At 39.7% G+C, this 60,806-nt stretch overlaps 2 protein-coding genes across 2 annotated transcripts in view; both read right to left on the bottom strand.

The window, feature by feature from the left end:
- Window positions 1–226: 226 nt before the first annotated feature.
- Window positions 227–31,361, bottom strand: LOC149289365 (ubiquitin carboxyl-terminal hydrolase 53-like). The gene is made up of 15 exons (XM_089490745.1): window positions 31,215–31,361; window positions 25,389–25,481; window positions 24,838–24,972; window positions 23,512–23,625; window positions 23,138–23,220; window positions 19,549–19,654; window positions 18,640–18,786; window positions 17,978–18,127; window positions 16,930–17,098; window positions 15,823–16,002; window positions 14,987–15,677; window positions 12,329–12,381; window positions 9,970–10,063; window positions 8,913–9,842; window positions 227–410 (listed from the first exon to the last, which is right to left on the bottom strand). Exons 1-15 carry the CDS (start codon window positions 31,359–31,361, stop codon window positions 227–229), a joined length of 3,276 nt encoding a protein of 1,091 aa, XP_089346871.1.
- A 20,318-nt stretch (window positions 31,362–51,679) lies between these two features.
- LOC149289364 (myozenin-2-like) overlaps window positions 51,680–60,806 on the bottom strand; it is a 12,793-nt gene continuing 3,666 nt past the window's right edge. Inside the window, exons 2-5 of the mRNA XM_089490784.1 lie at window positions 57,241–57,410; window positions 53,549–53,678; window positions 52,498–52,681; window positions 51,680–51,911 (exon numbers count right to left, since the gene is read on the bottom strand). Coding sequence (XP_089346910.1) covers window positions 51,680–51,911; window positions 52,498–52,681; window positions 53,549–53,678; window positions 57,241–57,410 — 716 coding nt within the window. The remainder of the gene's footprint in view (window positions 51,912–52,497; window positions 52,682–53,548; window positions 53,679–57,240; window positions 57,411–60,806) is intronic.

The following is a 60,806-nucleotide window of genomic DNA, read 5'->3' as shown; positions in this document are numbered from 1 at the left end:
ACATCCTATCACATGATGTATTAGCACGTGATCACTCGTTCTTCCTGCTTCCGCATCGCGTTCACGGGGAGCTGCCTTTCGTTCCGAGGCTCCAGAGTTCAGCATGGACACGCAGCAAGCGCGCCACCGGACATCGCCTGAAAAAGAAGAGGACCCCCCCAGAACCGGGCCAGACGCCTCGGAGCTGGCAGAGCGGAGGAGGGAGGCTCAGGGCTGTTTACAGGCTTTATCCCAGCATTCGTACTGGTTTGACTTGTGGATCTTCCTGCTGTTTGACCTGGTTCTCTTTATCTTCGTGTACCTGCTTCCGTGAGCGAGTAAGTGATCGCTCCAGACCAGCCATCATACTTTTGCATTGCTTCTTTAGGCTAATAATTCCAAAGTCCCCTTTTCCGTCTTTTCCATGATCTCTGAAATGCGTGTATAAGTTAATTTGCGCTACTAAAAGAAGTCTTGTTTAACTCTGATGACGTAACCTTACATACATCCCTGCTATTATACACGCCTAACCACTCCCTTAAAACAGGTGTCACTCCTTGCATTTGAATGCTGGCAGGTATTCAGTAGGGTTTGCCGCAATACATTAGTCATATTCCCACAATGTATAGGTGACATCTAAATATACATTAAAGGGGGACAGTTTGGTGTCCCCAATACCTCCACTACAGAAGACACATTTAAGTATGTGAGTTCTTTAATGTGTAATATATATATATATATATATATATATATATATATATATATATATATATATATATATATAATACTGAAGTAGATGCTGCAGCTGCCCCTCCTCTTCTATAGTCTAACAAGCCACTTTATAGGTGCCTGGGGTGTATATGGTTTTTATACAGTGCACTCTCCCATTTTTGCTGCTCCACATGTATTTTACTGTGTAGTTTGTTAGAGTAAAAGAGAAGTTCAACAGGGGATTGAGCCGAACAGGAGAGTGACTCGAGGGCTTATGAATGTCGAATTTGGGTCAAGTACCCAGGTTACAGCACCATCATAAACAAACTCAAGTTTGTCTAAGGTGATTACAAAACGGGATACTAGGCTTTTGCCAAAAGATGATGATTGTCAGCATCTTGAACTTGAAACAGGTGTTGTAAAGCTGCAAACATATGGATTTCTGTAGTAATTCCTTTACTTTTTGTACCCTGAATCACTTTATCAGTATAGAGCATTCTCTGTCCAAATAAAAACCCACACGTCTTCAGGTGTAGTACAATATTCTAACACTTTTTCCCCATAACAGGTATATTTTTGAACATTCCAAAGAACACCATGAAAATGAAATATTCTACAGGATTCCTGGCAATCTGTTTTCTTGGTAGCGATAGCGATGACACTTACCAGACTGCGGCATCAATTTACTGCAAGACTGATTGGCCAGGAAGTGTGGATGTTAAAGGACTAATTTATCTCTCAAGTGTCTTCTGAAATATTTATTTCTGCAAAAATTAATTTTTTTCTAATTATTGTATGAAAATGCCTAAATCCAAGCTGTATGGAGATCTCACCTCAAAGGTTGACATATACAGCTGCAACATAATGTATTGATGGAATTTCTTTGGCCATTAAAATGCATCCATGATATTTCCATAAAAATATTTATAAGGATCATCACTCATGCCAGTTTTACTTTATTTTCACTAATCTTTCCTAACCAAAGAACATCTGTTGGATATGTAGATTTATTAAATACTTGGTATTTTCAGTGTGTTGGTTGTTTATGATTCAGAACCACTACACTGTAGAAACAAAATGTAAAGAGGACCCCTTTGTAAACTGACTCCTGGTACTCTGGCTGAGCACCTCTGCTGATTTTGCTGCCTCCACTTTTTTGGGGGCATCTGCTATTACTGCCTGGAGTCAAAACCATTCAGTCGTCTGAAACATTCACAGTATTCAAAGTTGTCTTATAGGCAGTGAATATAGCAAATGATTATAGCCATCATGACACACCATGAGCCAAGACTAGATGTAGGGGTCCAAACCAGAAAAACAAAAACACAGTCAAGCGGGGCTATTTATCTGAGATGGGTCATTAGCATACAAAAGCACATTCAGCAGTACATGTAGTTCCCTATCAAGTCCTCCCAAAACACCTTGCAATCCTCTTGAAACAGCCCTCAGCCCGTTCTTGGTGCAGATTCCACTTCGGCCCCCTTGGTGACTGCTCCAAACCAAGGCAAAACAGGCTCAATCTCCTCACCCAGACCTCCAAATCCAGGGTGTTCATCAAAGAAGATCTATCCGAGGTCCCAAAAGATTGATCTGAAAAAAATGTTGATGCAATAAAAGGTATCACCTCCTGCTAAAGACACTCTTGTGCCAATACAGCAATAATAATTTTGTCGGGAAGTAAAATGGCCCAAGCAAACACATTCCCTCTTAAGAGAACAGATCTAATTCAGACACACTTTATGGGTTTATTCACAAAAGCTAGAGATTTGATTGTAACTCACTTTTTCCCTATGGGACTTTTAACCTGACTGCTTAATCCAGTTGCATTTACATATTATGAGGTACATCGTATATAGAAACAACTATAGGATTGTAATTTTGGGAGCAGTCAGGAATGAGGTCGTGCATCATCCTTTTAAGGCTAGGTTTCCATTTGGGTTTTTGTCCTGCGTTATTTTCTTGATGGAAAACGCCAAGAAAACTGCCACTGCCTTTACCTGCGTTTTGGCGTTTTTGCCTTTCTGTGGAAATTGCTTTTTTGACCCTAGGCAGTTTTTCCAGCCTTTACACGTTAGAATTGTCACCCAGCTAAAAGGGATTAGGATAAATTGCAAGTATCTGCCCCCTCCTGATGTCATTTCCTTGGTAGAGTTCTACTTAAACACGCCCCGGCGGACCCTTTTGTCTCTGTGGTTTGTAAGGCATGCTTTATTCCGAATGTCTGCTCTAGGAAGATTGGCCCCAAATGATGGTGCAAATTGTTTGCTGTTGCTTTTGGCACGCAGGGTCCAGTTGGGTATGTTTGTTTGTAATGGCATGTTTGTTCCAAATGGTGTCAACATGCTGCGATTTTGAAAAACTGCCACAGAGCCCAAAAAAGCAGTAAAACGCCAAAGAGGACTGAAAAACGCCAAACAGAAAAACGCCAAGTGGAAATGGCATTGTGCGATTTCCTATTGAAGAACAGCTAACATCTGGCCGCAGCGTTTTTTCACTAATAAAACGCCGTGTGGCTGAATTGGCGTTATTATGGGCGTTTTTAGCAAAAAAAAACAACCCAAGTGGAAACAGCCTAAGGGAGGTGGAAAGCAAGGAAAGGTCTATCGTGTAATTCTTATACTCACATTGGTAGGAATGAGCACAAGGAATTGTCTCACATTATTCTACGCTTTGTGGGGTTCTGTCATAGAATCGTCTGGGTATTTGGCAGCATTGCGGTTTTCCTGTAAGCCTCACAAGTGAGGCTGTCAAGGCAAACCAAAAAAATCGACGAGATCGGCGGTTCAAACAACAGACTAGTAATGCAAATCACCGGTCTGTTAAACACGCCCCCGAGCCCGATGCAAACCGGGTGAGGGGCGTTCCAGGCTGCCTATTCTTTGAGGCAAGCCCGCAATGCCCCAAGAGGGGGCTTCACAACCTCCCGATCCCCGTGATTCACAGTGGTCGGTGGGTTAAATGACAGACCAGTGACTGGAATCACTGGTCTGACAATCACCCAGCCCGATGCAAATCGGGTGAGGGGCATTCCAGGCTGCCTCTTCATTTTTTTTTAAATATATATATATATGGTAACATGTATAAAAAAGTGCTATATCTTCCCAAAAAATTCCTGCATGGAAAGAGTTAAAGTATTGGCATTATTGGTGCCTAGTTTAAAACAATGTATGATTTGATGGGGTTAATTTAATTGCCCGGCTTCAAAGATGTCCCAAATATGGGACGTGGGCAAGGACTGACCAGATGTCTAAACAGCAAAGAAAACAAAAAAACACACACCTCCCAAATAACCCAACAAACCCATGCATGTGGGGTATCACTGCGCTCAGAAGATGTTGCTGAACACATATTGGGGTGTTATTTGAAACAGACATATACCAGGAGTGGTAAATTTTGACTACCATAAAGTTTGACAAAGGCTAGGGGTAGAATTAGTGCATGGAAAGGGTTAAAACACCAGCATTTGAAACACCTGGCCTCAGATACCTGAAATAGCACATGGCGCAGAATGACGAGATTTGGGGAAAAATGGTTTTGAAATAGCTAAACGCTAATGGTACTTATTGCTTCATAACGTGCGGAAAAAACAAAAAACAAAAACATTGGGTATTTCTAAACTCAGGACAAATAGTAGAATCTATTTAGCAGTTTTTTATCATTAGTTTTTGCAGATGAGTAAAAGATTTTTCAAAAAAAAGGGAGTCATTTTTTTTTTAACAAAAACCATATTTTATCTTTTTTGTATAGTAAATTAGATATGATAAAAATAATGGTATCCCCTGTTTGTCCTCAAAAAAGCGTGTGGGAGCACAAAATGAGAGAAGAAAATTACAGCTAAACAGCAACACAGACAAATGTCCGCCTTTGTCCCAAAATGTACTACGAGAAAGAAACAGTATTGTCATTAAGGGGTTAAAGAACAACCAAACATACTCAAAAAATATTTTATTACACAAACACAGATTTCTCATTTGATTGTCTTCACATGTTGACACTCATATGCCATAAGCAGCTCTGTTCAAATAGACAATTGCACAAGATGCTCCTTGAAATTATGATCGTGACTACCCCGTAAAGCAAGCAAAAGATGCCATATATGATGGTTTTTGTGGTGTAATTTTAGTGCAAACTTGCTTAGAAAATATCAGCTCTAAAAACTAGTTCTAGAATTTCCAGTTTAATGCCTATTCGTCAAACTGGTCTCATGTCAAAGGATAACCAGTATGGGCTCCGAGGAGCAGACAGCTGAGAAATCACTCGTGATTTTATAATCCTTAATTCAACCAGATATTAAGAATAATAGACTATACTTCCCCCTTTCATATAATCTACAATCCAATGATCATATTAATACAATATAGCACGCCCTCATCATTTTTGTTTTTAAACCATGTAATATTTCTGTTTTACTTGGATGTTTTTGAAAAACAGGGAAGCAATGGCTGGTGATGTTCATTTGAACTATATTGTGATTGGCTGTCAGAATCCAACATGGTTTCACATTGTGTCACCCCCCCCTTGGGTATTCCCCCTTGCATTCTTACTACCTGCTATCTCTAAAGTAAATATCAAAACACTCAAGTCTTACATTACTATTTTATCTGTCGGTGTCAGTTTCTATATAAACTCTTCTAATAAAGCATTACCAACCATTTCAAACTTTACATCTTAACTGCCAAACAGATCAGAACATTGTTTTGCAGTCTCCTCGAGAAGTACCGTTAACAGAACTATTGCATATTTTGTTGGTTTATTCACAAAAGATAGTTGGCAAGAGATGTGTTTTTAACTCCTTCACTTTAATATCCCTTATTAAGGGCTGATCTAGCCCTAACGTATAGCTCAATGGCTGAGGAGAATGAAGAAATCGCACTGATTTAACTATACAGTATACAGGGCCAGTTTATCAACTGTTGAAACCACAGGTCTCCTGTCAACGCTCTCTTTAGCGAATACACTCCTTTATGTGCCTGAACACAAAGCTGCTGGCAGTTGGATAAAAGGAGTGTCAAATCACAGGTTCCAGAGAAGAACAGGGAATCCAGAATATCTTCTCTGGGTACAAGGGTAAAATACAGATATAGCTTTCCGATAGGGCAGTTCACTGGAGCAGGGTTTAAAAAAAAAAAAAAAAAAAAAAAAAAAAAGTGCGCTTTATGAATTTTTGGATGCATAGAGGGATTCTTTACCATTAAAATTTATACAAAAACATTTTGTAAGGCTCACATGGTTTCTGAAAAATCACTCTAAAAAGCCATTTAACCCTTAATATTGCACATTATTTTCATTTGACATAAACCACTAACCATAAATGTACAATTATACAAAATAAGTAACAGTAACACATAGATCAGGTTCTATGCCATATCAAGAAAAAAAAAAAAAAAAAAACGGCAGTAAAACAATACAGAAAGTTATGAAATGTGTTTAGTGTTTTATATTACAAGCCGGTTTAAAATAGGATTTTTTTTATGATACAAATCTTTACAACTACAATAGAACATATATAAAATATATATTAAATAGGCACAGAAGCAAAGCCATACAAAGGTAGGAGAGCCGACACCACTCTCAAAAAATTCACAAAAAGTGACTTTTGAAATGCTTTGAAAGCATTCCAGTATTTCATGGTTAACTTTAACGGAGTGTATCCCATACGGGAAGCCTAAAGGTAGAACACCTACATATATAATGTTACATTGCAGATAAATATATTGTACTCTGGGGCACATTTGAATCGGTTTGTTTAAACAGACAAAAGTAGTCTAATGGCAGAAAGAATTTCCACCTAAAATTATATTAAAGTAATTAAAATAAATTATCAATGGTCTTTGCAAGCATGCAAACGTATAGATCAAATGAAACCAGCTTTCAAATGCGACTAACTGGCCTATGTGAATTCATTATTCAATGCACTATGCAAACAATCTATTTTATTGGAGCAAACCGAAAGCAAAATTATTTTCTAGACGCTAAGAAAAGAAAGGTACATAGAGTGAGACTATGCCTTCTTGAGAGGAGGCACAAGTGCAAGAAGGAGCCACATGGCCTAGGTGACAATTCCTTTAGGGCAGTGATTCTCAACCGACTCTTTAATACAGTTCCTCATGTTGTGGTGACCCCAACCATAAAATTATGTAAATATATATTAGGCGACCTCTGTGAAAGGGTCTGTGAAAGGGGTCGCGACCCACAGGTTGAGAACCGCTGCTTTAAGGGATCCCACTGCTGCCCCTAAATTATTCAAATGTATGCAGGAGTACAATATATGTAAAATGCATAAATCTTCATTATTAGAAAACCTTTAGGCTGGGAGTTGAAAGCCACTCTACACAGAGCAACAAGGCATCAGCTCCAAATAAAGCATTACACCAAATGAAAATTGATTTGTTTCAATGTGAATATGTTATATAAATATAGTTTCACCACTGTTTTCAAAATCAATACCACACACTGATCAAAACATTGTCAGGTATTAGCAAAATGGAGTGTTTTTTGCCACAAGCTAAAATTAAGTAGGTTTTAAAAATCTATTTGAATGAAATGTAGTCATGTAACCTTTGAATGGGAAAAAAACCCATACTACTTATGCTGTGGGTGTAACAATCTTGTGATTGAATAATAAGGGAAAAAATAAGCCAATATATGATGTATCTTGAAGAATTTCAAAATCACTGCCTGAAGCTGATCCATGAATTTAGAGGAACATGATGATTAGGCTCACTTATGGCTGTGTGAATCGAGGCCATAGACAAGCCATCCATATTACAAACCCCAGTGGGTCAGAATTCTGAATTATTTTTACCCATGCGTTTTAACTGCATATCGGCCGGGAAGTGGGTGAGTGTAAGTGGATTGTGGCATTGAATGGACACCTGGCAAATAGCTTTACCCTGAGATTAAAAAAAGTGGTGCATTTAGGAGCATCCAGGGTAAGTTTCATTTAAGTACCTTATTAGCATTTGCTAACACAGTTTGTGTTAGCAAAGCCTAATAAGGTACTTAAATGAAAGGGTGTCAAGTTAATGGATTTATTATTTAGTACGTCATCAAAAATCTTTTCAGAGTAGTAGAATTTGGTTACAAAATAATGCACTTTAGTTTATAAACACATGGCTTACAGGTAGAACCTGGAACTTCACTTTGAGCCCATAAAAGAGAAAAGGCTTAACTGTCATGACTGGCTTAACAGTTGTTTCCTAACTCCTTCTAAGACTATCTAGATTCTAAAAGATGTAAATATAATATGTTAGGTAGTGTTTCTATAAAAATATAAAATTTGTTTTTAAAATTTTTAAAACAGAGCTTTAAAAATCATTGAATTAATGACAAAAATTCCTGATCATTACAAAGTGTGTGCACTGGCCAAACATTTAGCCTTAAATCTTTCAGTGCCATGGGGTAAACAGCGCAAGTCTTCCATGCGAGTAGGACCCACAATTTAATAGCAGCCTCCAAGTGCAGCATTAGCTTATTTATTCTGCCTTAAACGATTTTGCATATATTTTTTGGTTTGTATGGGGATGGGGGAGTGTGTTTAAAACTATCACCAGTAGGTGCCAGAGCGTTTGCTCTGTAGTAAAAGACAGCCCTGGCTGTAGATAAAATTTTGTAGGACTTATGCTGCTCACTTCTGTGGCACTGAAATAGTTAACCGTCCTGTTTCCATTCTTTACTTTGGGGAAGAAGTGCATCTTATAGCCAGATACAGTCTAATAAATTGCTCTAATTTATAGCCATTAGCTGCTAATGTGGTCTTTTGGCGTGAGCATATTTTTTTTTTTCTTTGTTAACTATTAACTAAATTATGACTCTTTTCTGAACCATACCAAATTTAAGACTTCTTATCACAGCTAGGACTATGTAACTGCACAAAGACTTACAATACAAGAGCTTGATACAAGACACAGTTACAGATGTGCAATATGCATTATAGAACTGCGAGTACCCCCCAAAAAGTCAATCCATTTCATTTACTAACTTTCATTTTGAAATGATTTCTTGTTCTACTGACGTACATTAACTGTACATTTTAAGCAACTGTAAGTTCCTTGTTGATACAGTTCTATTACAACTTTGAGATGACCAAACTCCAACCAAACCCAAACTTGTTTCACAGAACGTGGTTCCGATCTCTAATGTCCTTGATGAACTGAAACACATAAGGAGTATGCTTCATAGCACGCACGTTAATATATATGTCACCAAAATCACCAGTTTACCTATTACAAGGTAAATTTCCTATCGAAGGTTTGGATCTTGATACGAGAGAAGGATGAGTGTGGTCAAGTGTCCGATGGTATGCTGGATTCACCATGGTTTCTGTTAGCTGAAAGGGATCCCTGTGGAATCCAGAACTCTCCGAAACATAGACCCTGGGCCTCTGGTGGTATTTCTGTCTGTACGTGTCTGTCATACAGTTGTCAACAGAAAAATATGTTGTCAGAGAAACTGTATCACTTCCACTTGGAGAACCCGGATCTAATCCTAAGGCATGTGGAACCAGCTTTGATCGATAGTCATAAGCAGAGGAGCCAGCCAAGTTTGGTTTAGTAAAATGGAGTTCATGATTGTAAACTGCATCTTTTCTTGGATAGTAATCTTCATCCGACTCTGGTCTCATGAAATCATTGGGTAAGAAGGTCTCTGAAGTGACTGCATGAGGACGGGACAAGGGTTCTCCAAGTCTAGAATTAATTGTCGGTGCAGCATTTTGTTCAGTCCTTTGCACGCCGTTTCTTAGGTATTTTTTAGGGGGTAATGGAGGAGGTATACTATTTAAATTCTGACGATCCATACAGCAAACGTCGTTTTCACCAAACTGGAAGAAATTTACATGCTGCAGCCTATTTCGCGAGACCTGTGGTGAAAAACTTCCTGTTAAGGAAGCGCTGCCAGCAGGAAGTTGCAATGGAGAATTCATGAATCCACTGGTGGAATGCACTTTTCCTGGGGCTACTGGAGTGTCTCTTTGAGATGGAGAATTTTCATAGTGCAAACAGCGATTTTCTAAACATACAGCATTTATCTGATTTGAACTTTCCTGAGGATCAAGTGATTTGTTCAAGTGAAGTTCTTTCACACCATAATCTTTAGTACCATACAGAAGGTTTGGAGGTCGTTGATCTCTTTTGGAATCCATACCTAGTTTCCTGAAGAAAAAAATAATAAATGAATAAGCATAAGCAATTATTACTCAAGACAATGTAGCCATTATTGCAAACAAATAATCGGGATATTTTTAACAAATGTAAACAGAATGTTATAAAAAAGTAATACCTTTGACATGCAGGGCTGTGAAGAGGTTCACATGCATCAGGAGAAAGTTTATCCGCATATCTGTGCTCCAAACCATTATTTTCTTTGTTGAAACCTTAAAACATAAATATACGTTATTTACATATATATCTATAAACCTACAATCACCACAGCACCAATTAAATGATCCAATCAACAGAAACATTCCAATGGTTGCTATGGTGATAAGAATTTTTGGATATAAACCCATATCCATAGTTTAATCCTTACATTAGAGGCATACAATATATTAAGATGCACCAGTAGGGTTGAAGGCCTACGTTGATGTAGGGTGCCCAATATACTCATACATGAGCCTTCAGCCGATGTAAATCCATTGCAAACTACCAATGGTACACGGACCTGCAATTCTTGGTTGCATTTATAAAAACTATAATTAGAGAATAACATTTCAAATGTCACTATTTTTAAAAAAAATGCTGTAAAACAGAAGACCAAATCAACAAATGTTGAAGTTAGAATTGTTGGCTCAGTGATATTTGCTATATTATGCAAAGCGCGATAGAGGTGGCAAAATCAGATATCATGTTGAGGGGAAAAACACATTATTAACTTATTGCCCGATTTGAACTGCTCTTGGAAAGTTCTCACACACTTCAGTTATCCTTTAACAAGCACATCTCTTATAACACGTTTTAAATGCATAAACAATTTAAGTGATAAAGGGTTAAAATGAAAAGTAGTATGCGAGTAAAAGCTTTAGTTCTCCTGTCATTTAAAACTGTAATTCTTATGCATTATGTCTACAGCACTACACTACTGAATCTGCTGGTGCAATATAAGATGATAAAAAAAAAAAGACAAAACTTCTTGGCATCAGAAACAGGGCATTTGTTGGAAAGACTTTCCAGAGTAGCCCAGCAGGTGGCAGCATAGATCCACCATAGAGCAGTCTCTTATGTATGGCATGGCTTCCAGTGAGTAATGCTCACTGACACCATAAGGGTTTGTCTTCAGGAATCCAGCTTGTATAAAAATAGAAGTGTTATTTTTCTCTTCTGCTGACACAGAAAGCCTTGCATGGCTAAAACCAGAGTGTGATTCTGTAGAGAATGTTGGCCCAGTGTTCACTGCAGACCTAAATATGGCAGATGTTCGTGTTCTGGCCTGCAAAGTCACTGTCCTAATTATCTTCATTAAAGAACAATTGTAGAAATATACATATACATTGTATATACATACGCACACTAGATATTTTTTGCTAGGCTGCAGATCTAAAATCCAGTTTAAACAGGAATTTTCTCTTGCTTTACACACCCAAAAAAGGATGTTTTGGATGTCAAAAGAGCAGGCCATGACTGAATTGTGAGACAAATATGCCCTGCATGAGGGAATCAACATCTGGGTACGTTTGGGCGTCATCAATATGGCATGGTTGGTATCCCCCTAGGCACAAGAGAGCAAGGAGGGTCACATCTGGATCCACCTTTTCACTTGGGGTGAGCCCCAAGTGACCCCCAAAAGTTAAAATATGCAAAACAAATGAGACTGAGCGTTTTATACAAGATGGGCTCTTACGTCGTAGAATTCACCAACAAATCCATAATCTTTTGTCTTCTGTAAAATGACAGCCTCATGCATTTTTATATTCCCTAGCTGCCCTAATCTCTTCTGCTGTAAGGCTATCCCACCCTATTTCTTCACCAAGTAGTGGGTACTCCCCGGATGTCTTACAGTCTTGCCTTGCTCCTTTCGCACCAAAATTCTATCTAGTCTGTTGGATTCCAACAGAGGGTCAGGTATATGCAGACCTTATTCGATGAGAAAAGGGTGCAGCAAAACTGTCACCAGAAAGAGATTTGTCTCCCTTGTACAGGATTAGAGGAGGGGAAGGAGAGGCATGGCGTGATAAGTGAGAACATTTCCAAAGGGACTTAAAGCACACGAGGGCGAGTCCTGCTCTGATTAACTCTGCTTAGCATGAAGCAGCTGTTATTTCCAGATCATGGCTTCATGCGGAGCAGTGTTACGGCTCAAACTAGTCACCAAATTTGTAAACTAGGATATCCTTTTTAAACACTCGGGGCTTAATGTTACCATTAGTTTGTATGTGTATATTATATATATACACACACATATATATACACACACACACACATATATATATATATATACACACACACACACACATGGTTTTGTTTGTTCACAGCCTACCAACGATTTTGCCTCTGACAGATGCCTGAAGCATATGGCAAACGGTATGCGCAGGTTTGCAAATATATTTGAAGGTACTGACGTTAAGACAATGCCAATACGCGAAATGTGTTAGTATAGCTGAAGAAACATTTCACCGATTAATAACCTTTGCTTGGTTTCTTACCATTGAAATGGCTCCCGGAGGTCGGAAGTACATTTCCCAGTTGACGATGATCACTAAAATAAAAGGAGTTATGACATTAGTAAATTAAATTCAATACAACAGAATTTAGTATACAAGTAATCTGCCGCAAGAAAAAAAAGCAGGGTCCATCAAGATTTCAAAATCATTATATCTTGGCTAGATCTAGATACAGTAATGCATTCCAGTAACGTATAGTTAAATATGGTGCACGATCAGAAGCCTCAAAGCTACGGGGACGTTATTAAAAAACACAAGGCAATATTTAATAAGGCCTTTCTTGGCACCGTACAGAGGCACATGGGAGAGTTTTTCTTGAAGTGGATACTCAAAGTGAAGGTTTCTACTAGTCACATGATACAGTGTCACACCAGCGGTCACGTCTTTCACGGAAACAAGCAGTGTTTAACTTAGAAACAGCGCTCGCTTACTTCTCCAGCAGTTGCCAGTCCAGCTCTACAGCTAGGCCGCCCTGCAGACACTCCCAATGCCTCTTTACTATCAAGAATCTGAAAAGTAGGGCTCTAATCCCATCTCATAGCATAAAGGCAAGCATCATACGCACAGCACACCATAGAAAAAGATCACTAAACTGGCAGAGAGCGACGTGTAAATTTGAAAGGCAGCAACTTCATGTCAGATTGTGCAATTTGAATTTTACATTTTCAAACTTTCAGATTATATTAGAACTGACGGCATCCACAGCTCTGAGCAAGCTAAGCTAAGCTATTACACAATCCAATACTGCATTTGACACCCACACATACATTTGTAACCTTACTAAGGATTTGATTGTGGCGGCCCTATACCGGAGTTCTCAAAGACACAGATTGATTTTGGTGGCCCTTTAGAGTTTTCATGCAATTCAACATGTGGCTGAAAGGAGTGTGTGTTTGTGTGGATTCGACTGGTTTATGAGGCTGATGTGTGAGTGGTTGAGTGCGAGCTAGGATTGGTGTATGTGGTTGACAGCGGTTTGTGTATGTTTAAGTGAGTTTCACTGAGCGGTATGCGTGTTTGATTGTACGTCATTGTGTCACCGTGGTATCTGCTTCAGTGTATGGCTGAAACTGGTCAATATGGCTTCAAGTGGCCATTATAAAATTGGTTCCCTTTGTGGGGGGGGGATTACCCACATGGGTTTACAAAGGGGGTATGTGTCCTATAAAGAATACTGAATTGCAGGTGCTGATTTAAAAGCAAAACTTTTTTTATTGTTATATTTTATTATTTTAATTCTGTATCATACTGCTATGTCACATACAATTAAATGCATCTGGCTTAAATCACCCAGGCAGACCCCCTAACTGAAATGACTTTATCTAATGAACAGGACTTAATTAACATTGCCATAAAGAAAGAGGCCAGTGTGGTGATTGGCCAGGGAATGCAACCCAAAATATAACTACCTACAATGGCAGGAAATAGAACAAAATTAAATAAAAAAACCCAATTTTCTTTAGTTGTATTACTGAATACAACACTACATTTAATGTTTATTAAGCATTAAAGATACTAAACAATCATTCTACTGGAAAAAAATACACCAAAATAACTGCCATTACATTTGAAAATTAAATGGACATTTTGATTCCAATTAGAGACTCCTTGAATTGAAACAGCTGGAGACCAAATAAATTGACGTAAACAGGACGACCCATTGATGTTACAGTCTCCAAGTCCGAATCACACCCTCTGTACTATGCCGTTATTTTGACTTTGACATCCTGGAGTCAAACTCATGGCACACACAGTGTTGTTTTAGCATGAAAGTCAATTGTTCTTTAAAGCTACGGCGAGCGCAACACAATGACAAGAGGCAAATATTTATATGTCACAAGGGTTTACGTACGAGCACATTACTTGTAATAGATCTGAGAATGTATGCATTGTTAACCGCTAATAAAAACACCGAAGCTTAGCAAAACAAATGGAGCACTCGAAAAGAACATCTCACAGAAGGAGGGGAATTAATTACGTGCTGCTCCATTTAAAAGGCAATAAACTTACACAAAACGCTCTTACGGGAACTAAAGAAGAGTGTTCAAACAACATATGTATGCCTATGCGGTGTAATTTTAACAAAATCATTTTTTAGGAATCCAAATAAAGCAACAGCTGCTCCAAACTGGCTGCGTCATTCAGGAATCATGGCAACGACAATGGTGACCGTGATAAGTCAAGTGGAGAAGAGCTGAAACTTCACACAGGAGCCTTTGTTCTGCTGCAGATTTATATTAGTAGCCATGGCAACTAATGGTTCTACATCCCGAGAAGTAGTCTGACATAATACACAGCAAATGCCTATTAACCGCTTATATAAATGGAAAAAACATTTTTTGCCACAGCTCCTAAAGTTCGTAAACAAAGTATTTTATGGAAAACGGGTGACGTGTGCTTTAGAGAAACGTTCCCTGCTTTATGCTACAGGCTCAATGCAGGTGTGGGATTGTAGACACAAATTTAGGAATGTTGGGTTCCCAAAGATTTTTTGGCTCACAATCCCAAGGTAGTGAGATGGCTGCATCCAACTATCTTCTACCAGTTCTAGACATCTATTCGGAAGAGCAAAAATAACTAAACACTGGCATTAATCATCTGAAACACGCCACTTTATCAGTACCCATCGTAAAGACTTACCCGTACAAGCTGGTTTCTGGAATGCTTTTTAAATCAGCAAAACTCGTCCCTTCAATGACTGGAGAATCCAGATTGCTTGATCCACTGCTGATGTGATCGCTGCTCTCATATCCAGACTCGGTCCTCTGCATCTGCCAGCTGTCCAGGTGGTAAGCCTTGGAATCCGAGTTTAGTTTGATCCTTTCTGCCTGGTTCTTCCCTACAGACTCCAATGAACTTCTGCTGCCAGATTCCTGTTTTATCTCATCTTCATAGATGGTCATTAGGACTTTGCGTTTAGGGCTGTCCTTAGAGTTAGGATTAAAAGTCTGGTCCTTGGCAGGTTGGTGTTTACCGTTAGTGTTCGTTACATGCCCAGGGCTTTGTGGGCCTTTTTCATTTTCATTAAATATGCTGTCCACATTTAGAGTTTCCCGCATGGGTTTCCAAGGTTTCCGGTTTCGAATGTTGCCCCTTTCTCTGTTGTCTTGGCTGCTGTCTGTTTCGTAGCCAGTGGAACTGGAACTTTTCACTTTGGCTACTTGTTTCGGTTCAGGAATTGGAACTTGTCCTGTAACCGAGGAAGTCTCTCTGGACTGATGAGCAGGTCTTTCTTGCTTGTACGGTCCTTTCCCTTGGCTACTGTAAACATGTGGCTCAGGATACTGTCTGAAACCATTTCGAGGAGGAGAAGAACCAGACTTTAATTGTGCTCCTGTGTAGGGCTTTGAATTGTATACCCCTCCACTAGATGCCTCTGCAATGGAAAAGATAAATGTTAACTGTGTATTTTTTATGTTAAATTTAATTTAACAAAGTTAAACGAAAACCAGTATTAACCAAGGCAGTCAAAGAACATTCTAGAAGTGTTAAATTAGATTTCCAATTACCCTTGGATCGGGGAATTTCTCTCTTCTGTTGTTTATCCACATTTTTCCTTTGAGAGGACGATGTGCTTTTCAGGTTATTGGCTCTTTGCGCACACTCCCTGGATATGTCTTTTAGCTTTTCTTGCGGATCACTGCGACTCAGTTTAACTATTAAAAAGAAAAGCATTAAGCTTAAATGCCACAGGAAACAAACTATACTGAGCAATGTCATAACAGAAGCCAAAATGCATGCCACCGAATAGGAGCAGTGAGAGGTTTTGGCAGAGAAAGCCATCCTCCCATGCTAAGGGATGTAAGGGCAAAAAGAGTAAATTCCAATCAGCGTTATAAAGGGTTGGATTAAGAAAAATAAACGAAGAAAAGTATAAGCACCAAAACAAGGGAGGGGAAAAACATGAAGAAAGAAAAGCACAATTTAGACAAACAATTATGTGCTACAGACAGGTTAAGAAAAAATGCTTACAGAATCTTAATGGGGTGGTCTACCCATCACTTTTTAATGGGCAATAGTTCAACGAAAAAGGGGAGGGGGGAATCCACAACATGTACAAAACATTATTTCATATGCGAGTTTAAAATATTAACATTGAAGAAGCCAAACAGTAAGTTCAATACCAGGTCCTCTGCCAGCACTTGACTGAACGCCCCGATGAAATCCAGAATCCTCCATCTGAAACCTGGGGCCACTATTCTGATAGATATGCTCAGCAGCCCCCTCTCTGCCATGATCTGGACTTTTTGATCCACACGGCATTCTTTCACTGCCTGTAAAATACAAAATGTATTAAAAGGTTAAGTGATGATTTCTAGTTCATGAAAAGATAAACATCAATTCGGGGCCTTTTGAAAAGTGATGAAATACTATTCTCTAGGATACAATGTTCAAAGCTATTTATATTGCTCCTTAACTCTCGCCAATTACAAAAGGAAATTCTTAAAGTGCATACGTTACTTTGACATGTCGACGTTCCTAAAAAACAAAACAAAAGAAAAACCTCTTTCTCTGTAGTTCTAAGAATTACAAAATAATCCAAGGAATTAGAAAACACTTAGAAGGAAGGAAAAAAACCTCACCTCCATTCTCATTGTTGAACACTCTCTTGTAATGAGACCAATGTAGGACCTGCCTTAGAGAATCTTCTGTAGTTACCGCCGTACCATCGGGATTAGCATAAAACAGAAGCAATGGCTGGTAGTGACAGCGAATGCACTTTGTGACCACATCTTTCCATTTGTTTCCAACCTGAAAGATAAACGCAATTGCATGATAAACTAGCCTAAGGCATGAAAAAATGCCGATACAGGAATTGAAACGTGAAGAAACCTTAATAATCATTAATGGTTATATAGGTCATTAAATGTTTGTAATTGCCTCTAAAGCAAACAACCATACAAGATAGTTCTCGCCATACGCAATTAACAAGCCTTTGCTTTTAGACACAGCAGCAAACAATGCCTTATTGTTTATGCTTCTACAATAAACCCTCTTCTGTTTCATGCCCTTTATTAACAGTATGTTATTTGCCATGGATCAGTCAAGTGTCCTCTCATGCCAATACAACATGCACGAAATGCTCCGCTTGTATTCTATTTACACATATCCATACACAAATAAATCTAAGCCGACAACAGGAAGGGATTAACTGAAAGCAATCCTAAAGTGATCTAGGAATTTGTAATCCTTTGCAAAACAAAATGCACCCAGCCATTGAAATTTAGATAATCTTAAGTACAAAACCATTTGAAGTTTAAATGACATGCCCCTTTTATTTCAAATATCTTTTCTCCAATAACTTTCCTAGCCAACTGGCTGGCACAGTGTATAGGTGAAATTAACACATACATCTTAGCATTTTTCAATTACAGGTGCAGGTAAAACAAAACGCCACATCTGCTAATGTAATAGGAAGTAATATTAATGTTTTGTCTAAGCAGCAAAACACTATTTAGCATGACAAGTGCCAGAAAAGACATTGTTTGCAAAGCCAACACATTTACTCATTCTTCATGTATCTGCTTGCAGAACAGCCACATCAGTTTGACGTATACGGTTTTCTCTGGTCTAATTCTTAACTTCGTTATCACAGAATTAAATGTACATTTGAGACATTATACGCGTTACCTCTTTCACTGATGCGTCATCAAAGAGAACCCATCTGGCACTTTTAGTGTGATAGGCAAAGGCACAGTAGTGTTTGCTCGTGTAGCAGATCATACCCACAAGGTAAAGTCTACTTTCTTTTGCTTGCTCATCAGTGACCCTGAAGAACAACTATGTAAAAGTGAGCGCGTTAGTACATTTCATAAAAATTTGACAGCCCATGCAGCAATCTGTAATAACCCGACATATGAACAGAACCACATTGCAATTTGAGGATGGTTAAAAATCAGCTCTAATTGCTTTTCATCATTCACCATGTTCTCAAAATTGGAATAAACATTCAATTAACTCAACGGCCGTCTCATAAACCACAACTGAATAGTAACCATCCTATGTTGAAATAATTAAAGCTAGAATACTTGACTAGACTTGATCCAATAAGGTAACAGAGTAATGGAATTTAAACATGCATGGAATATGCCTTCGGCTCCCTTAAATCTAAGTCAAGACTAAGGACTGGTTAAGGTCCGAGCCTTTACATCAGTAAAAATGGCCAGACTAGATGGGCCGAATGTTTCTTATCTGCCTTCAAAGAAGCAATTTTATTTTGCGTTCTACACGGTACTAGCTTTTCTGCCAGAAATGGACATACAAACATTGCAGAAAAACAAATATTCTCATACCCCCGGCAAGTAAAGTTGAGTAGCCAGGTTCCGTACAACTTCTTCTGTCAGATCGGAGTTATCAGAATCCCAAACCAGACCGATTGTTACAATCTCTGGGCAGTTCATCAGGACTCGACGGATTTTGATCTTTTGGCCACAATTGCTCTGAAAAGAAAATCAAATAAATGCATTAATTTATACGTGCAAACCGAGGAGAACCAATACTGGCCACATGTAAGTCTAAAATCTGAACATATTGATATAAGGTTGGGCAAATCTTGTTCCTGAAAAGCACCTCTCCAGCTTTTAAATGCCACAAATGTGTTCTACCTCAATCTGATAGCAATGTTAAACACACATTAAAAGCAAATAATGACCTTATTACAGGCTATGAAAAGCCCAGGAACACTGATGGAAAATTACCAGGACCAGTGTGTATGGAAAGCTTGCGGCTTTTTAAAACATTCTAAAGCATTGCTCTTCTCCTGTCAATGCTCAATGTCTTTGTACTGACTTGAAAACCCCATCAATCCTACTATTCAACATCGTTCATTCAAAAGTCCTCCCCTAACTGCTATATGAATAAAAAACATGCTTTGCCAAATCTACACTGCAGTAAGATCACGAGAAACACAATCCTTTCTTTTAGGATTGACAGATGCATAACTAAATATAATATATACATACACACACACAGATGCATAACTAAATATTATATATACATACACACACGCACACACACACACAACCATTTCCTTTGCTTACTTCATGGCCAACACAGTAAGGTGCGTAACACCTGAAACCTAAGTGGTGTAACCCAAGCAATATAAGAATAGAACATCTTGCTCCCTGAGTAATGAAAACCTCCATGTGGTTATAAAATAACGCGTGCTGCACCAAAGAAAGCTACGTCTTTGTTCTGCTTACCGGACATTTCCTAAAGTCGTCTGCGGTGTTAGCAGTCTGAAGTAACTCAGCAAACATCTCTGGTTTGAGGCGTTCGTGTCTCTCGAGCATTCTGTCAACTTCATTACTGAGATGATTGAAGGAGAGAGATACACATAAGAATCAAACACAGCATCATTTTCCATTCCATTTACATACACCTTTCAAGATACAACCGACTGTACTTTGCTTTCACAAGGTTATGCATATTATAGTGTTAGACGCAGATAAAACATTATGGTCCAGTCACCAAGAGTCAAGTCAGACCAAAAAAAAAAAAAAAAAAAAAAAAGCACTGATAAGCTTCATCTCTAACTATTAAAAGGGACACTCATTGGGATGGGCAGGGAGCTGGCCAGTACTGGCCTGACTTGGCGATGATTGCACAACACGGGCGCAGGCAGAAAGGGTCTCCTGCGAGCCTAGGATCTGGGGAATGAGGTAAATGCATATGGAGGGATTTAGCACCCCACCATGTATTTGCATGTGGGAACACATGACAACATTAAAACCACTGGCTGGGTAAACCTTTATTTTACAAAAATGTTTTAACCTGTCCAATGAAGTTCCAAGTACCTCTTCAGTAAAAAAAAAAAAAAACAAAAACAGTCCCACATCACCACAATTGCAGTGATCATGGGGTCATAGCTGTAGCTGACCGCTCCACGACTGGACATCCATGAATGTTATTGCTTAAACAGCCAATCACATGCATGTATACGGTTCATTGACAAAGGCAGTTAAGCCTTCTCCTTCTCACTGCGATAATGCGTTGGAGAGACAAACAACCATAAGAAACCCAACACCCAGGTTTAAACCACAAAAAAAACTGATTCATTTTTAATGTATATTGGTTAGTTAGTGTGGTGGTAAGTTAATGGAAAATTAGGTAGGCTTAGGTAGGGGTTAAAAAAATAGAAAATTACTTAGAAATATATTTTGTAAAAACTACCTGCAAAACTGTTTTTTAATTGTAAGAATTCATTTTTTACATTTTTTTCTAAAAAAAAAAAATAAAAATCAATCAGCAAGGTATATAATTTGTGTAGCTATGCTAAATGAGAAAGAGGGAAATAAAGGTCGAAGAAGACTTCGCCAAAACATGAAACTTAGCTGGTCGTGTAGCATAAAAAAAAAAAAGCAGTGGTGAAAAATGGGTTAAAAGTTACTCTTAATAAACAAAGAATAGCTAAATTTTCTTACTAGTGTTTCCATTGCAAAGACATCGGGAATGTAAATTAACTCATTCACTCCTACCACTTTTAGTTTCTGTTCATTTAAATGGATTTCGTTATATGCCTGATGAATAGCAAAGCTTTTAATGCACAAGAAAAGGGAAGACATGCCCTGGGTGCCCGCACAAAAAGATCTCCAAATATTTAAGCTAAAAGCAATAAGCGCATATAAAAAGAAAACAAAAAGGCCAGGAATAAAAAATAATACAGAATAAACCTGTAAATGTGCACAAGTTAAAGAACATACGAAACTCAACAACGTCCTCATACAGCTGTAGCCATCTGTATGCTGGCAGAGTTATACAAACTAGTTAAACCGAACACTCCACTATCTTTTTTTTTTTGTTTGTGAGATAGATAGAGATATATATATATATATATATATATATATATATATATATTTATTTTTTTTTAATCAGCAAACGGAATTTCACTTCTAAAGGTCATGATTTAAAAATGTAGCTACTTATAAATGCTCTTTAACATCACACTGAAAAAATACACGAGGGACACAGCAGCCTAGAGGAAGAACATCTTCTTGTGTCTGGAACCCTGGGCCCAAATAACATGGTACACTTTCCGACTGAGTCACAATTCAAAGAAACGGCAATTGAAATAATCCATTAACATGCTAAATACCTCCCACGCCATTGTAACGACACATTATTTATCTCCAGATTTGGGGGGGGGGGAGAAAACTTCCTAACAAAGGCTTATAATGCCTCTGACTCATTAGAATTAAGAATGTAGGGTGAAATCATTTCCTGCAACTCCTGTCTGAAAACACAAAGCAAAATGAATGTTTCGCCGCATGCATGCAAACCACCAAGGCTAAGATATTTTACCCGATACAGGTGACAGGTACACTTGGGGCCACGCAAATGTATCAAAGGGGCAGTAATTCTTTACTATAAAATAATTCTACATTAGAAAATGATATTCTGCTTCAAGCAGCCAATCAGCAGCAAGAATAATCAGAGCACGGAGGGGAGGGTTAGCTGCAGATGCCGAGCTGCAGCTTCTACCTCTTGCAAGTGCTTTTCGTTCTGGAAGAATGCATTTTAAAAGTACACAAACAGTCCTTTAATATTCTGAGGCTGTCGGGACAGTGAATTGTCCATTTAAATCAATGAGATGCCTTTTCAAAGATCTCCTCCATTAGCAATGCAGCATTAAGTATCTGCCTTCCCTACAGGAGGTAACTCACTGGGCTTCATAACATACAGTTAAGTCAGCGAGCCAAAACCACATCTACACACTGCAGTTCAGTGAACGAACCACACCATACGAGATGAACTTGTGTTAAATCATTAGTCTGCTTTAAGATTGAATTAAAAAAAAAAAAACAGCCATTTTCACCAAATAATAAATTGGGTAGATATAATACACCTGCTGCTGTTTGAGAGTTATACCCTCTATTCCTCTAGACCAGGGGTCTCCAAACTGTGCCCCCCCAGTTGTTGCAAGATTACATTTCCCATACTGCCCTTTCAGCTGGGAGAGGAGCATGGGATATGAAGTAGAGGACTGCACTGGGAGGCGGGTCCCGCCAAAAAACTTGCGGGCGCGGGCGGTCTTGCTGGGGCTGCGGGCGGGAGGTCAGGCACTGTACCTGCAGGTCCCGGTAATCCCGCGCAATCCCGCGCAGTCCCGCAAGGCTGCCTTCTTGCTGCTCCCTTACAGTGTCTCCTAGCTTGCTCCGCCCAGGAACAAAACGGAGTCACGTGATGTGACATCACTTCCTGTGACTCCGCCTTGTTCCTGGGCGGAGCAAGAGAAGAGACGCCGTGAGGGAACAACTCGAGGGCAGCCGCGCGGGACTGCGCGGGAAATCAGGTAAGGAGGCGGGCATGATTGGCCACAAATGTGGCGGGAGCGGGCGGGATTGGCCACAAATGTGGCGGGAGCGGCACACCCACATTGCGGGAGCGGGATTAAAAACTGCGGGAGCGGGATTAAAAAAGTAGTCCCGCGCAGGGCTCTAATATGAAGTCCTGCAACAGCTGGAGGGCCACAGTTTGGAGACACTTGTTATAGCCGACAGCGAGGCTCTCCAGATACCGATTAACTAGAACCATGATGCTGTGTCAACGCACAGTTCACCGAGTATTAAAGGAATCTTCGTTCTGCAACAGCTAGAGGGCTACCTGCGTTATACTGGTGTCTGCAGTTACGCGTTGAGCTTCCTGACATTTGGCCCAGTCACTTAAGTATATCCACCTGCACTTGTGGCTACCTCTGCTCAGCAGCTTGTATAGTTAACTATATCTAGATGTGAATTTGTGTTAGAAACATAAGGCTCAAAACCCCATTATCAGGAAATGTTCGGAACTCACCAAAGAGCCGTGGTAGAAATATAACGAACAAATTCGGTAAAAGGCAACGGATCAGATGAGGCACCACAGCTTCGGCAGACACACTAAGAGAAAGAAATAACCAAGCGTAAATGGGACACTATCAACATGTACAGGTCTAGAATACTAAAAATCCATCTCTCTGTCATCACACACTCGAGTGGAAAACACACAACCTTCCCTTAATAATAGAGGAGAAGAACACAGTAAAAAGGAGTATGGCTTAGGAAACAAAAGGCACCAGTTCACAGCTAACATATCCACCACGACAGAAGTAACTGCCATATTATTCCAACAAAACATCACCACCAACATGATATATGTAGGTGCAAGAAGTTGGATCAGTTCTAGCTTACCTGTTCATACAGGGTCATGGCAAACTTCTGATGGGTGATGCATGATTTTGAAGTGCACATATCTCCTTCGCTGTTCGGGACAATATGAAAATGAATCCGCTGAAGTATATTCTCCTGAATGGGGAAGAATAAGCCATGACGTGTAAGCTATGAAAGCAATTATTGCACACAAAAGACCGCAATGTGAAAAGGACTCTTTCTATGGGGGGGGGGGGGGGGGGTGTATGGCCACTACACCAAGGATGTACACAAAAGACCCATATACCTATGAGTTATCTTTTCAATATCCAACCATGAAGTACGTTAACAATGAAACAGAACACGCAAAACACAAAGTTTAATTATCTACTGTTACGGTACAAATGCCAGTTCCCCCAAGAACTCATGCTTAACTGGCTCCCTTTCTTCGCTTACTTAGATACAGCCTTAGAAACGTTTAAAAATATAGACGACAACTGAAACATTAATCATTAAGGTTTGCTTCTCATTAAAGAATACAACTTAACTTTCTCTAAGCCTTTGACTGACCCACCTTTAGGTCTGCGGACAATCTCACGTTAACCGCAAAAGCATAGTAATCCTTCAAATTGTTCAGCAGAGTAGGATATTCTAAATTTCAACATATTTAACTCTAAAGCTACTTAACCCCTTCCGTACCAGCGTTCTCTTATTGCGGCTTCCATTGAAGACCGCAGTTTTATTTAAACATTTTAAATTCCTTGCTCGTGATTCACTTCAAAGCGATCACGTGCACGGAATTGAGGGGGAGTGGCTGCTACGGATCGCTGGGGACACCCATGGGTCAGCAGCAGCTGCCCCTCGCGATCCCAGCTTCCATAGCGACGCTGGATCGCGCATCATCGCTGACGTACCAGGTACGTCCCGGTCTGTGGGCGACACCCAACCAGGAAGTACCAGGTGCGTCACCCGTACAGAAGGGGTTAAAGGCACTCCTTGGTACCTAGAACTATGCCATGTTCACTGTAACGCTCACTGAAATCTTTTCTTGACCGACTCCTTCGCAGCTTGCCAGTTCTCTGTACGACATGACTCCAAAGAGTCGTATTCGCCAAATGCAGCCTTCACTACACCCGAGATGCACTCAAGCTATCATGTTTTAACACGCTCATTACAATATGAACGGACAGCAGTTTAGGAAACACACTGACCAATGCTCCATACAATGAGAGCGTCAATTTGAGTTACAGGCTCTTACTAGTCCTTAAATACTAGATTATAAACTCATTTTGATAATCAGTTATCTTATTTACAATATGCGTCACTTTTATCGCTTTTTTTTATGTTTTTAGTTTCACATATACTCACAAAACATTCAGCAGCATCATCCATGAGGCCAAGCTGGAAGCGATGTTCATCTTTGAAGCTCTCCGCGAGGGCATGTCTCATAGCATCCGATGGCAGGACCTTCTCACGGCTGGTCTGAAACTGCGCAAATATCGACTAAAGGCAAACAGAAGAGAGAAAGCTTTAAATTAGCTCAAAGTCTTAAGTTAAATAAAACTTACATAAGAGAATATAACTTTTTTTTTTTTATATAAGCCCCTCAAAAATTCACAAAGATGTTGTCTCTGAGGTTTACAATCCACACCACTAGGGCTCAGTCTGCTTTGAAATTCAAGTTGAAGTTTTCCTTCTAAAATCAAACAGCATTTTTCCAGCTAAGGATTTCTATTGACAGGAATTATGAACTTTAGGAGTTTTAGTATGTTAACTATTTGATTACCTCCCAACAGGTACGACACAATCTGCCTATAGGTAAAAAGTGGAAATAAGTGTATTTAGAATATTAAATACTGTGTTTTAATGTATATTATAATGTATCGTGTGTATGTGGATATCACCGATTACGTATTTACCTTTAATGCACAAAATATGCAAGCATCTCCTAAACAGACATGTCCAGTTAGTCCACGTAAACTCCTTCGGAATATATCCAATTGCCAAAGAACCTGCAAAACATTTCCGTGAAAACAGATATTCTATTATATGCCAAAAACAAACATCTCACAACCCACTGAAACATTGTCATTCATCCTAGCATAGAATCCAGCTTTACACATTTATATATGAGGGGCACCCGTGGATATCAAAGCCAAGTAAACATTGTTTGCTTACCTCCCAGATACTGAGTAGTCACGTAAAAAGGTAGAAAAGTCTAGGAATGGAACTTTATGCAAACCGTGAAAGTGTTAAAGGCAGCTGAGAAATGTAAAATATGGAAATGGGCAGCCAGAGGCATCGGCTGCAGTAAATAACAAAACTATGCAGTGTTGGCACTAAAGCGGAAAGTCAAATGAGGAATACGTATGAATTTAACATTTGATCAGGGAAGAGGACAGGGGCACGAGTGTTTGTTTAAAATCTGGTGAGTTATGGACCACCGTTCGTGCACACAAACATCTGAATTCAATATATTACACGCGGCACACCCTGCACATTCTTGTGCTTTATTTTAACTTTTGATATTCTCTGAAGCACGGCACCACAGGGTGAACGGTACCACTGTGTGTGGAGCATAGGAGAAAAGATGCATGAAAACGAATACAAGGGAGGAGAAGACCTAAGGCTGAAGAAGCCATTAAGCTTAAGGGAAGGCGACCTCAAGCAGAGGTCTTACCTATCTTAGTTTCTCTTGGAGTTTACCAAAAACATGGTAGGTAGTGACAACCACCCAGCAGCATGCCACCATTAGGGGCATATAATTATCCATAGAAGTTTCTCAATGCCAGTCTGGCACAACGGACTAAGAACATGGCATGGTGTTTAGGAAACGGCCAGAAGACATACGCAAATGCTTCACAGATACCTCTAAATACCAGTAAGCCTTGAAATCCACAAAACAGGCATTGTGAAACCCAAACATATATTGGAAATACTCAGAGCGTTTCACAGAGTTGAAGCCACACATTGAAGATGAAGTGAAAACCTTGAATTGTGACAAAATATTTAGTCCAGATGTAGCACCTTCTCGAATTACACACCCAGAAGGACAACTTCCGCTGCGTGACATATCACCAATGTAGGGCAGCTGAGAACTAGGTCACTCATCTAGTCCCGACCACACTCCCACTGCAAAAAATAGGAGACAAGCCAAAAAAAGGAACAAATGCAAGCAGCAGTACTGACACGTGTCTTTTTGTTGATTTTTTCCCCCTTTTTAATTAAAAAAGGACCAGTGGAGTCCTACTTTCATGCACAACTGCATACAAATTCTGTGTTGACTCCACTGCATTTTACCACATGCAAAAAAAAAAACCCCCCAAAAAAACATGCATTTCTTAATAACTGGAGAAAATGACCGTTTCTTACGTGCACATGCTCTACAGCACTTGCATACATGATAGCAGCAGCTGCTACTACTAGGTATGGCTACACGAAGGATCACTTAGTGACTCGTTCCACAGCGAGGACAAAGATTTTTTTGTCGAAAGCTCGGAGATGTACAATAAGGTAACTGCAATGTCCTTATTGTCGAATGGATTGCTGGTTTGAACACGACTCCTGATTCACAAGCATAAATGCTAGCTTTCCTGCACATATGTGGTAAGGAGACAAGTGCAGAAATTATGTGCCGTTTTCTTTGTTCATTACTATGTAATTAGAAAATAATTCAAAATAAGAAAATCTCACAAATAAACTGCATATAAAAGGGGTTTATTCACTAAAGGGGAGAGTTGTGGTTTTCCAATCATTGGCTTCACTATATTATATGAAGGCCCATGGCAAATGTCTGCTGCAGGAAAGGCTTGGCTGGCCCTGTATAATGCATAATTTAATCACTGAGGTTTCATCAGTCTTCCCACCCATTAAAAGTTATGCACTAGGCAAGACCAGCCGAGTCCAACCCTTGTAGTGAGGGAGTTGACCGTACAACTCACCAAAAACAGCAGGTAGGATCCACTCAAAACCCCACTGCTGTGAACAATCCAGGGATTATTTGACAGATACAAAAAAAATTTCCTGTCTCATCACAGCAAGAAACGGTATACAGTAATAAAACCATCAGATTACTTTTACATACGTATACAATAAAACATAGAATTGGTACCATACGACGAGGACCATACTTCCATACGAGCCCGTACTCTTGGCACATCTTTCTTGCTTTACATCAACTGTTGTGTACCACTGGCTTGTCCATGACATGCTTTATATCTCCAGCCTGTTGTATGACTTTTGTGTGGGTCCAACTATTTTACATTGTCTAATCCTTAGTAATAGTCCTGGCTCAGCCTGTCAATTTTCATTTCCCTGTGCTCGAGTATAGCACTTCCTTGCTTGCTTTCCCAGTCACCTGGTGCATCGAAAGATAGCAAAGTCTCTGACCACGTTGAGGCTCAGCGTCGGATTTTTCTAGTCGAATACCCTAATATCTGCAAATGGTATCTTGCAAGAAGAATTATATATATTTGTAAAAAGAAAAACACCATTACAAAAAAAAAATGGATTCTGGGTTCATGTCTACAAAAGCAACTAATGGTATGGTCCACAGTTCCTGTAGGATATAACCACTTCTTTTTACATAATCTGCTGTGAAAAATACAAGTTAAACCAGGATGACTCAAAAAGAAAAAAAAAATGTGGCACTTTACTTGGCTTCTCAAACACTATTTGGTTCAAAAGGAAAAACAAAACACTTTCTACTTTAACCTTGTTAAGGAAGTATATTGCAGAGTAGATTGGAATTCAAATGGACTTCCTTCCTTCTTTGAAAAGTCCCTTGGTGGCTTTTGTCAACTGGTCATAGAATTTAGTTTTAAAAAAATCCCTAGAACATTTTAAGCCTGTAGTTATCAAGTGAATTATAAAACCAATTAATGGATCTATTTGTAAGTGATGTGCAGGAATTTACACTATTGTGAAAGGTACATGGATGTCAAAACGTGCTACAGAATAGTAGACACATACTGGCTTGTATGACACTCGAGGATCTTTCATATCATGGGCATAGTAAGGCTCGATAAACCCTGAGTAACTAGAAATAATTTTCCGACGCCTGGGAAGTAAGGAAGCTCATCCCCCCCCTGCTTCGCTGCAGGGAGTGCCGGGGCGGGAGCGACGGGTGCACAGCATCTAGGCGCCCCTGTTATGTGACCTGGCGGTGGTAGAGAGGCAGCAGCAGACAGCAGATGTACTCATCTATAACAGGGGGTGACAAATTTGGTTTGGCTCAAGGAGCCAGCCAAAAAATTGAGGAGCCAGCTTTTTTTTTTTTTCTTCCACAATAATATTTTTATTTTCATTTATTGCCCCCAGAGAGTTAAAGGATTTCTTTACGGAAATACAGCATAAAACATACCTTTCTCCAGTACCGCAGCTAACCAGTTTAAGACAAGGGGTATTTTACCACCATAAAGACTCAAGCTTGTGTGTAGCCATTATTCTTACACACACTAACACACCCATTACATGCTGACATACACACTCATGCCACAATGTAACATACACAACACCACATGCACACACTTAGCAACAACTTACATGCACTGGCCATACAGCTATAAAAAACACACACTAACACCATGCACACGTACACACTGAATCTAGCACTACAAAACAGTAGACATACTGACATCTCTGTACATATACACACATACACACCGACTCTGACACAACAGTATACACTGATATACATCATGAATGCAGCACCTTATGCTTTATTGTGGGGGCCGGGAGACGATCAGCTGGGTCACGATCAGCTGGGTCACGTAAGGTGCATGATCCTGCTGGGTACCTCATGGCACCTGCAGTAAAGTGTAGAGTGCTGGATTCACATTGGACGCCCTGGCCAGTTTTTAACCCCTTTGTCCCGCAAAACCCTGGGCAACCTGGTGTGACGATGTTCTGAATTTATATGCTTTTTTAGAGTGTTTTGGGGTTTGATCTTTACGACTCATTGGGTGCTGTATTTATACAAGCCCTATAAAAAAATGTATTTTCTCTGCTCACAGAAAGCAGTATCCATCTGACGGAGTTGCGCTGCCGTCTCTATTTTTTTTCCTGCATAATTTGAAGAACAGAACATACGGACATCAGCGGTAAAGTCATAAAAGGTGAGAACCATATTGAGTAATAAGCGTAATTAGCTGGGAGATCAAAAGAGCATATCAATAATTTCACTATCCTGCTAATCAGCTCCCACAGAACCCGAGTAAATGTTACCTGCCAGGGGAATAAAGGAATACATGGTCTAAGAATGCACACAAGTGGGCAATAACTCCTAAGCAGCGTTTAATGCACATGCCTAAGGTACCCAAGAATACATGGGAAAAAAACGTACTCCACGCCAGAGCAGCTTAGCTTGTGGCATGCAGCCTTTCCAGCCCGTTATGAGGATATGTAACACGGATCCTCACACCCTCCTCTACTAAATGAACAATCACAGCACAACTGCCTGGCTCAGCTTCATGCACAACTTTCATCCTGGTGATACCTACAAGTCAAGCCATACAAACTAATCTAGATGGGTCAAACTACGCGGGCGAACCCCGTGAAACGTACATGCAAGTCGGGGAGAGAAAGCTCATCGCGCTGTTACATACACGTGTTAAAAACGTGCAGAACACGCGAGGCACACGCGTTTATTCACTAAACAGAGAGTTGGGGGGGGGTTCCGCTGCCTTGGTTCGCTCTTCATTATGAATGGTCAACACAGGTAGGTTTCTACAGCATGAAGAGCTGAGCTGGCCCTGTATGATGTATAATTCAATGGGAGAGGGGACCAGAGAAATCTCACTGATTTAACCCCATTACGACCGGGGGGGGGGGGGTTCATACCCTAAAGACCTATGTTTTTTTGTCATTTTTACCATACATTTGTTAAACTGTCATACCCCATTTCCATGTTTGATGCACCAGCGCAAATTATACCTCATTTTGTTCAGGGAAAAAAGTATAAAAAATCATAACGCATAAAACATAATTATTAGTTCTAATAGATAACAAAAATATACATATGTTTTATGTTCTTTGCCTTTTACTCTGCTCCAACGAGCTAACAATCTCGAAGAATATGCTCTGTTCCTATAGTATTCTGCCCACAACCAGTTTATTATTATTACTAACTTTTATTTTTATAGCGCCAACAATGTACACAGCACTTCTTACAATACATATACTCAGGGGTATGACAAGACGAGAATTGCCAGACTAGGGCAAACTGATATACTAGGTGGAGAGAGCCCTGCTCGCAAGATTACAATCTAAAGATCCACAGTAAACAGCAAAGCAGACAAGTATAAGCACAACGTACACAAACATTCACGCGTCTTACGCGGAAGCGCAGCCTGACGGCAGGTAACAACCTTTCCGCCCATCTTTCCTGATGTAAAGATCTTATTCCCTTCTTGCCTTTGATTCAGGCTAGCTTCATGCCTATCCCATGCTTTCTTAAATTCCATCACTGTAATAGCCTCTATCACTTCTTCTGGGAGGTTGTTCCACTTACCTACCACCCAGAAGAAAAAAAAACTTCCCTTTATTACAGATAAACATCTGACAATCCAGTTTTTACCAGTGCCAACAGGTCTGCTCCTTTGAAACAAACTTCCCTGCTTACAGTACAACTTACATCATGCGCGCACACATTATATCGATAGGTAGATAGATAGATAGATACGCGTATCCCCCAACCAATGCATACTCTATTATGCTAGTCACATCTATGTATAGGTGCCGCTCACCTGCACGGCGCTGTTCAGGAAGCAGCTGTTCTGACCGGGCTCGTTGAAGAGGCCTTTAGTCGGGGCCAAGGAGAGGACGCTGCCCGGCTGGTAAACCTTCCCCAGGTTGCCCCCGGCCTGCCGGCGGAACAGTTTAACCCACGCCATGTACACTGCGCACCCCCAGGCACGGCGTGTGACACAGGGCTACAGGTGACTTGGAACCGACAGCACGGGCGCCGTTATCCCGGTGTGCAATCACGGCAGGTGTACGTGTGTGTATATAAGCCCACGTTCACACAGGTGTCACACGATCTGCCAGCGCTCCAGGCGGATCCATGCTCTCCGGGACACGCGTGTTCAGTAAAAAAAAAAAAGCCTCCTTCCGCTTGGCTTTAGGAATTCCGTTAACACCACTTCCTCTAGCCGGTAACCCACCGTCGGTGATCGCCTGTATACTAGGAGCAGGGAGGAGACTGGGAGCGGAGATAGAGCGGAGAGAGGGGCGGGTGACTCTGAGGCAGGAGGAGGCGGGGCCTCGATGTTGGTGTAAGCTGTGTGTGGGAGGAGCACGTGTGTTTCTCGTCTCCCAGCTGTCAGACACTAGTGCACGAATACTCGGGATGGTGGTGGAAGTTGCCGCGTGTCACCATTGCCTCCCGTTCATTGGCATAGACCTCGCGCGCTCTGCTCTCGATTAGTTTCCCTGTGCCCGTAGCGCTGAGGGGATACACGCGCCACCTTACGTAGCCAAGATGCTCTCCCCACTTCCCTTGGAGCAGGAGCACACCTGCGTATGACGTCGCGCGACAGTTTGTGTAGTAGAGCCAATCAGGTTGCGCAATGGAGGCTATGTGCGCAGGTATGGGGCGGCCCGACCGAGAGCCTCTAGATAAACCGGTTGTGTTGGATTTGGGACCCGGCCATTGCATAGTGCCGGAGTGTACATATCCACTGGCTGACATTGCCGTGTCCTCCCTGTACAGTCATTGTTAGCACGTGGGCAGTGTCGCGCTCACTGTGCTCGCTCACATGTACGGTATGTCCATAGCCTTCAGGTACATTGTTTGTAACGAAAGGCCACCTCCAATTGGGTCTCACCGTTTTTCCACCCTTTGAGTGCTGGGAGTTCAGCACATCCTTTCCTCTGGCTGGACCTGTTTTGGTAGTTCTGCTTTAGTTAAGTTTAGGTAGCAGTCTGATAAACCGCCTCCATTTTTAACTAGCTTTTTACCAGTTATTTTAGTTGAGCTGTTCCTAGATATCTAGGTTAAGGCAATCACACGTGGTACATTGGTAACTTCTTCCTTTCTTCCCCACACCCTCCTAAGTAAAGGTATGCGATTGATGTGATCTGTATGCACCCATCAATGAGTTATGGCCTAGCCCACCAAGAGCCACAGACCCCTGTGCCACTGCTCTATGGGCCAGTTAGATATACGGTTCACCATTTTTGTGTTGCATGTGGTTACCATGGCGGCAAGTGGCCACATTGGGATGCCTGTTCCATTGACCAATCACCTGATTACAGGTTAGGAAGCGGCATTCAATGTTGTCTTAATGGTCCTTCAAGACCAGTGAAATAGTTCGAACTGCAGACATAAATACAAATAAATTCAGTGCCATAACTTTGATTATCACAAAGAGAGGTGCCAAAAAGAAAAATACATGTGGTGGGTTTAATGGAAGCACTGTTTGCTATGACCCCTACAAGCAGCAAAATAATATAATATAATAGGGACCCCTGGAAATTTGATGGAAAATAGTTACTTTTTGATGCTGCAAGTTATTGACACCTTATTGGCCACTCATGATAAGAAAGCAGTTTGTCTTTGCCGTAGTGTATATGTTTTGTAAGGGGTGGACATGTGTATAACCTTGGTGGCTGTGCTGAGTATGTATGTATGCGACTGCTTCTGTGAGAGTGGTTAATAAATTTTAAATTCCCACTTTATTGCGTTACGCACAAGCTATTATGTTAACTGCTCTCTGTAGTCCTTGACGCTGTTAAATAGTCAAATCACAAACGATCGCCCTCTTTCATGCTAATTGATTGTGAAAAATGAAATGCGTGCTGTGAGGCACAAGCAGTCTCGCTGCACGCTTTTCTCCAGACGATAAGATTTAATAATGGGAAATTGATCTTAAAGTCTTGCGTTAAAAGCTCCAGGTTGCCATCGCCTCTGCATAATGTAGACTGTCTAACCGCAGCAATTCAAGAGGGAGACTAGATAATAGAGACACAAATTGATCTTTTAAAATAAAGCCCAACCAGGAATTGATTAGGTAGAGCATTAAGATTTCTAAGAAGGAGACGATTTTTGCCCATCTCTTCTATTGTGCATCTGCATTGTGTACAATGTTAAAAATTACCATTGTAAGGCCTGAGTTGTTTGACGCGTATCCTTGGTGCATATAGAAAAAAAGATCTCCTATCAGATGAAACTAAATTGCTTCAGTGGAGTATGTTTTGCAGTAAATAACTTCGTAATGACACATCTGTGACATAAAAATAGCAGTTAATGTTATTTTTTAGGAGTAAAATGACCTCATCAATAGAAGTAACCAGTGAAATTGATGTTCATGGCAGAACCCTCTTCTGAAAACACAAAACTGTATTGAGTCAATCTGTATGCACGGATATCATTTGTGTATATAATTCTAAGCTAACAAGCATCCCGTTCATTTACGTACAGTAAAACAAATATTAAAACAATTCACATTTGATCTATGCAAATAAATGTTTTGCACAAGCTATACTTTTTAGATATGTTCATTCTTGTAAGTTTAAAATTATTTTTAGCACCAGTTTGGTTTTTTCCATGTTTTAAAAGAATCTTGTTACATACACAGATCAGCCATAACATTATGACCACTGACAGGTGAAGTGAATATCACTGATAATTTTGTTATCATGGCACCTGTCACTGGGTGAGATATATTAGGCTGCAAGTGAGCAGTTTGTCCTCAAAGTTGATGTGTTAGAAGAAGGAAAATGGGCAACCGTAAGGATTTGAGCATTTCAACAACTGCAACTCTGGTGAGGTTTTCCTGGTCTCCTGTGGTCAGTACTTATCAAAAGTGGTCCAAGGAAAAGTAGTAAACTGGCGACAATGAGCACAAGGCTCATGGATGCACGTGGGGGGTGAAGGCTGGCCCATGTGTTCAAATCCAACAGACGGGTTACTGTAGCTCAAATTCCTGAAGAAGTTCATGCTGGTGCTACTAGAAATGCCGGAACACACAGTGCATGTGTCAGGGTTCCACTGCCGAAAGTGCCTACAATGGGCACATTAGCATAAGAACAGCACCACTGAGCAATGAAAGAAGGTAGCCTTGTCTGATGAATCATGTTTTCTTTTATATTGGCATTTACACATGGCACCAGGATGCACTTCGGGTAGAGGCAGTATGATGCTTTGGACGATGTTCTGTCAGGAAATCTCTGGTCCTGCCATTCATGTGGAGGTTACTTTGACACGTACCACCTATTTAAGCATTTTTGCAGACCATGGACATCATATTTACTCATGGCATTAGCCTCCTTCAGCAGGATAATGCGCCCTGCCACAAAACAAAATGTTTCAGGAATGGTATGAAGAACACAACATCGAGTTCAAGGTGTTGACTTGGCCTCCAAATTCCCCAGATCTCTTTTCAGTCGAGCATCTTTGGGATGTGTTAGACAAACAAGATCAATCCATGGAGGCCTTACCTCACAACTTACAGGACTTAAAAGATCTGCTGCTAATGTCTTGGTGCTAGGTATCACAGCACACCTTCAGAGGTCTAGTGAAGTCCATCTTCTGGCGATCAGGGCTGTTTTGGTGCCAAAAGGGGGACCTTCAAAATCTTAACAATATTGTTATGACTGGTGTAAATCAGAAGTATGCTTTACAACATAGTTTATTATTGCACACCCAACACCATACTAAGGGATATCCAGCAAGTAATTCAGTCAGCGCATGGTTATACATTTCAATTCACCCCCACCCCCAGCATTGTATTCTGGCCTTGGCTGAGTAAGCCTAGGACAGGAGGTCCTGGGTGGCGGTAGTCACCCTCTGGAGCAGTTAGACTTCCTGCTGTGTTGCTCCTCAGTCAGACAATTACAATGTGGAGACCTCTTATTTCTCCAACAATATCATTTATACTGTGGAGCCTGTGCCAAGTCAGCACAGCCTCCAAAAATTTTTTAAAAGGCACAGTCCACCTTTGAGTAAGGAAGAACTGAGATTTGGATTTGTGCGATGGTGCTACAGTGAGGGTGGCATCAGTTGAGGAGGCGTCTGGCAGCCTGCCACTGCGTCAAAATATCCCAATTTTGACGAGTGCTATATAATCCTTACACGGCTATATTGCTTACTATGGAGCTAAGTCATTGGGGCAGAAGAGTCTTTTAACCCACTGAGACTCTCCTACAATTTAAAGCTATTTCTGGAGACTATGAATGAGGCACCAATGTGGTAAATGGAGAGCTTAACCCTAAGGTCTGGCCAGCAAATATACAGTATAGAATAAACAGAAAGGAAACACGCTTATAAAGTTGTTACTTTATTCTGCATAAAATAGGAGTAATGTAAATTGAGTAAAGTTAGAAAGCCCAAGTGTCATGTTAATTGATTAGTATAATCTTATTACACTTTTATGAAAATGAATATTGTAGCATTATTTAGGCATAATGTTAAAACAAATTCGAGGTGGTGTGTTGTTGCGTTCCATGTTTCTTATAAAGCACAATTAGCTATTTGTTCACGCCCTCTATATGTTCACTCCCTTTTGCTTTTTTTTTTATCTCACTGGTCACCTTTTGCGAGGCCAAGACGTACTTAAGCGAACGCATTGTGGTCTCCAGTATCTTATGCAATGACCACAAGATGTTTAGCTCAAGTCATTCCTAACTCGATTAGATATCAATACTTATTTCTTTTGGCGGGTCTGTAGCCTTACTGACATTTTTACTGACAAGGTTTTTTTTTTTTGTTACATGGGTTTCCCAAAACTTATAAACATATGTGTTTCACCTGGAGTCTTCTAGAGAAGCTTGATTCCCTGGGTATCCAGGTCAGTTTCTTCTTTCTCAGGGTTGGGGAGGGGGGCAAGTTACTGGTCACACTCACTTGCCCACTTGTAGCCTACTGCCACCGATTAAAGGCGTTTTGGCAAGCCGCACCCTTAAGCATGGCTAGCCCTGTCCCTTTACAGCAGAAGAGGGGGAGGGGCTCCAGGTAGCCTTCTCAAGGACATTCTCAAGTATGCTAATAAGTTGAGGATGGGGAGGGCTCTGCGAGTCCAACCATGGAAGGTTCAAAACGCTACACATCTGCAAATGACCAAGATAGTCTCTTAATGAACAGTCCCCAAAGACACCTTCACCTATAAACAAGGCAGAAATCTGTAAGGCTGTCATGCGGCTAGCCGCATTCAAGTTAGTTTTCTAAATACTGTATTTCTGCTGATTACTTGTTCCCTCAACCTTTACATTGTGATATTTTAAACATTATAAACTATAGCACTGGGTAATACGCATCATACTCAAAACGGTCAGATTGATTGACTTAGTAGCAAATTACAGCCTTAGGATATTCTGGAAAATCAATTGAGATAAATGCATTGATAGAAATGCATCGAGCTACAGTTTGAATGTTAAGTTGAATATGAGAATTGTATTTTCTATGCAATTCTGGGATTTATGACAGGAAAGCATTTATACGTCTTATCAAATATTTATGGTTAAGTAGAAGTTCTCAGGATTAGGTTGCAGTATGGAATTAGAAGCAATTCTTTCCTGTTATGTCTGGATTTTAGTTGATTGACGATATGCACACTCATAAAAGTCACATTCACAGGAGCACTTGTATTCTGGAGGTTTATATACATGGTTAGGATGTGGGTTTAAGGAGCCTGGCACACCCACTATGAGTCACTAACTGCAAATATTAAGCACAACACCCCTGGCCGCTAGATGCCATCAAGTACAGGGTCTAAGCTTAAGTAGGTGTTATGTAAACAGCCTGGCTTTTAAAATGGCAATGCTTCTCTTAATTTTTACTGTAATACTCTTGCAAAGATGCATCTCTGTACATTCTCTTTATTTTTCCTTTGCTGGAAGACTTACCGTACTTACATACTATTTGTAATTGTGCTGTAATTATGGTGCAGCACCTCTGCAAAGCTGCCAAGTGAGTGTACATTCCTCTAGCACAATCAGCGTCCCATCTGTGCAGTACTGTACAGAATGCCATGCAAAAAAGCTATGCAAAATGCACTTGCCGCAAGAAGGTTAATTTTCTTTCACGTGTTTTTTTCCCCCTGTCTGATTTACTTATTATTTTGGAATTACGATGTCCTGTTTTGTTAAGAAAATGCCTCTTCTTTATAACCACAGTTCTGTGTATCTGTTTTCAAAGATTTTCCACTAGTTTCCGTCTGCGTGATTTTTTGCATACATCCTGCTTGTCAGCAAAATAACCCTGGGAATGTTTTTGAAAGACTTTGTTCAAAATGTACATTTAAAGGGTTTGACTTAAAAGCACTGGTTTTACAAATGATCTGACCCTAGGCGATAGGGTCCTTCCTTCCTAGCCTGTATTTGAAGGCACCATTAAACAACTAATGGTTATCATTTAATCTTTTACAAATAAAACTCATAGTTGGAAGCATAGCATTGACCAAAATGTCTTGGTATGTCCCCTTCAGCTTTCCAAGACATTTTGGACAATGGTTAGCTTCCAACTTTCTGGGAACAGTTTGGGGAAAACCCCTTTTTTATTCCAGCATGACTATGCTCCATGGACACAGTATTCCCTGATGCCATCAGCCTCTTTCAGCAGAATAATGCACCCGGGCACAAAGCAAAAATGATTCTGGAATGGTTTGAGGAACACAACGAGTTCAAGGTGTTGACATCCAAATCCCCCAGATCTCAATCCATTTGAGCATCTGTGGGATGTGCTGCACAAACAAGTTCGATCCATGGAGGCCCCACCTCGCAACTTACAGGAAAAGATCTGCTGCTAACGTTTGGTGTTCATCACCCCGAGAACACCATCCTCAGGGACTGAGAAACTGGTCAGTATTGAAGGAATGATAGATGGCACTAAATACAATTTTCTTAAGCGAAATCTGTTTCAGTCTTCCAGAAATTTGAGACTGGGATGGAGGTTCACCTTCCAGCAGGACAATCACCCAAACCATATTGCTAATGCAATACTCGAGAAACATTTAAATGTCTTGGAGTGGCCCAGTCAAAGCAAGGCCTCAATCCAATTAAGAATCTGTTGTATGACTTTAAGATTGCTGTACACCAGCGGAACCCAACCAATTTAAAAACGTTGGAGCAGTTTTGCCTTGAAGAATGGGCAAAAATCCCAGTGGCTATATGGGCTAAGCCTATAGATGCGTACCGCGAGAGACTTGCAGCTGTAATTGCTGTAAATGCACTGTATATGTGTACCGACAGGTGAAGTGAATAACACTGATAATCTTGTAATTATGGCACCTGTCATCGGGTGGGATTGAAGTGAATATTTGGTCCTCAAAGTTGTTGTGTTAGAAGCAGGAAAAATGGGTAAGCGTAAGGATCTGAGTGACTTTGACAAGGGCTAAATTGTGACAGCTGGGTCAGAGCATCTCCAAAACTCTCATGGGTTGTTCCTGGTTTGCAGTGGTCCGTACCAAGGAAGGAAAAGTGGTGAACAGGCGACAGGGTCATGGACAGCCAAGGCATGGGGGCGAAAGGCTGGCCCGTGTGGTCAAATTCAACAGACGAGCTACTGTAGCTCAAATTGTTAAAAACGTTAATGCTGGTTCTGATAGAAAGTTGTCAGAATACACGGTACGTTGCTGTTTGTTGCGTATGGGGCCCTGTAGCCCCAGACCAATCAGGGTGCCCATGCAGTCCCCTGTCGAAAGAGTCTACAATGGCCACGTGAGCATAAGAACTGGAGCATGAAGCAAAAGAAGAAGTTGGCCTGGTCTGATGAATCATGTCTTCTTTTACATCTCATGGATGGCCAGGTGCGTAGGCTTGCTTACCTGGAGAACACATGGCACCAGGATGAGAAGAAGCCAAGCCGTTGGAGAGGCAGTATGATGCTTTTGGCAATGTTCTGCTGAAGAACCTTGGGTCCTGCCATCCATGTGACACGCACTACCTACCTAAGCATTGTTGCAGACCATGTACACCCTTTAAAGCCGCAAAGTAAAAATGGTTTTGGAATGGTTTAAGGAACACAACAACAAGTTCAAGGTGTTGACTTGGCTTCCAAATCCCCCAGATCTCAATCCAGTTGAGCATCTGTGAGATGTGCTGGATAAACAAGTCTGATCCATGGAGGCCCCACCTCGCAACTTACAGAACTTAAAAGATCTGCTTCTAATGTCTTGGTGCCAGATACCACAACACACCTCCAGAGGCCTAGTAGAGTCCATGCTTCAAAGTGTCAGGGCTGTTTTCCCTGCAAAAGGGGGACCTACATAATATTAGGCAGGTGGTCATAATGTTATGGCTGATCGGTGTATATGATATACAGTATTATCAATATTAACTTGAAGAAGAACTGGAAGCTCCAGCTTTTAGTTTTCAAGAAATGTTACATTATACATCACTATGGACCCTGTAAGGGTCTCCTGCAAAGCGAGCTGAGCTGGCCTGACATAATACATAATTAACTGGTGACATGAAATATTCTAATGCAAGAGAAATAAGACATGCAAGACACGCAAAACAAAAATAAAACTATGAGGTAGCCACAGTGCCTTCGTTTAAACATCTTCCCTAAAGAATCTTAGCATGTAGGTTATAAGTACTTCATGTTTAGAAATATACCAAAAAGACTGAGTTGGCCATGCATAATGGAGAGTTAAATTCTAGAAACAATCCAACAAATGTGTCACATTTCTTGAATTTCCATTAGAATTTTACTCTGCATTACAAGGGTCAGACTCTTGGCCCTTCTTGGAACTCTGGATTAGCTGACCACCAACTGTAAAAGCTATCATCAAATAAATATATATTTTTTATTTTATTTTTTTTTAGCTGTTTTGGCCATTCAATAAGAACTTAGGGGTTTGTATGGTTTTGCACACAAGGCAATGGGAAAAGTGTTAATTTAAAGATCGATATTTAAACAATGTCAGAGAATAGAAAATGGAATGCGTCAGCTGCCAGTGCTAAATGCCTCTGTGTCTTCACAGGAAGAAAATAAAGAACTAACATCATACTGATGCAAACATTACAGGTTCTAAATGTACCTGGGTGTCAGGTGGACATGCACTCACTTCTTTGGTTACAAGCATTGGCAGAACATCTGATGGATCTTCCTGCAGGAGCCATGTGATACAGTATTTGTATTTGCAGCTCTTAATGGGGCCACAGCTAATTAATATTATGAGCAGGACATATTTTAACAACTAGCATCTTTCTCAAGGGTCTCATTGGTTTGATGATCCCTGAATCGGTTTGCTGTCTTCATCCTCCCTTTATGCATTAGCCTCCCAATGTAGCTACTATAGTAGTCCATGCTTGCTGGGGTTATGCCTGCAAAGAATGACAAGTCCAGTCATCTGTTTCTCCACCAGCACTACCCGAATGTTTGTTACCTACTACAGTGTCCCCAAGAGAGGGCACACATGTTTTTAAATAGATAAGTCACCAGGACTTAAGTATCATCTGATATAGTCAGCCAACAGGACCAAGTTAGGCATGCTAATTTGCTCTATTTTGGCAAAACAAAGTAGCTTCTTGACATTATATTACATTTATATAGTGCCAGCAGATTCCGTAACGCTTTAGAATCAGTGTCAGAAGGTTAAATTTAAAATCACAAACAATAATAAACTGGTACAAAAGGAGAAGAGGCCCTGCTCTAGTCTGAAGGGTGTTACAGGACCATTCACGTGACCTACTTAATTATCTAATATCTAAATTATCATATAAAGGCCTAGGATACCAGTATAACTTGAGTTAATTATTAAATTATTATAAATGAAGCATTTTCTTACATAAGGCATTAGATGTATTACAGTTGGTGTTACAACACCACTGGTTTTAGTGGGGAGTAATCTATGTTTTCAAAAACTTTTCATTCATTCTGGTTCTTCTTGAATGTTAGATTGTGGTTTCATTAGTTCCCCAAAGTCCCTAATTACAGTGTACCACGTGTCCTAAAGGGAAAGTAAAAAGAAATGTCAGGCCAGTCCGAGGTTAATATAATAATACCAATTATATAATAATATTTTTTCTCTCCCACCAAGATGGAATAATTCCGTCAATTGTCCACCAGCACAACAGGTGGTAATTGGCAATGCATTTATGTATTAAGCCTTTATTTTTTCATTTTCCTGAGGAAACAGCTTGCAAGACTAAGAAACATATTTTGCTTTTAACGTTACCAGATTACTTGCAGGCAAGGCTCCAAGATCATGTCTGTTTCCTTGGCCTATGTTTGTCTTCCCAAGCATTACATTGATTTGATTTGTAAACGAACATATAAAACTGGATTGTGGAATGTAATGATTGCTTTCTCCTTGTGGTCATACTTAGGGACTGGCTGTGGGATTTGCAAATGGTTACTTGGGCTCTGGCCTAGTCTGGTTGGTTAGGGACAGAGGTATTTGCCCATTTTCTGTCTGCGCCCATTTCTGAGCTTGTGAATATGCCAGTCAATGCACAACCAAATGTTCCAAGACCTTAGACTGGCAAAGGACGGATGCAGCCACTGGCAACATGAAAAAGCACAGTATCCTCGGTATCTTATTATAAGATTTTATATAAGTAATAACAGAGCCTGAAGAAGGTATTTGGAATGGGTCAATGTAAAGAGTCTGCCAGACAAGCTCCACTGACAAGTGGCAAGCCTGTTGGTTTGGTACTGTTCATGATATTAAATGAACGTACATTCACTGTGTCAACGTTTTGTTACTAAGCACCTTTCATTCAAGAATAAAATATTAACCAGACTTTTGTAGCAAATCAGCACACAAACCAAATATTGATTTATTCCATGATGCACAGTAAACAGACTGAAGTATGTTAAGAAATAAGATTTTCCAGGCTCGCCAAATAACCCCAGGCAAATGCATCCTCTGTCATATGTTTGCACATATAGACACCATTTACAAACTATTATTTGTACAGTTTTTTGAGTCAGCTATTTGCTTTGCACACTGTTCCAGAGGGTGCAAGTGATGTATTAACAGTTGCTGCTAAAAGCCCCCATCATTCTTTCCCTCATTGAAGCCCTCCTGTTTTCTCCTGATACTTGCTTTGAAAAGAAAACTCTTTAGTTGTGATCCAGCAGAGTAAAAGTGGGATTGTCAGTTTACCGGTATTTAGCAGTTTACTCACCAACACATGTACAGTGCCCCCCACTAATCTTGGCACCCTTGGTAAAAATGAGGAAATTATGTTGTGAACAATTGTTTTTATTGTTTAATGCTTCAATCTTTTATTTAAAAAAATACTCACAATACTCTGCTATCGTGGTTATAAACCAATTGCAAACACAACACATTTATAAAAAAAATGTTGAGTATATATGTGGCACAATTAGTGGCACCCCTATGAATTGATATGAGAAAAATATATCTGAAGTTATATTTTACATTTTATAGTACAACTGGGCGACTAGGATCAGGAAATTGTTCAACCATGACTTCCTGTTTCACAGGAGGATAAATATTAGATAACACGTAGGAAAAATTCCCTTGGTTGTGATGTGGGCAAAAGGTTGTTGAGTTTCACAAAATGGGCAATGAAAATATCGCAAAAGCATTGAAAGTGCCCATTTCCACCATCGGGGCAATAATTAAAAAGTTCCAGTCAACTGGACATTTTGTTAGGATACATGGCATCATGGACTATTTCAGTCCCCTGACTGTAGAAAATCTGTGGGATGAACTGAAAAGGAGAGACCACCCGTGTCGACCTTGAAATATGAAGAAGGAATGGTCTCAAGTTCTTTGCCATGTATTTTCCAACCTCTTCTGGCATTATAGTAGAAGACTCAGAGCTGTTATGCTGGCAAAGGGAGGTAGTAAAAGGAGTATTGACTAAATGGGTGATGATAATTGTGCACATCTTAGTTTTGCATTGGCTACAGCGTTCAATCCTTATTACTTAGTGGTTGGTTGCTTTGGCCCCTAAGATGTTCTTTTAGCATTCCCAAAATGTTTTTTGTGTGACCTACGCTCATGTTTTGGATTCTGTTTCTGCTGCTTCTTACCCTGAACCAGGGCCGGCCTTAGGGGTGTGCAAGCTCCACGGCAGTCCCATCACCAACGCCGAGGCGGCAGGGAGAGGAGGAGGAGAGAAAGGGGCGATGAGTGGTCGCACATGAAAAAGTTGTTAGCAACCGCTCACCCCCCCTTTGTCTCCTCAGCTCCCTACCACTGCCCTGACTGCGGTGGTGGCAGCTCGAGGCCTTTGTCGCGGTGTGGCGCTTCATGATGCGCGCCGGAATATGATGTCATATTCCGACGCTCAGCAATGAAGCTGCGCGCTCCGTGGCAGGACAGAGAGACTGAGGCCTCGCGTTCCCACCACAGGACTTCGCCAGGGCATGTGAACTGCAAAGGGAGGGGGGGAGGGAGTAGATAGTAAGAAAGGGAGGTTGTAAGAATCTTGAAAGAGAGTAAGAATGAGTAAGAGAATGAATTAATGTGTGGATGAATTGTGTGAAAGCGTGAGATAAATAAATTAATGTCTGTATGAATTGTGTGAATGAGGAAGGTAATTAATTAATGTGTGAATAAATTGTGTGAATGAGAGAGAATAGACTAATGTGTGGATGAACTGTGTGAATGAATTAGAGAATTAATGAATTAATGTGTGGATGAATGGTGATAATGCATTAATGAATATGTGTAGATGATTTGTGCGAATGGGTGAGAAAATGAATAATTGTGTGAAGGAATTATGTAAATGGTAGATGTATAAGTGATTTGGGGAAAGGCAAAGATGGCACAAGCAGGGTGTTTGAGCTTTGGGGACCAAGATGGCATGGGCAAGGTGTTTATGGGACAAAGATGGCAGAAGCAATGGTTTTATGGGAGAAAGAAGGCACAGGCAGGCTGTTTGGGGACAAAGATGGCTCAGGCTGGGCTGTAATTTGTGTGTGTAATCTGGGTGCTGGTCAAATTCTATGTGGAGACCAGGGCTGGTTTTGGGTTGTGCAACCTGTGATCTATGCCTATAATTTAGGTTTTTTTATACCTTTTAATGCTGAGTTAAAATGTGATTTCCAGTTGATCTATACCTGCAAAGCCGGATTTGTGTGTTATTCTGTTGATCTATATCTGCTATGCTATGTTTGCATACATTATTTACGTATACCTGAAAATACAGGGTTTGTAGATATATCTGCAGTGCTGTTTCCATGTGTTTATTTGATCTATACCTTCAGTGCTGATTTTGCATGTGATCCTCAGTTGATCTATACCTGCAAAGCTGGGTTTGTGTGTTAATCTGTTTGACTATACCTGCAATGCTATACACGCAAGTGTTGTTTACATGTGTTGTTTACATGTGTTGTTTATTTGATCTATACCTGAACTTCAGGGAGGAAGGAAAAGAGGTGTGGCATAGTGAATGAGGGGACAAATATTTTTTCAATATTTAAAGGGGAAATGTTTTTGTTACAAAGATTGCACTTTAGCTGTCTTTTTTTCCTATATTTAATGTATTTAAGGTACCAGTGTTTCCAGTTATATATTATTGTGCTTGTTTGCACTTGCACATAAATAATCTCTAATTAAAACTAGATTTATTCCCTTTCTTTTTTGTCGAGGGGCGCCAGAGAACTAGTCCGCACAGGGCGCCTGAACACCTAAGGCCGGCCCTGCCTTGAACGTTGGCTCCATGGAGCCATCTATATAATAGTATGGATGTGGCCACTGCATGATGGCAAGTGGGGCCTGAATTCAGCCATACTGTTTAGCTGGCCAAGCAGGAGTAAGTGGCAGCAATCTTTACAGACCCACAGGACATGATCCTACTTGGTCTTTTTTTTCCTTTGTAAATAATACTTTGTGGTGAAATTTCGCTTGGGATATATATCGATTAGGAGGATTAGTCCCTGTCTGAGACCCAAATCCTTCTGTCTCTCTTTCTTGCCCTAATGCCCCTATTTTCTAGGAGTTCACAATCAGGTTATCGTAGTTATCTGCAGATCTAAAAAGTGCCTCATATACTTACACAGCTATAAAACATTCACAGAATCTCATAAAAAGTTTGTTAAGCCCTGTCCCCAAGCTACATCACTAATCACACCACCTAAAACCAAAATGTCATCCTTAAATATTTGGAGGTGTGTATTTAGTCCCCATTAATCCATTAATTGATCCAGAATCTTGTATAATAATTTGGTACACTAAGCACAAATAGAATAACACAGCTAATGCATAACTCTATAGGCCTCATGCATAATTCAGTGTTGTCTCGTGGCTGGAGGTAAAAACATGCAATATACATGCTACGGCAGTTGAGGACTTCTAGAAAGCTTCATATTCGTGTCTGCGTTCCAGCCAGGCTCCAGTCCAATTCTGTTATCACAGCAGTAAACAGGATCTGAAACATCCAGGCCAGAACTTGAAACAGCTACAGACAGACACAATCTACAACAAAGTGGTGACCTACTTTAATACTGCCTGATTAGATCAGCAGAAAAGAATCTATCGAGAGCTTGCAATAGCTTGGATTTAGACAAAAATACAAGACTTTTTGGAAGCGTGTATTATGACAGGTGTTTCAGTATAAGGATTATACTTTGGCCTAGGGGGACTTAATTAAGGTTAACTGCTCCTTGACATTACTTTTACAATTCATTTTTTATGCAAACTGTTTGCTCAATATACAGATAATTCTTGCATTAGCTTAATTTGTTTTGTACATGCTTAAAGCTGAGATTATGTTTATATTAATAAAGTCAACCTTTATTTGTATGGCTCCATACTCTCAGAGGATTGGGGCTTGAGTATATGTGAGTGCTGGCTTTTCTACGATCTTAGCAATAGAGAGTCCAACTGCTTATTCCAAATACTTTTCTAAATCATGCCAATTCAGGATTTCTATCACATAAATGATGATATAACTGTTTGGAGAATATTGTGCAAATAAAGCTGCAGGTTGCTGTTTATCCTGTCTTCCCAGGTTTAGGACTGCACATCAAGGGGAAGCAGTCCACATTCCACAAAACCAGGGGCAGATTGTTATATCTTGGAGCTCTGTAGACAGGACGATGGCCATAGAAGGGGAGGCGGGAGATGCTGCCCTGGATCAGGCCTATAGCCGTTCCAGAGGGCAGTTGTTCACAGGAGTCAGTAACTTTAAAACATCCGTGGAATATCTTGGAGAGTGCTATTAAATAAAGTTGCAGAGTTCTCTGTTCACCAGTATTATGGGACTTTTGCGTAAGAAGACAATAATACCAATGGGGCTTGTCAATGTGATATACAAATTTTGGTTTTTTTTTTATATATAACTTCAGCTCACCTTTGGTAAATCTGCAGTGGAAAGACCCAGACAAGCTTCTTGAAATGGGGGGAAAGAATTAAGGTGATTTGACTCTCCATTTTGAACAGCTTTGACCTTGAGATCAAATTGCCCATTATCCCTGACTGGTCTTGGGAGCTTTTAAATCAATGATTGAAGCACACAACTCTGAGATCTCAATTGAACACACACACATAGAAATAAATTTCTATCATAGGGAAAAAGCTATGCTGTTATAATTATCAATAGATAAATCTATCTATATCTGAAATTGATAAGCATCCCTACTCCTTACTCCATGCTATGATGCTGATATCACCCATAGTCTCTTACATATTTGCTTTGTCCTAGCAGGGTGAACAGGGGGATTTGTGCCTTAGCTACCACATACATTTTCTCCCTGTTCTGTCCTGTGATATCACATTCTCATTCATTTACTTTAAGGCTCCTACTGGAAGAGTATGAAGGTAGCACATGGCCTAGTTATATAGCAGTCCAATTTATGATCACGATCAATTTATTGTGCAAACACACAAAGACAAAAGGTTTCTGCTAGTGGCTCTTGAAATGGAAAAGAGACTAGGATTATTCCTACCCTCTCTGCCAGCATCCTCCTCTTTATGATATTTCTTTCTGACATGTCTGTTATCATCTTCTCTAAAATACATAGATCTAATAATATATAAAACCTGTATGATATTTTTGGAACACTTGACAAAGAAAAAAAAAGGAAGCAGTAAAAGTTATTATGCTGCATTCCTTTCATATATGTAGCTTGGAGTACTTCTCCAGCACGATAACAAGGTATTGTTGGGTGATGTCTTCATCATTCTAGTATTTCTTATTACTTCCCTGATCCTCCTATATTAAGCCTTATTATCATAAGTAGTAATTTCAAATATTACATAATTACTTAATTAGCCTGACTTAAATGAATACCAACCTATGAGGAATCATTGTTCATTGTTTCTACTACCAATGTCTCTCCAGAGATTTAAAGAGATAGTCATCCTTGCCACAGCTTAGCTACAGACCTTATGTATCACTGCACATTGATGTTACTCTTTGGTGCAAAAAAAATCAACTATTCTCATTATCCCTCATATACCATATCTCATATAGGAAAGTGTCCGTGTAGCGCTTGAAGACTTTTTTTTATTTTTTTATTATAAAAAGTGTATTGGTTACTTGTATTGGTTCACACCCATAAGTACAGCAGAATTTACTTTGTTTGGGGGGAAACTGCCAAAAATCCTTTATACATTTGTCAAACTCATTGTTTTATATGAAATGAAAGTGGGATTAAATCAGAAACCTAGAGCCCATGAAATTGCACAGTTAATTTACAGAAATTGAGCTTGTATAGTTATAATCCATGTTGTGATAGGTCAAGATATTATTCTTCACATAGTGCTCTGTAAAACATACAATGATCTTAAGGTTTTTTTCCCAAATCCTACATTTTTTCTGCATCTAATAAACATGCATAATATTTCTTTTTTGGTTAAAATAAACAATAAAGACAGTCGAGTACATTATTAAAACCCACCTGATTTGTATAACATGGAAACAATATCCTAATATCCTTTTCTTGTGATCTGCAAGGGCAACCTTTATAAGGGTTGGTGACTTTTAGCATAGGAGATTGATTAGAATGCTTGTTTGGAGGCGAGCTGCTACTCATTTAAGTTTTCATGAGATGAAAATTTAAAGGGGACATATTTATAAGTGAGAGAAGAGCCGATTAACCAGTTAACGGTCCAACGGTAGTCTATACTGCCATAACCTCCTATGCTATTCTAAGAAATTGTGTGTTTCTGCATCATGCTCTTAAGAAGTGTGGGTTCCCATGGATTTTTTGAGGAATACAGGCTTTTTGTACACTAGAACTTATCTTTGATTTCTTACCCCTGTATTCGACTGTATGCAGGGGTCTCTTTTATGACCCACGGTGATTAGGGCTCTTTTACAGGTCTCACACGGTTCCAAGGAATGCTGAAGGGTCTGCACAGAGAAACACCATACTGTTTGCACTTACATATATGAAATAGTTAAATCATTGGTGACATGGACATATGCAAATATATTAAGGCTCCTGAAACATTATTAGACTAGTTTATTTGTTAAGGATGGGAACGGTGACTGCACACGATGGTCTGTTAAATTGTAGGTCTCTGCATTTAAATGCATTACCTGGGTCTTGTTTTCTGTCTCTGAGGAGCTTTTTTAGATCCACCGGTTTAGTCTGACTGTGATTTTTGGTTGCAAGTGATCTTGTTGTAATTACATTTAGGCTTTTTACATGGTTGATTGCAATCTGTAATGTCATTTTCCTGAACGGCCCTCATGGTTTCAGCTTAATGAATCTCCTCTTTCGAGTTTCTAACTGAGCTGACTGTGAGATTTCTTCAAACTTTTAAAATTGTTATAATTATTCCATACACATGTATTGCCCATACTTCAAGGAGAGAAATACTGTAGATTACCGTAGGTTGCTTTAAAATGTTTCATTTTAATTTGTGAGTGACTTGCAATACCAAACATATTTAACCCTCAACATTTTGACTGCAATTTTGAGAGACTTTTCTAGACAGACCCAGAGCCAGACTCTCCGTGAGACGCACTAGGCACATACCTTGGTTCTGGATAATACAGCTGCCTTATTAGCAGGGTCTTTCATCCGGACTCTCGTCCGGGGTATCACACAGAGCTTAAAATGGTCATGCAATTGGACATTATATGACCCTGAACTACTATTGCCACAGCTCACCCAGAGTTAAGAGAAAATGTGTCTTCTTGGTTTAGGGGTACTGGAGGGTTTTTATCCAGCACTGTGCGGCTCTTATATTTTTAACTGATTGTTATATATGGTTTTGAATGTACTTGTACCAGTATCATGCAAGGGCATGCAAGTTTGCCCTCTGCCAAAAATCACAAAAGGACCCCTCAGGACCCCCTTTCCATCAAGGGGGTGAGTGATAATAAACCTCATATAACCATTATACCATTATATGACCACATTATCCCTTTCACCCCATGCCCTGTTCCGGGTAATGGGATGTTAAGTATAATAAAGAATCTTCCTCTAGGAGACACAGACAGGGCCGGTGGGGGGAACTGGATTGGGTCATTTCGACACTTTAACTCCCTAACTGCAGAGAGAGAACGAAATAACGAAAAAAGACAGAGAAAGGAGAAGGGAAAAGGAAATAAAGAAGAGAGAGTGAATATTGAAATTAAGAATGGGAGAAGAAATAGGGACACATGGGGGAGAGTGAAAGAAAGATGTAGAATGAGAGAAAAACAAGATAAGCAAAAGGATAGAAAAGAAAGAGAGAAATGAGAAAAAATGCATGCCATTTTAATTACAGGTAAAAAATAAAAACACAGGAGTTTAATAACACTGTTTACAGTAGAGGACATTGGAAAGGCCAGTGTTATTCCCCCAATCTCAGTTTCACAGTGTGAACTAATGCTGAAATCAGTTAGACAGGTCTCTGAACAACTCTACCAAATATTTGCCCCAATACCAACAGAGAAAAAGAGCGTGGATAAAACCCAATTACCAATTGGTAGCTAAAATATAGGATTTAGGGAATGACCATAACATATGTGATAGTTCTGATATTTGGCTACTCTGACTATGAAACTTTTTAAATACCTGATTCTTTAAGACAAAATAATCATGCTTCTAAATACAATTTTTAATAACTAGTCTGTGAAATCCCAGTGACGTTCCAGTTGAGTTAGTTACATCGTGGTTAGTCCTGTTTCACAAGGTGGTTACATTGTATTCAGATTTGAACTCTTTGAAAACATCATCGCTGTGTATGAGTTAACACACCATGACTGCGGTTACATTGGGAAAACCTTTGTTGTGGATACTGCTCCTTCCAAATCATCCTTAAAAAATGATTTCACATACAAGCTATGGATGCATTACATAATTACATCAGAGATGTCTTAAATATCTATTGTCCCAAAGGTATTATGTATTTAAGTTCTGAAACAATAATGTTTTTGTATTCAACAGTAATCTCGTTTGTTTTCTGTTACCTTGCTGGTTTGTACAGTAGTCACAAATTTCTTTAGATTTTTTTTGGATTTATTGCTTCTTGTGAACAGGTCCATTGTAACCCTTTTATTATGTTGTATGACACACTACTTTAAAGAATAGCAATTGACACTTTTTTATACATGCAAAATTACATTTACAAACATAAATGTATTTTAGACATTCTAAATCTTGTTGTAGCTATATCTTACAGCATCTAAACACTACACCTTATTCTATACTGATGGTGGCATTGCAGAAAAAAGGCACATTTCATTCAAACTAGTGAGGTTTATACTAGCGCGTACTAGTTTTAATCCCCTCTGGGGACTTATCATACTTGAAACATTACTAAATAGGTAATTAGCTGTACACATACAAGCAGTGAAAGCTGTCAGTATTTCAGTTTTTCACTGAAAGAGATTTTTTTTATTCTGCTTTAAGATGAAGAACCTATTTTAAGGTGCTGTTTCACTTACTTTGCTGCTAAAATACATTTATAATTAAATGCATGCATTGAGTTTTAGGGAATGCTTAGATGTCACGTGACACCAAACCAGGCACCCAAAGGTTTTGACTATAGAGACTTGAAAATCATCCTTAAATTTTCAGTGTTGCAAATTAAATCTTTAGAGTGAAGAATAAAACAGCAGATCGTCTGGGATTATTGTTTTATATAGATAGAATAGCACCTTTAAGCTGGTATTTCATATCAGAATTTAAACATAAAAATGCTACATATGTTTAACAGTCTGATTTATTGGTTTTTATACCAGCATCAATGGTCCTGGGTTTAGAGATTTCTCATTTGCATTCCAATGAAGATATCATTAAAACTGGACCATTGGTAGCCCTTGAGGACATGTTGGAGAGTCAAGTACATAACATTGACATAGATTGAGTGGTAATAAAAACTTCCTCTGAGGAAATGCCTACATGTTACAGATCATCAGTCTCAGGAACATCAGGGTCAATTAAGTCAGAACACAGTATAATCGGAACATTATCGCATGTCCATCCTTGGGCTGTTCTGTTGAAAGATTTCCTTGAAGTTAGGGGGTTGGGCTGGATGTTAAAAGTGGAGTCATTCATAAACTGTAGATCAAACTCTGGAATCTTAAATGTAGTCAACCTCGATGCATTTTCAAATCCTCCAAACGGTGTGGCAGCTCTGAAATTGAAATACAGAATACAAAGTGGATGAAAAACTGCTACTACACTATTATCCTACAATGACTGGTCTGCTTCGCAGAAAAAATACAATTTGATCTATAGGTTCACCTAATCTAGCAATAGAGGAAATACACTATACCATTATCAGCTCTTCGGGCATAATTTAGAAGTTAAACAATGGTATTGGTCTTAAAAAGTCTCACTTTTTAAATCAGAAAACCACTGTACAGTCTTTAATGATTTATTTTATGGAAAACATTTTTAGCCTCATAACATTTTTTTTACTCTATAGGACCTTTTAGCTGATACATAACCTTGGTTTTTATTTTACATTTTTACAGTGCTTAACAAATGTCCCACAACCTGGGCCATTAAGTATTACCTTTACGCATATATTTTCAACCATAATTTTGTTGTGTATTGGCCATTGTTTTAATATATATGCAAACAGCATTGTACAATGATGTTGTATGCAAAAATCACATGAAGTACATAGGGATATATGTTGCATTTACTATATCTAAACCTTATTCTTTGTGTTCTGCATACATCGCGAAAAGTTGCTTATCTGTAATAGCGGTTACCTGTTGAAGCTCCTGTAGTCAGGAATCTCTGCTGTCTGCCCAGGCTCTGGCATTTTAGGGTACAAAGCCTCTAGAAGGTCTGGTTCGTTGCCAATGGCTTCTTGCCAAGGAGACATATAGTACTTGGGAACAGCGGTTTCATTGAACTTTTCAGGTGGAATTTCCTTAAGTGGACCTGTGTACCCTGTGATAGAAATAAATTATGACTGAGAATCAACATCTCATTGAAGCACATGGTCAGTTGGTCGGTGGTGATAAGTCCATTTAAGTTCAGTCCTAATGCCAAACTTATTAGTTCAGTACATTGTTGTTGTACTGCTGTAGCCATAAGTGTGACAAAAACCATCAATTATCAAAGAGAGAGACTGTGTGATTTTTATTGACTTTTAACCATTCTGAAGTCCAAAGAGAGACAAGATACGACAATCCTACCCAGACAGTAATGCAATGTTGATCGTCCTGATAAAAGTTCTATTCTGATGGTTCCGCTGTGTAATGCTTTTTGTAGGCACTAGGCATTTCATTTCTTCGAACTTTTTTTTACGTTAACACAACAATCTTTACTATTGTTTCACTCTTTCTACATTTCTCAGGTTTTTTAAACTGGTATATATGCTATTTTAATTTTTCCCATTTATATCCGACCCATGTTCTATTGCCTCAAAAGTGTATTTACTTGATTTCCCACACTACAGGAAGACCTTGTCAGAGGCAACACTGCCTATAAGCAGATTAAACAGTTGCTAACGTCCCCTTTTGGCAAGGTTGGCCCTAGAATTTTTAGCTTTTCCTAGCTTATGCAAACCTTTTTCTAGGGCCCTCTTCCTGCTTTTACTCGCTTGTTGGGTAGAACCTCCTGTTGCCTTGCTTGTAAAAGTTGCACCCATCTCACTGAAGTTATCTCCTTCCTCACTGTCTGGAAATCTCCCAAATTGCGTGTTATGGGTGTTAAACATTCCTAAAGAATTCCACAAGCTACTAGTTTGTTTTCATGTCTGTTCTACACCGCGGAAATGGTGGATAAACCAGCTGTGTCCTAGACTTTCCTTACCTGGAGCAATGTTTTCAGGGTTGGGTGGGCTACGAGGATCCGGTGTATTAGGAGGTGTTTGTGGAGAGATTTGCTGGGAAGCATCCACAGCGTTTTCTTCTGTCTTCTGATTTTGATTTATTTGGTTTTGCTAAAGACAGATGGAAAATGAGAGAGCTGTTTTTTTTATTATAAACATGAGTATAAAAATGACATAATAAGCTAAATTAGCCCTATCATAGATGTTGACCATGGGCTAGACTTTTTATTGCGACAGCTAACACAGGATGTTCAAATACACTCTCATAATTCAAGCAAAATACAGACACCAAGATTTCAGGTGGAAATTTGGAAGCACTTTTAAAGGGGCAGTCAAATATATTTCGTTTTTTCAATGAAGATCAATGACACATACTAGTTTATTGTTTCCGTCACCTCCTAAAAGAAGAATGCATATCAATGTGCTTTATGAGTAGTTTAGTATGCATATTTTAAGAACAAAAAAAAAGCAGTTACCTTCAATACAAGCTGTAACTACCCATCTTGCTGTTTTTACATTTTTTGCCACTGAATGGCTGCCTAAAATTACTGGGATTGCTTTCTACACATGTGCTTTGGGGTCTCAATGGAACCTGCTTGTTCTCTTCCAGTACTGTGTATTCCTTTTACAGCAGGCTGTGTGCATCACATTATTATAGAGCTTTACCAACCCAATTCAAATTTAGGGTCAGTAGTGTATTATGGCCTAGGCAGAGCACGAGTAGTAGGTAGAGAAAGATGCAGCACGCCACATGAATACATAATCGCTGGTTGCTGCCCTTCTATTGCTGATCCTATCTGTAGTTTCATATGTCCATTGGATCCATATCATGTATGTTGTATAATAGAAGCAAGATTGTGATGGGGCCTCAACCTTTTGTTTCTGGAAATCCAAAGTCTTAAGTGATGCACTGCTTGTTATATCATGTTTGCCTGTTGTACAATACAATATGATACTGCTATATAAATAAATAATAATATCACAATGTGTTCCTTAGCAAATATATATTGTACAATTATCTAATTGATCCCAATATTCAAATGTCAGAGTTTAAAGGGCAGTTTTGCCAAGACCTGAGTTCACCTAAATGAGCAGTATTTCTAGAGGTAGACTGGCCCAGCAGAGCTGTTCAAATTCTTTAACAAGCCCAACATGACCCTTAACACAATGTTATGCGACCCACAATGGTGACGTGGAAGCTTGTAGCTTGTGAGACAAAAGGAAGACCAGGCGTCTGCAAAGTAAGGGTGTTTGGGCGGAGTAAATCCTAGACGTAAAATAATATATACAGCTTATACCTACAATATATGACCAAAAGTATGTGGACACCTCTCCATAGACAAACATCATTATGTCGTTGCTCAATGACTTTAAAAATGGCACTTTTGGCAGAAGTCAGTTTGTGACATTTCTGCCCTGTTGAATCTGTAAGTGCTATTATTGTGAATGGTCTAGGAGTAACAGCTCATCCATGAAGAGATATGTATGTACAATCAAAAGGCAGGATGTTTAATACTTGGCAGTAAAGAGGTTAACGATGTTGCAACAAAGTATTACAAAGTTAATACCTTAGTTCTACTTCATCGATCAAAAGGTAAAAGTACAGATTTGTTCTTAAAAGCTTTGAAATGGTTTTCAAGTACCATGTTTGATGAACAAATTTAATAATGTGAAAAATCAAAGGTGTTTCCATACTATGCTGGAAAAATTAAGGTTTCTCTAACCAACTGGGAGTGCAGTCGTCTGACGACATAGTGAATGAAATGACTTCTCTAACATGAGTCACGCTGGCTTCCTATTTCGCAATGTACCCAGATGCTTTGTTATTGTACACAGAGTTCTGTTTGGTTTCAAGCAAAACATTTGACTTTCTCGTCTTCAGTCACCTGTGGAGGCTGGGATTGAAGCAAAACATTAACAAAAAGCATGAATCATCTACTTTTACAGTTGTAGCATGCAGACTTAATGTACTGGATTGTGGGGGTTTTCCATTTTCTTTTTTAATTTTTCAACCCACTCTACAGACTAACTGTGGGCCAGCTTTCATTCCAGAATTACAGAATTACGGCCACAATAAAGTCAATATTTGGGTGATAAAGTTGATTGTGAATTAACCTGGTAATGTGAGGGTAGCAGTCACAAGTGCAACAAATGAAATTTGCCCTTAAATGCCCTGTATGAAGTAATGATGTTGGCACAAAACATTGATGGTAGCCTTACCTGGAAACTTTCTGGGATAGGCTATTTATGAGCTTCTGGGTGTGGCTTTTTTCAAGGGGCGGGGCCAGTCCCACTTAGACTTTAGCAAGCAGAGAATACGTTGTAAGGGGCAGGAAGTAGTGAAAACCTGGACAGGAAGTAGACATTGCCAGACACCATTGCCTTGCCTTGATATTGAAGAAACTTACCCAGAGTTCCAGGAAAGCAGCGCTTCATCTGGAGACTCCAGGTCAAACTCCCATATCGTTATATATACACTTTATAATATAAATCGGTGCAGTGTGGGTACTCACGGCTGTGAGTAAGGCCAGAATATTGCCTCAATGCAAATGCGAATATCAATAAACCAGATCTCTCAATTATGCAAAGATAATATATCTGACATTTTTTACCCTAAATACTAGGATTGTATTAGACCTTTAAAAGACATAAGATGAAAAATGAGGACTGAATTGTACAGGCTACACTCCTTACATCAGCAATAATGAAGACACTAGTTTTTGGGGGCTATAGAATTTTGTTATAAGAAATTGCATTTGGAATTATTACATTTAAATTTGAATGTATTTACTGCTGTGCAATGATTATATAACGATGTTACTGCAGCACTAAGGTGATGCAACATTTTATACACCTTGTCAAAGTGTATGATGATGTAATATCATGTGCTTCTGTTATTTGTCTTATTAATCTCTGACTAACATCACTTGTAGTATCAGGAAGTAAGTAATCTTCAGACATGAATGGTACAGTAGATTAGCTGTCGAAGAATTCAGAAAGGTGTTTTTATTGCTATCGCAGAATGTGTCTATAGTTTCTGGGAAGATACCATGTGTTGCATACCATATGAGCTGTGTATCGAGTGAATGAGGCATTCTAATGTCACACTGTGGCTAAGGCTCTATTAAATAATGATTTAATACAGTACATCTTGTGGGTTTTCCAGTCACTCGGCAGGATGGATATAATACAGCTCAGCCTGATGGTATAATAGAAGGTTATTAAGTTGTTGCAAAGATTAAATTCATATAATGAAACTGCTTTGTTGTTTTTAATATAAATATATATATATATATATATATATATATATATAGGCAATATGCAGAGGATGTATGATAATTAAAGTGGTGATTAGCGAGAACACCCCACACATTGATACAAGGTGTAGTATAATACTAGTGGGTGCAGGCATAGGCTTTTCCAGGAAAAGTCTTCATGCCAGAAAGCCTTGCTAGAATCAACATCAGCAAGGCACTTGGGTTATGGTGATCATATGGTGAGCACAAGGGACTCAATTCAGTCTCAACAGTCATTAATGTGTAAAATGAGGCACATAGTTTTCCACATCGTATGCTCAGTGACCCTCAATAGTCTTATAATAATATTAAAAAGGGGAAGAAGCATGAAAACGCCATTGCTCTGGAATTCTCTGATTTCCAGGAAAAATACTCACAATGGTCTGTGGCTTCATTGAATATGGAAAGTTTTCATATGTGTACTTGTCGGACCTCCGTTGTCGCATCTTGAAGAGCCTTGCTCCCCGGTTGTTTAGTAGAGAAAGTTCTTCTAACATGATGTCTCTGGGGACACTGATCTTCTTCCCAAAATCAAGATCCTCCAATTCTGCAATATATACAGACATATATGCTTATTATCAGAAATAGTTGGAGATAGTTGCAGTATTTGTGGACCGAGATGCAACTCTGTGCAAATATTTTAAAACACTCAGAGGACGCATTTGTTTTAATGTGATATAACCTGACCAATATGCGTGAAAATGTGTATAAGATAACTATTACATTTATTATAGTTGCAAACAGATACAGTAATTAGCAGATGGCATGGTTTCAGTACATGGTGTAACTCTTTTGATCAAGAAACTGCCCTGGGAATAAAAAGCAGATTTGTTCCTATTCTGATTACGACTTAATCAATGTCACAAGAGACAAAAGCCCACACACCATCACCATTATCTCGAGCAGATGCCAGACTTGACAAACTTATTATCATCATCATCATGTCTAGATTAAGTAGGGTCACCCTCATTTTCATTGGCTGACTGCCTATCTATGAAGCTTAACACGCTGTGTTATTCATCATATTTGATTAAGAACTAAAATGTACAAAATCATTTCACACAATTCAAGAAACTTGCTTAGGTTAGGCCCTTGTTGACTTGATCGCATTTGAAACCCCCCCACCGTTTTTAATAGGCAATTTATCATAGGAAGTCAATATTTTACTGACAGAAAAATATATTTTCAATGTTTACATAGAACGGGCCTGGCACAGTTATATTTTTTAAAATTTGTATTCATTAGTAAAATAGGAAACAGGGCCGTTGAGCTAGAAAGCAGCAGCCTCAGGTGATCCAAAGGGCTTCCGTTGATTCCAGAGGGAGAACCTGCCTGCCACTGATTGACTGCTTCAAGTGGCAATAATAGTCAGGCCATGGAGGAGGGTCAGCCTCTTCTTTGTTAGGTGCTTTCATTTTTTTTTTTTTATGTTATACATGCAGACTTATTGTAACAATAATTAAAACACCAACATTCAGTAGTTGTGATAGGAAGACTAAAGTTTTGTTGATGGAGAAAGGCAATGTTCCCTCTAATTTTTCTTAGGTGGTGTGCGCAGAAAATTTCTCTTGTGCAAAAATTTTCCCAGAGCCAAAAGTTTTTTCGCACAATATGCTTCTGCAAATGTTAAATTTAAATTGTTATTCTATATTTTTGGTACAGCTCGCTCATGGTTAATAACACTACATTATAGTGTGATAATGTAGTATTAGTTACACAACAGTATTACTTACTGTAATGTTTTTTAAAGGTGAAATTCTCACTGCATAAGTAAATTATGAGCGAATCGCGAGCGGAGGCTCCAGGCCGCATAAAGGATAAAAAAAATTGGGAAAAACTGTTGTGCGCAGGGGCGTACCTAGAGTATTTGTCACCTGGGGCAGATCCTGTACGTGGGACCCCTACACACACACTCTTTAAAACTGCATAGCTTCTATCGTTAGGCAAACATTGACAGGGGTACAGCATAATTTATCATTATTTACTAAGGCAGACATTGATGGTGGTACAGCATAACTGCTATCATTATATACTGAGGCAAACACTGACAGTGGTACAGCAGCACATCTATCACTATATACTGAGGCACGCATTGACGGTGGTACAGCATAACACCTATCACTATATACAGAGGCACACATTGACCGTGGTACAACACAACACCTAACACTATACATTGAGCCAGACATTGACAATAATGCAGCATAACCCCAATCACTATATACTAAGTCAAACATTGATGTGGTGTAGGCCTACCACTTTAGTGTCTGGCCTAGTATCTATGTATATATATATATATATATATTCTGAAAAATTCTGGACCTGAAAATTTAGCATTCACTTGACTGAAACCGAAAATGAACCCACCACACACCTTTAAAAACAAAAAAAACACTTTTATTAAAAGTAACACATCAAAATTAGACAAAAAAATCAATAACTATATATATATATATATATATATATATATATATGTGATAAACAACAATCACACTCCTATCATGTCCAGGTTCTAGCATGTACTGGTTGCTTGGGCATGATAGGAGTGGGATTGCTGTTAGCAATCATATATATATATATTAATATGGTTATCGAATTTTTCTGTCCAATTTTGGTGTGTTACTTACTTTTAATAAAGGTGTGGTTAACACACCAAAATTGAACAAAAAAAATCTCCTATCATGCTTAGGCAGCCAGTACATGCTGGAACCTGAGCATGATAGGAATATGATTACAGGCTCCCTATGCCATGCTATCCCCCCCACACACTTACACATCCATGCTATCACACACACTCATTCACAAACATTCAGTTTAAACTACAGCATAACACCCATCACTCTCACACACTTGCTAATTCACTTTTTTCCTCCTCTTCGTTCTTCCTCTTCTGTGTCCTCTCCTTCCAGTGCAGTGGAGGCGGTGGGCGCAGCTTCAGTGCTGTGCGCCGGGATATGACATCAAATCCCGACGCACAGCATCAGTTGCCGCGCGCATCGCAAGGGAGCAGGGTCGGAGGTCTGCATTAACAGATCTCCCTCTAACCGAGCCTGCACTTCTAGCGGCGGACCAGTAGCGGACCGCCCCCCCCGTTCTGTACGCTACTGGTTGTGCGCACAATTTTTGTTCGAGTGCGCTCCCTCTTAAAGCTATGTGCGCGCGCACAAACGCACAGCTTAGAGGGAACACTGGAGAAAGGTACTGGTCCAGGTTTCTCTAAGCAGTGAACCAATACTACTATTTTCAACGTCAGTTTAGTGTTGCGCTGTAAGATGATGTTACAGGGGAATCTGGGGTTTCAGCAAAGATCATTGGCATGAAACCAAACAGAAGGTCGAAAGGGTATTTTTTTTATGGCCCAAATGCATTCGGATATCCTGATATGGACTATTAGGCAAAAGAGGCCAAAAATTGACCAATTTATTTTGATTGTTATAATTAAGATTTTTATAGATTGTACACCGGAGGCCTTATGTTTTAAAGTTTTACTATCCTGAATCACATACGGTTCATAGATTGACATTGTGATTTTACTATATAGGTATTGATAATTTTACCCCTTGGGGATATGAGCACACCCCTCCTAATTATTGAGCTTAGGTGTTTCAGCCACACAGACTAACAGGTATATATAATCAAGTACATAAGCAGCCATCTCCATAGACAAATATTGGCAGTAGAATGAGTCGTACTGAAGAGGTTGGTGACTTTAAACGTAGCACTGTCATAAGATGCCACCTTTGCCACAGGTGAATTTGTGAAATTTCTGCCCTCCTAAATCTGTCCCAGTCCACTGTAAATTATACTTCTGTGAAGTGGGAATGTCAAGGGCAATAACAGCTTAGCCGCGAAGCGGTAGACCATGCACACCATTACAGTGGAGCTATTGAGTGCTCAAGTGCGTAGCACGTAAAAATTAGCTTTCCTCTGTAGTATTACCACT

Source organism: Sceloporus occidentalis, unplaced genomic scaffold (assembly GCF_023333645.1).
Source record: "Sceloporus occidentalis isolate IW3139 unplaced genomic scaffold, rSceOcc1.0.p SCAF_46, whole genome shotgun sequence".
NCBI classification, from domain to species: Eukaryota; Metazoa; Chordata; class Lepidosauria; order Squamata; family Phrynosomatidae; genus Sceloporus; species Sceloporus occidentalis.
The sequence above is the reverse complement of the archived record's forward strand: the minus strand, read 5'-3'. Positions and strand labels throughout refer to the sequence as shown.

Bases quoted from the DNA above. Each gene is read 5' to 3' on its own strand.
- LOC149289365 (XM_089490745.1), bottom strand. From the start codon at position 31,361: ATGGCGTGGGTTAAACTGTTCCGCCGGCAGGCCGGGGGCAACCTGGGG. The intron at 18,787-19,548 runs GTAAGCAGAACA...TTTTCTTTTCAG, and splicing joins ACGACTTTAGGAAATGTCCG to AGCAATTGTGGCCAAAAGAT. The intron at 15,678-15,822 runs GTTCTTTGACTG...CCTACACAGGAG, and splicing joins TAATTTAACACTTCTAGAAT to CACAATTAAAGTCTGGTTCT.